This window comes from Cetorhinus maximus, chromosome 2 (assembly GCF_964194155.1).
Source record: "Cetorhinus maximus chromosome 2, sCetMax3.hap1.1, whole genome shotgun sequence".
Classification (NCBI taxonomy): domain Eukaryota; kingdom Metazoa; phylum Chordata; class Chondrichthyes; order Lamniformes; family Cetorhinidae; genus Cetorhinus; species Cetorhinus maximus.
Window position 1 is genome coordinate 181,543,538 of NC_135880.1, and position 72,089 is coordinate 181,615,626.

Below are 72,089 nucleotides of genomic sequence, written 5' to 3' on the forward strand. Positions count from 1 at the left end.
ATTCTGCTTCTAACCTCATACTGTCCCTGATCTGGAAACATTTGAGACTGATGCTGGATGACCAGATTGCTAACTGTTCCATTGCACAGGCTGGTCTAATTTCAAGGGGAGGCATTTGAACTTAGCCCCCAAAAGCCTCCTAACTGGCAGACAGGAGTGACTTTCCAACATCACTGTACTGTGATGCCAGATCTATGCGAGCTGTACTGAATGCCATACTTCCTGTTGAGTTATCTCTGCATTTTACAAATATCATAATTAAAACTGTGATAAACTATAATTGGTGATATTGCCAAGTTTATATTCTGCATCCTGCTTGCAAAGTCAGCAATTTGGACTCTAATTCTTGGAATGTGAAGCTGTCTGGATTCTAACCAACAACTCACACCATTGTCTGTGCTTCTTTTCACAAGCACATTTGGAGTAGAATTGGTGGCAGCTCACTAAACAACAACAAGTCCCCAGCCACTTGCCAGTTGAAATATTACAGGAGCACTTGGTGCAGAATTTTTTTTTTCAGATGTTTGCGAACAAGGAGCCTTTAAAATGATCAGAGAGGGAATCTAATCAGACAGCAGTGCTTTCAGATCCAGCAAAAAAAAATATCAGATCTGTGTCTGTTATCAGATAAACACAATCCCTGATAGCCCCCCTAACACTAGCCCTCTAAATCATTAGCTCAGGCATCTGGATTACTAGTCCAGTAACCATTGCTACCATTCCATGGTAAGGTGCTTAGTTTTCTTCCCCTCTATGGGTGTCCAAAGGCCTTGTCAAATCCCTGAGCCAAGTGGCCCAAGGTGACTGTATATACCACGCTGTCTCCAGGGAAGTGCCCTGCCTTCTCCCTTTGCTTGCCTCTGACTGTACTGCAGGACCTGAGAGTGAGTGGAAGCTGCAGCTATAAATCTGCATCTTGCCACTTCATAACTTTGGGGTTTGACCTCCATCCAGTTGCAAAATGCAATGCTAATTGAGAGGTGGACAGTGACCCAAATCATCCAACCTTCCTAAAGAGTGTTGTGAGAGCAGGAAGTGGGAGGGGACAATAGAAAACGTAATCAGGAGTAACGGCAAATACATGAGAAGCAAGTCATACAATGTGGACGTTGGAGTTGGAACAAACACAAAAATTCCCATAACCAAAACATCTTAGCAGTGTTTCCTTGTTAAAACAAGTTTAAAACCTGATTGCCATATCAAAAAATAATTAAGAGAGTGGTACATTCCACTCTATAATTAGTAAGAAATTACATAACATTTGTTTGTCAATTTCATTGATATTCATTTTGAAAATATGTGTGGTGACCCACACGTTGGAACGCACATTTAATTTTCAGTGCAGTGAAAAGGCAATTAGAACCATTTCAATGAACTATCATTATTCACTAAATGGCATGTTGATTTCAAGTATTCCTGTAAAAAGATCTATGCAATGGTTAAAGAATGGCATCGAGTTTGAATCTAGTTGACAAATGTGAATGAATCAGTAATCTATTATATTTCCAGTTGTTGGAACTTTTCTTGAAGCCATCACTGCATTTCCAAAATTGGATAGTAGATTTGGAAAACAGTCTATCACTTTCACATAAATAGCTTCCTAATGTATTATCTGGCTATTTTTTTTATATACATTCATTCTATATTATATCCGCATTGAAGTGTACAAAATTCTTACAGGACTCGACAGGGTAGATGCAAGAAGGACGTTTCCCCTGCCTGGGGTTGTCTAGAACCAGGGGACACAGACTTAGAATAATGGGCAGGCCATTTAGGACTGAGGTGAGGAATTTCTTCAGTCAGTGGGTGGTAAATCTTGGAATTCTCTACCCCTGTGGAGGCTTAGTCATTGAGTATGTTCAAAGCACAGGTTAATAGATTTCTAGATACCAATGACATGAAGGGAAATTGAGGGAGTAGTGCAGGATGATGGCATTGAGGTAGAAGATCAGCCTTGACCTAGTTAAATGGCGGAGCAAGCTCGAGGGGCTGAATGGCCTACTCCTGGTCCCATATTCCCATGTTCTTATGTTCCTACGTTCCTATTCTCTAAGTTGTGTGGCTCAAGTTATAGACAAAATATGCCTTATAGAAAGATTCATGGAATACACACATTTCACTACATTAAAAGCACTATATAAACTGATGTTGTTAATTGATTATTTTTCTCCTACAGTTTCAGGGCTGTTAGTGTAAAGAAGAGGCAGAGGCCCCTAAAGTTGGGGTCCGACTTTATACTTGTCACACATTTCATGGGGCATCCCTAAAATGGAAGGGAAGGACCCATCATCTGAATGAAGCGGGATTATTTAACACATGTGCAACAATGTGGGAAAGCTACAATGCATCCCACATAATTCCATAGGGAATCTACTTGACAGACACCTCCCACAATAATACTGCTCAGGTAAACTCAGCAGTACAGGTCATGGAGCAGCCCCTGTTAATGGTAAATTAATTATGTTGTTAAGATTAACAACATAAAGAGAAACTGTTGGGACACTGATTTGTTGGCAGGTAGGAAGCAGACGTATGTAATGCTACCTCTGTGAATAAACCTATTATCAAGAAAAGTATCCATGTCTAGTCTCATATTTCACCAACCGGCTTGGAATCGTAAGAACAGCCCCTTCAGTTTTGAGCATTTGAAATAAATAGAAGTCACTAGCTGCCCTTTACAGATGCTTTTTTTATTCATTTATGAGATGTGTGCTTCGCTGGCTGGACCAGCATTTATTGCCCATCCCTAGTTGTTCTTAGGCAGCTCACCACCACCTTCCCAAGGGCAACTAGGGATGGGCAACAAATGCTGGCCCAGCCAGTGAAGCCCACATCCCATGAATGAATTTTTAAAAAAGCATTTGTAAAGGGCAGCTAGTGACTTCTACTTATTTCAAAGGCTTCAATGTTTGATTGGGGGCCATCTACCTGTTGTTTCTGACAGATGATTTTAGACCAGGGAAATGCTGCCTGACAGCAGCTTATAACTTCCCTTCTTCGACTTGCAGAAACTGCTGTTTATCAGGCAGTAGCCCCACCTAGTATATTTGAATTGAAATAAGCTGAAGTTGGAGATATAGTCAGATTGAGCTGAGGCCAGCTCAGGAGTTTGCAGAAAGCATGATGCCCAATTTCCACTGGACAGAATGGAGGAAGGGTGGAGACAATGGGGTTCCTCTGATGCATAAGTCGTTAAATTACAAACTGGTGTGATATTAAGGCTGAACTGTGGCTACTATTTTTGCACCTGCTGCTGAAATCCACCTCTAAGCCTTTGTCACCTCCACACACTTGACTATTCCAATGGTCTCTTGGCTGGTTTTCCATTTTCTGTAAACTTCAGTTAAAACTCGGCCACCTGCATGAGTCCCACTCACCTGTCAACCCTCTCTCCGTTGACCTGCAGTGCCAACTGGTCTACCAACATTTAAACTTTAAAATTTGCACCCTAGTGTTTAAATCCCTTGGTGACCTTGCCTCTCTCTATCACTGGAGACTCCTTCAGTACTATAACCCTCCCCAGATCTCCCTATTCATCTGGTCCCAGCCTCTTGTACAGTCCTGCTCCCTTGGTCTCACTAACCATGCTATCTAGAATGCCCTCCCTAAACCATTCTACCTCTTTATCCACTTCTTCACATTTAATAACCTTTTGTACAGCCCTCATAATATTCCTTTTTGGCTCAGATTGTATTTTACTGTACCATACCGGGACATTTTTCTGAGTCAAAGATGTATAAATGTAAGCTGCTGTTGATGTAAAGTTCGTTTCGACACACTTCAAAAAAACTTACAACGCAACTCAGAAGCTACAGCTCATGTTGAATCCTACAGCGTGAGATCTCCTCCAGGATATTGATTCACACCTGTCCCATCCTGAGACAACAGATTCTCACTTTGCACCTGTACTTCTTGGGTGTCATTGTAGAGGGATACATTTATTCGATACTTTACTTGTTCACTTTGAGGATGTACGATGCTTCCACTTGTAGATCAGTGACCAGATACATAACGTCTTCAAGGATAAAATTTTTACTGAAGTCTTCACTCATATCTCTACCCAGGAGTGAATATCTTGGATTGCACCCATGCATAAATGGTATAGTGCATAACTTCATACCCATCTTTAAAAGTATATATATAGTTGTCACCATGATTTAGACAGAATTGGGAAAGATATTATAACCAGAGAGTCACTAGATGAGAAGTGGGAGGATATGTTGAAAGTGGATCATTTATTCTCCATGTGTAAAAAGGATGAAGAGATTTAAATTGAACGCACAATTATAAATCCTACATAGAGCTTATCACACCCACTCAGTGGTAAACCAAATGTTTCCAACAATTTACAAGTAGACACTCTACATATGTCTGGGTCTGTCCTTAGCAGTTAGACTGAAATCCTCACTGTAATGTGTCATGGGATGGGAGATTTCCTTTAAGAATGATACCACTGTCTGAAGGGAGTTGGGACTTTCCAATCTTCAGGGGGACTTCAACTCTGGAGGGGAGGAACTGGTGCTTGAGTCTGGACAGAAATCAAACACAGACAGAATAAAAGTTAAAGGGGAAATAAGTGCTTTGTTTGTCTTGGCTGTAAATGTTGAAGTGGCTCTGAGTAATCTCTAGCAGCCAACATTCGACCATTTGGATAGTTTGAGGAAAGGAGAGGTAGCCATCGCCATCCTATGAACAGGGCTCTGACCTCCTGCCATCACAGTCCTCTCGCTCACTGCCTTCTCCATTCCCCTCCATCAGCAGTTCAAGGTTTGGAGCAGTCAGGGATGAACCAGAGTCGTGAGCCCTATTCCATCACCATCGTGTTCATGAGGATGGCCAAGCAGACAGGGAATGGTAGGGGGTGGGAGGTCAGAGAAAATATCTGCAGCAAGATTTAGGGACTGAGCATTAGGGCTTCCATTTTCATCAGAACAACACTTTGGAACTGAAAATAAATGGGATTGCAAGAGCTAAATTCATCCCTAAGCCATCAAATGGATCCCCAAGTGATGGGATTCCTGCTACAATTAATCAGTCATGCTAAGACATCACTTTAAGAAGAAAATATATTTTAACTCTACTTTGCAAATTGAGACTATCTAATGTGCCTCTCATCCTTTAAGACACTCCTTAAAACCAACCTCTTTGGCGAAGCCTTTGGACATAATCCTGGGAAGCATCTTGTAATGTTTTATTAAATTAGTATTGATATATAAATACAAGTTGTTGTTGTTGTTAACCTAAAGGGATCTTGTCCTCACCAACTCTCGATAAGCAGGATTTATCCCCTCCTGATTTTGCTAACATTTTCTTCCCCCTTCCTCTTCCAAAGTCACTGGGGTAAATCTCTACTGTGTGTAACTATCTCTGTGCAGAGCTCTGAGAGGAAAGTAGAGAAAAGGAGGATTGCATACAGTAAAAATGTGAACTAATGGAAGTTCAGCTAAGGATATGTGATCCTCCTTGTCCAATCTTCCTCACTACATCACAGTCAGTCTTTCTATCATGAGTGAAAATTAAGTAATCAAGATAGGCAACTAGGGGCAATTTTAACCTCCCTGGCCAGGAGCAGTGAGACCAATTGTATTGCCTCTACCTTTGGCCTAGTATATCTAGGACTGAAGAAGTTAATTAAAATAGAATAATCAAATGGCTGACCGAGAGGCAGTAATTCTAATATCCAAATTGTTGGTTTGTAAGTTAAATACAAAAACCACAGAATCATACTACACAGAAAGAGACCATTCTGCCCATTGCGTCTGTGCTGGCTCCTTGTAAGAACTATCTAATTAGTCCCACTCTCCAACTCTTTCTCCACAGCCTTGCACATTTTTCCTTCTAAATACATATCCAATTCCCTTTTGAAAGCTACTGTTGAAGCGTACCATGAACATTCCTATAAGAGCAGTATACGAGCTATAGATACAGCTAATGCAAGCTAAAGGTTTTTTTATCAACTGTTGGGCTTGCCACAGAGACTGGCATTTTCACTAAGAATAAAAGCAACAAGTATCAGCAATGTTAGTGTATGACGTTCGATTTGATCATGAGTATTTTTCACTGTAAACTGGGTTCAGAGGTAGCACTCCCACTTTAAGCCAGAAGTCCATTGGTTAAAGCAATACTGTAGTCATGTACATAATCTGGCAAGATATGGTATCCCTAGCTTTTATTAATAGGGGCACTGAGTACAAGAGTAAGGAGGTCATGTTACACTTGTATAAAACATGAGTTAGGCCTCATCTGGAGTACTATGTCCAGTTCTGGGCGCCATACTTGAGGAAGGATGTGAAGGCATTGGAGAGAGTGCAGAGGAGATTCACAAGAATGATCCCTGGGATAAACAACTGTAGCTATGAGAATAGATTGGAGTGGTTGGGTTTGTTTTCCTTGGAGAAAAGAAGGCTGAGGGGAGGCTTGATAGAGGTATTTAAGATCCTGAGGGGTATGGACAGGGTAAATAGTGAGAAACTGTTCCCACTCAAGAAAACATCAAGAGCTAAAGGGCACAGATTCAAAATAATTGGAAAAAAGAGTAAATTTGATGTGAGGAAAAGTTTTTCACCCAGAGGGTGGTTGAGGCCTGGAATGAACTTTCTGAAAGGGTGGTGGAGGCAGGTTTAATCAAGTTATTCTAAAGGGAATTGGATTGCTATCTCAAAAGAAAGAAAATGCAAGGTTACGGGGATAAGTCAGGGGATTGGGGTTAGGTAAAACGCTCTTTTAGAGAACCAGTGCAGACTCGATGGGCTGAATGGCCTCCGGTACTGTAAAGATACTGTGATTCTGTGATATTTTAGAGCAATACTGAAGGAGTGCTGCATTGTCAGATGCAATGCTTTGGGATGGAACGTTATAACCAAGGTTCAAGTTTTCTATTTAAGTAGGTGCAAAAGATTGCCTGGCACTATTCTAGGAAGTGCAGGGAATTCTGTTGATATTGTGGTCAACACCTCTCCCTCTTATATCATCAGAAACAGATTATTTCTTTGTTTATTCAGTTGCTGTTGTTTGAGGGCATCACTGTATAAGTATGGCTACCTTCAAAACAACAGTGACTGCATTTTAAAATCATTCATTGACTGTGCAACACTTAAAACCTCCTGTGGATGTGGAAGAAGCTATATAAATGAAAGTTTTCTCTTTTCCATTGTCACAGCTATACACAGACCTTGTCTGATACAGTTCAATGGCAACATTTTGCAACACTCGTTAAAATATCTGCATGAAATTCCTCTCTCCCCCATTTGAGTTGAGATATTAACCTGTTTAACATTAAAAGGCCAATGTCTCCACTTTTCAGTGGAGAGAAATTTTAGACAAATGCATTTATACACCAGTATCCAAAAACCTAGGGCAGAACTTTCTTCTCCCTTTGGTGTTGGGCGTCATGGCGGGTGAGTAGACAATGTGACGGGAAAGCCAAAAATCGGTTTCATGACGTGGTGAAACCGGTTTGCGATCATCTGCTCTGCCCAACAATGGCGGGCTGCCTTTCCCGCCACTGCACATCCGGAACATTGTTTTAATACATCTGCATCGACGTAAGCCCTGCTCGCCAGAATCATCCCCTCTCACTGGATCATTCGGGCATGTCGGCCAGAAAACACGCTGGCCCAGAACACATCTTGACAGGTGTGACATGCAGAAGTCGGAACTTACTGTTAGGGCCTTGCTCACATCACGGACATCCAAGGAGCAGAAAATGCTGGAGCCCCACACAACCGGATCGTGGAGGAGCACATGCATTGCATGCTGGGTGGATTCTCCTGGACATTGCTCTGCCGCAAAGCAGCTCACAGAAGGTGGAGATGCAGGTCGGCTCAGATGGACAACTGAAAGTGAACCCCAGCAGGCAGCATTGAAAATGCTTCGGACAGTGAGGTGAGTGTGATGGAGGAAGGCTCCGCGTGTGTGGAAGAGGCTTGCACGAGTCTCCTAAAGGTCCTGCCACACACACACTTCTCCCTCCAGAATCACTCGTGTTCCGGCTGCGTGAAGCTGAACTACTGGTGGTGGGGCGGGGGGGGGGAGGGGGGATGCAGGGGGAGAACTCGTGAAGCCTGTCAATGAAGCTGAAGGACACCATTATACATTATTCAGTGAAAGTCAATATATTTTCAGATTATTAAGTGACAAAATCTGTTCACCTGTGCAACTACTTGTGATCAGAAATTCTTAACTTTTCTAGGCCTACCACTTCTTCTAGGTGCTGCCCTGACATCTGCAGCAAAGGTGGAGATAGCCTGTGCAATTGTCAGCCATGTTGCCTCTGATGACTTTAGCATGGGTTCTCTGGAGAGCCGAGGTGTTGAGGACCCCTCTTGCTTTGGCTGTCCTCCTGTGGGCCAGCTGCTCCCTCTGTGGTGACAGAGGATGAGGTTGAATGAGGGTCATAGGCAAGGGAATTCGGAGGGAAAGGACAACCTCTGAGATTCCTGAGTAGATGACTCAGAGGTGTCCAGCTGCCGCTTCACCTCCCTTCGGGTGCCCGAAGGCCCCGGCCTGACTCTTTGAGGGGAAGGAGCACCTGAAGAGACATCAAGGTACCTCGTTTCACTCTTGCATTGTCACAGCCGGCACTCACCCATGGCTATCATGATGGAGTGTAGGTCTGTGCTCATCTCCGCATTCTGATGGACCAGGGTCTCCATGGCATCCATCATCCTTCTCACAGAGACCTTCATATGTTCACATGTGGGCATCACTTCATCAGAGAGCAGGTGGACGCACTCCTCTGATTCATGACCCACTCTGTTGAGGGCTTCCAATAGCTCTGTGTGTGTTCCCCCTCTGCTGGCTCTCCACGACGAGTTGAAAGGCCGAATCCAGAGGCTCATCATCTGAGTCGGACCTCACAGATGCCTGATCCCCTGCACTCCTCTGAGTGCCAGGAAGTTCCATTGAACCTGCCCACTCCTGCTGCGGACACCTGTCCTAGTGGTGACCACCAGATTGTGAAGCAGAATCTGCTCTAGATCTGGGTCCCACTGAGGTGTGTCTCTGCGCTGGTGGAGGGGGTGGGTAAGCGCTGTGATGAGTCTTCCAGGCTGCTTATTTCCAGCTCTTCAATGGAGGAGATGATCTCTTTGCTGGAGTTGCGGACCTGGATGGAGCTGAGGGACTGGCTGGCTGAGGGAGGTGGCCACTTGGCAGAGCTCCCTGTGAACCGAAGTCGAGATGTGTAGTGCATGGCAGCAGAGTCAAATGCAGGAGAGAGAGCACTCACAGTTGCGTTGAGAGAGGGATGATGTGGTGTAGGATCCTCACGTGGGTGTTCGCCACCGACCTCACCGTCACCGCAGGCACTGTCCACGTCCTCACCAGTCAGCGCGATGGCCACTCCTCAAAGTGAGTGGGGGGCCTAATGTGGGCCACTCCACACTGGCTCTGGGACCTCTCCCTGCTGATGTGAACCAGGTTATCCTGCATGAGAGCAGATAGAGAGAGTGTGAACAGGACGCAGGGCTCTACATGGAATGTTTGTGTTGTGACCGGAGCTATGGACAGGATGAAGACGCGAGCTCCAGAGGATATGAGCCTGATGGGGACGTGAGGGTGTGTGGGTGAGTTGCTGATGTTGTCCCTTGAGGTGTGAATTCTTTGTGGATATGTGATGGATTTGTGAGTGTGTGAGTTGAGAATGATGAGTAGAGTGACTTACCCTGGTGGAACAGGTGAGAGCATTTATACTCTTCCTGCACTAGATGGCTGTCCTCTTTTGCAGGGCATTAGCACTGACCATGCTGTGCCTACCTTCCATGCTGGATTAGTGACCTTGCTTGCTGGCCTTTTCTCAGACCGAATGTAGAGGACATTGTGGTGGGCTTCCAAAGCGTCCAGCAGGCACTTCAAGGAGGCGTCGCTAAACCTAGAGGCAGCATGTTTCTTCCCTTTGGCAGCCATCAGTTTTCAGTTGCTTCCTATCCCTTGAAGAGTGCTAGCTCTTTGCAGGGTCGGCCTTTAAATATGGCACCCAGTTTACTGAAGGACTGAAGTGACGGTGAGGTGGGCAAATCAGAGGTCATCCTGCCAGCAACCTGGCATGTTTCCCAGGAATGCATAATTACTGCGGGGGGAATGGGCCGATATGGTGTGAAAAGACCCCATTGTAGCCAGCAGGTAAAACGTCCTTTTTCCTGCCTGCTATTGCACTTAATGCAAATCTGGGACGATTCCGCCCTTAATTTCAAGGACAATGACTCTCTTTCTCTTTTTATATAATTTTATTTTGAATTTGGAAACACTTCTTAAAAAAAACTTATTAACCTGTCACAATTGTGTGATTGGTTTTTGGGAAGCATGTGCAAAAAGATCCTCGGTCCCTCCCCGCTACCCTTCCCACATCCGATGGAAATTCACATGCAGGGTCCTATTTTGGAATCTGGTAATTTATGAGATTTTTGTGTTTGCAGTCTGTTTCTTTCCAGCAAACAGTCATATAAATCTGCCACAAAGCAATTTATAGATGACCTTTTCTCAGTCAGTGTCTGGATAATGCCCATCAGTGGTCATTATTCCCCATGCTGTGCTATTCTTCGCAACTCTCAACAATGGCCCCATGACATTAAAAATGACAGCCAACCAATCAGATATGGTAGAGGAAAAAGCTGGCACTGTGCTAAGAACTCTGCTTTATTTTAAAACTCATGGGATTAAGTGAATGGAGCTTTCATCATGTACTTGATCCCCCTCATTAAAAACAGACGGTTCTTAACCATAATACCAGTGTAACACTATCTGTTGTGAACAACTCAAGCAACTGCACTTTCCGAGATGCTGAATTCTATTACAATGAACCCTTAGTCTCGTAGTGTTAAACAGTCTCTGCTATTTAGGCCTCCAAAATGGTTTCTGTTTCTAAACGGCAGCTCACCAATACAGTAGCAGGCCATATGAAATGAAAAGCCATGAATATTGGAAAATATGAAAGTAACAAAACAACGTAGCTTAGCATCTAGGCACAGAGGGCCCGTTACAGTCTTGAATCTGACATTCTGTTTGAACATTTTGGTGGTAATTTTAATCTAGCCAACCCATCAGTTTCCTGGCGATGGGTTAGGTTAAAATAGCTCTACTTTTGTTTCTCTTCCAGATATTGATGGTGAATTCCCAACATTATTTTCTTTCATCAGCAGTGTCAATGTGGATTATGATCCGATTTACACTGAGGATCAATATGGATCAGAGGATCCTAACATTCTTATCGGTGTACATTACACAGAACATGACTCAGGCTGCTATTCAATTGCTGCCTGTAGCTGAGCAGCAGATGCAAATCAGAGTCTTTTACAATCATCTGATTTACATTGATTATTTTCTGAACTATTTCTTATCATGAAAGACTATGACAGGAGGCTGATCAGAGTAAACAATACTGAGAGTTTTATGCTGTCTATTTTTATTTGATTTGGTGGCAAATTTACAGTGAAAGGAAGTCAATAGACTCAAAGCAAACAGAATTAAAAGTGTGTTACCATCTGCACTTGTTTTAAAAACCAAGCAATTACAAATACTTCTGATCAATCTAAATATCCTTTTGTCACTTGCTGTATTTTTGTATTGGCCTTCATTTTGGTTAAAATGTGGGTCATCAAGGGAGTAAGATGGGGAGAATGATTTAGTTGGGATGTACGTTTGAACCAATTGCCTAATTCAGTTGAAATTCTCTACACATTAACAATTCTCAAAGGCCGCACTATTTAATGGCAATACTGCTCCAACATAGGGCTACACTTTCCTGAACGTATCGGAATCCTGCCATTGAGTCCATTTCCAGATCCCGACACCACTAGAGGTCGTCACGGGACACACGGCTGAACTTAATGAGAGTTCGACAATAGATGGGTTACCTCCACGCTTGCTGTCCCGATTAGGTGCATTCAGGAGATGGTAGCTGGACGTTGGAAGGGGTTGTGGGGATAGGGGAGGTGGGGTGGGGGATTTCTGGAATCAACCTCAATTAAATCTACCTCAGCTGCAAAATTTGTTTGCCCAATAACCCAAACTGACCCCCTACTCCAAAACCCCCACCTCACTTTCGGTCCTCTTAATCTGAGAGCTCTGCTTTCACTGTGACATGTCAGTGAAAATGCATGGGCTTCTCTGCTGGTTCCCCCCCACCCACTTTTATACGAAGAATTAAATGACTGTTTCTTCAATCAATAGCATCCCGCTATGCAGCTACCTCATCAGCTTGGGCATGGTGCTGGCACAGCGTGTGCCTCTGATAAAATTGTACCACTCAATTCTCAGCTTAATCAGCCTAATGTACCGTCCACCATTTCCAGACAACTAACTGTTGTGCCTGAGAAACCGCCTACAGAAAAATCACATGGAGGCAGCAATACGTCGGGCAACTGACATGCCGTCCTCTTGTGCAAAATTGCCAGCACACCCGCCTCCAAACCCGCCTCTGCCTACGTGGCAAAATTCTGCCCATAGTCACTGCTGGTCTAAACTCTCCTCACTGAATTAAATCCAGTTGCAATGGATTAGTCCATGGTAGCAAGGACAACAATTAAACCACTAATCAGGAGTGGCGCTGACCAAATAAGCTCGGCTGCCACTTTCTGCATTTTTAAATAGTAAATATGTGTACAATCAGCATCCAACACAGGATTTAATACATCTTACAGTAATGATTAGTCACAAATTTTCCATAAGATTTCCACTAAATACAAATCAGATGTGACTCATAGGAAGACATTAACCCCGACTGTCTCTAAGGAATTTTTTGTATCGGATACCAACCTATATGTTTTAAACCATTTGTGATTACTTTTGTTAAATACACATAAAGAAAACTGCCCCGTTCAACTGATTTTTATGAATTAAATGTCTGCATTGTGAACCCAGAATGATGCAAAAAGACAAGGCCTATTCGCCAGAACAGATGAGAATGAGGAATTGCAGGACAAAGGACTGCAGTGTGCCTAAAACTTCATTTCTTAAATATTAATCTGAAATGGAGATCAATTTTACTGAACTGACGGATGCACAAACATTATCAGTGTTATGAAACTGTAGAATGTTAATATTTATATCATAAAAAGAAACAAATTAATAGCCAACTTCACTTATTCTAATCACAAGCTGCAAACATTATTTGATGCACACTTAAAAAGGAGCAATTACAAGTGCCTGAATTTCTCAGTCGGTGGGTGGGCTCGGCAGGAGCAGGCAGGGGGACCTCCGCCCGCGATTGGCTCAGCGCCGCCATTTTACGTGGGCGGGCCAACTAAGGCCTGCCCAGCGTAAGATGCGAGTGGTAGCGCTCAACGCTACCTGTGCGGGTGGGGGGAGGAGGGAGAGTCAGGGCCAGCGCTCTTTCACGCATTCAATCTCCCTGAGGCACGGAGCTGCCTCAGGGAGATTGAAGTGCTTCTAAGATAAATAGATAAAGGGTTTGAAAACTTAATTAAACATGAGGTGGGACATGTTTTTATATTTCAGAAATTTTTTTTATTTAAGTGGCAAAAACTTTAGGAAACCTTATCCTGCTCGTGGATGAGGTTTCCTAAAAAACGTGAAGGCCGATTGGCCTTTTCGCCTGCCCGCCAACCTTAAGGTTAGACAGGCAGCATAAACAATTACATTAATTAATTAGTTAATGGCCTTAATAGGCCTATCAGTTATCGGCGGGCGTGCAGCCCACTCCGGCACGGCATCGCAAGGCAGCGTGATGACGTCAGGACGCACGCCCGATGTCATCGTGCATCATTTTACACACCGGCGCGTCGGGCCCAACCCCGCACACCTACTGAAACATTCAGGCCAAGGATCCTTTGGTGGGGGCTGTGGTTGTGAGGGTGGGGTAGCCTCTCAATTGGATGACAAACCAGCCAAAACAGCATTTTGGGACATAGGAAGATCTGATTGTTGTCTTTACTAAACTGTGCAAAAAGTCTAAAATAAAAGCAAAATACTGCTGGAGACCTGCAACAGAAACAGAAAGTGCTGGAAAAACTCAGCAGGTTTGGCAGCATTTATGGAGAGAGGAACAAAGTTAATGTATGACTCTTCTTCGGAACCCGAAGTGTCATATTGGACTCGAAGCGTTAACTCTGTTTCTCTCTCCACAGATGCTGCCAGACCTGCTGAGATTTTCCCGCATTTTCTGCTTTTAGGTGCAGAAAGGCTATCTGGTTGCAAAGCATTGTCAACAAAACTTTGTCCTTAAAGCCAACAGTGGTGCATTTGAAGGTGTGATAATTGATTACACCACCTTTGCTTCAATTTCTAAAAATTAATTTCAAAGTCATAAATGTTCTTCACCTGACCTGAAGACAAGTGATTAGGCTACTCAGCTGCAGGCTGCCAGGGTCTAGGCTGGGTGGTTTCACTCTGTCCAACAGCAGGGACTCTCAGCAGGAGCCCATTGAAAATATTGAGATGACCCTGAACCTCAAATGAGCCCAAGGTCAGTGGCCCGGGAATGGGGTGGGCAGAGGTTTCTCCACCCCACTGAAGTTGCACCAAGTGTGGGAGCCAGGGGAAATTTGGCTGCCAGTTCTTGGCTAGGGAAGACAATGTCCAGATACCCTTCAAGTCTCTTAACTCAGCTATGTCATTTGCCTGTCGTCTTTAACCCTAGCTGTGTCATGCTGGTTTATATGCCTCAAGACTGTGGGAGATTGTATATCTATTGCTAAATTTCTTTCCATTTATATTACCAGTGGCTTTTTTCAACTACGATTTTATGCTTACTTTGATTTTGCAATTACTTAGGTAAATTTTGAGATTTAAATAAACCCAAACCAGAATGGTTCAGCGAGGAGCACTGTGAGTTAGGAGGTCTTGTGTCAAAGTCCCATTCCAGGGCTTGAGCACAAACATCAAGTACTGAGAGAGTGCTGCATTGTTGGAGATGCTGTCTTTCAGATGATCCAATACACTGAGGCCCCATCTGCCTGCTCAGCTGGATGTAAAAGATCCCACAGCACAGTCTTGAAGAAGAGCAGGGGAGCTCTCCAGAGAACTGGCCAATATTTATCCCACAATCAACATGAAAAAAGATATCCGGTCATGATTACATTGCTGTCTGTGTGAGCTTGCAGTGCACAAATTGGCTGCAGCATTTCATGTATTACCATAGTGTCCATACTTCAAAAAGTACTTGATTGGCTGTAAAGCTCTTTGACATCCTGAAGTCATGAAAGGTGCTATAGAAATGCAAGTCTTTCTTGTTTTGCGCAGATTTTGGGCAAAATTTTACGGCAGTGGGATTTTACGTTCCCGCTGAAGCCAATGGGGTTTAGAATGTCTCGCCGCATTTTACAGCCCCCTCCCCACGGAAACGGGGCCGTAAAATTCTGCCCTTTCTATTTTTTGCATTGCAAGACCAGAGAAGGGAGGAGGAGGGGAGGAACGAGTGGAAGACAAACAGAAAAGCAGGCAGGGAAGAAAAAACATTAGAGAGGGGGTGAGAGGCATTGAGACAACTATATAAAAAGAATTACAAACACATTTCATCTTTATTCTAGATTGGGAGCAATGCAATTGGGTGAGAAGCTAGTGAATATAAGTTTACAGATGCTATGCAATGTCTTATTGGTACACCAACATGACCTTTTTTATGGACTAAGCAACAGAATGCTCAGTGAAACTTCAACTCTCTGGTTAATGGTTGGGGCCTGACTCCCTTGGTGAACCTCTAGACTTAATTATTCCAATCTACTCATGGTTGGCCTCCCACATTCTACCCTCTGTAAACTTGAGGTCATCTAAATTTTTGCTGTCCATGGAAACATAGAAAATAGGAGCAGGAGTAGGCTATTCGGCCCTTCAAGCCAGCTCCGCCATTCAATATGATCATGGCTGATCCTCTATCTCAACACCGTACTCCCGCTCTCTTCCCATAACCCTTGACGTTTAGAAATCTATCAATTTCCTTTTTAAATATATTCATTGACCTGGTCCCCACAGCCTTCTGTGGGAGAGAATTCCATAGGTTCACCACCCTCTGAGTGAAGAAATCTCTCCTCATCTGTTATAAATGGCCTACCCAGTATCCTGAGACTGTGACCCCTTGTTCTAGACCCCCCCCAAGCCAGAGGAAACATCATCCCTGCATCCAATTTGTCCCTGTCAGAATTTTATACATTTCACTCATTCTTCTAAACTCCAGTCAATACAGGCCTAGTCGACTCAATCTCTCCTCATATGACAATCCTGCCATCCCAGGGATCTGCCTGGTGAACCTTTGCTGCACTCCCTCTGTTTCTATTCCTTCTAGATAAGGAAACCAGAACTGCACACAATGCTGGCATGGTCACAGCAAGGCCCTGTACAGCTGCAGTACTCAAGTCCTCTCGCAATGAAGGCCAACATACCATTTGCCTTCTTAACTGCTTACTGCACTTGCATGATTGCTTTCAGTGATTGGTGTACAAGGACACCCAAGTCCCTTTCTACATCAACATTTCCCAATCTATCACCATATAAGTAATACTCTGCCATTCTGTTTTTCCTACTGAAGTGCATAACTATATACTTATCGACATTATACTGTATCTGCCATGTATTTGGCCACTCAGTCAACTTGTCTAAATCACCTTGAGGCCTCTTTACCCTCAACACTTACATTCCCACCGAGTTTTGCATCATCAGCAAACTTGGAAATAATACATTTGGTTCCCTAATCCAAATCATTGATATATAGTGAATAGCTGGGGCCTAAGCACAGGTCCCTGCGGTACCCCACTAGTCACTGCCTGCCACTCCAAAAAAGATCCATTTATTCCTACTCTGTCTCCTGTCTGTTAATCAATTGACAATACATGCCAGTATATTACCCCCATTCCCATGTGCTTTAATTTTGCAGCCTAACCCCTTATGTGGGACTTTATCAAAAGCTTTCTGAAAATCCAAATACACCACATCCACTGGTTCTCCCTTATCTATTCTGCTAGCTACACCCTTGAGAAACTCCAGTAGGTTTGTCAAACATGATTGTCCTTTCATAAATCCATGTTGACTTTATCTAATCCCATTGATATTTTCTAAGTGTCCTGTTATCACGTTCTTTAAAATAGACTCTAGCATTTCCCTTACTAGACGTTAGGCCAACTGGTCTGTAATTCATTGTTTTCTCCCTCCATCCTTTTTAAAATAGTGGGGTTACATTTGCCACCTTCCAATCTGCTGGGACTGTTCCAGAATCTACAGAATTTTGGAAGATGACAACCAATGCATCCATTATTTCCATGGCCACCTCCTTTAGTACCCTGGGACGTAGATTATCAGGCCCTGGGGATTTATTGGCTTTCAGTCCCATTAATTTCTCTAGCACTATTTTTTTACTTATACTAATTGCCTTTAATCCCTCCTCCCCACTAAACCCTTGGTTCCCTAGCATTTCTGGGAAGTTATTTGTGTCTTCTTCCATGAAGACAGAACTGAAGTAATTGTTTAATTGCTCTGCCATTTCCTTGTTCTCTATTAAAAATTCTCCCATTTCTACCTGTAAGGAACCTACATTTATCTTCACTAATCTTTTTCTTTTTACATACTTATAGAAGCTTTTACAGTCCGCTTTTATGTTCCTTGCAAGTTTACTATCATACTCTATTTTTCCCCTCTTAATCAATCTCTTTTTCCTCCTTTGCTGAATTCTAAACTGCTCCCAATCCTCAGACTTGCTACTTTTTCTAGCAACTTTATATGGCTGCTCTTTGGATCTAATACTATCCTTAATTTCTTCTGTTAACCATGGTTGAGCCGGTTTTCCTGTTGTGTTTTTGCGCCAGAAAGGAATGTATAACTGCTGCAATGCATGCATTCGTTCCTTAAATATTAGCCATTGCCTGTCCATCATCATGCTTCTAATGAAGTTCCCCAATCTATCATAGCCAACTCACCCCTCATACCTTCATAGTTTCCTTTGTTTAGACTTAGGGCTCTAGTTTCAGATCGGACTACTTCACTTTCCAAGCTAATGAAGAATTCCATCATGTTATGGTCGCTCTTCCCTAAAGGACCGGGTACAACAAGATTATTAATTAATGCCTTCTAATTGCACAATACCAAATCTAGGATACTCTGTTCCCCAGTTGGTTCCTCGACGTATTGGTCTAAAAAAAACCCTCTCGTACAAACTCCAGGAATTCATCTTTCAGAGTATTATTGTTAATTTGCCCAGTCTATATGTAGATTAAAGTCACCCATGATACTGTAGCACCCTTGTTGAATGCATCTCTAATTCCCTGTTTAATGCTGCCCCTACTGCTTGAAGACTTATAGACAATTCCCACTATTGCTTTCCACCCCTTGTTGCTTCTTAGCTCCGCCCAGAATGATTCTAGATTTTCTGAGCCAATATCCTTTCTCATTCTTGCACTGATTTCATCCTTAACTAACAATGCTACCCACCTCCTCTTCCTTTTTGCCTGTCCTTCCTAAATATCGAATGCCTTTGGATATTCAGTTCCCAGCCTTGGTCACCCTGCAGCCATGTCTCCATAATGACAATCATTTCTGTTTAGATCCATTTGTGCTGTTAATTCATCTACCTTAATGCAAATACTCTGTGCATTCAGATACAGTATCTTTAGACTCATCTTTTTAACATTTTTACACATCTTCTTTTGTACTATGGCCCTATTTGTTTCCAGCCCTTGTTTACTCTGCTGTCCACTTTTGCTTTCTACTTTTCTGTCTTTCATTTCTATCTTTGTTTCCCTCTCTTGTGTCTCCCTGCTCAGGTTCCCATCCCCCTGCCACTCTAGTTTAAACCCTCCCCCACAGTACTAGCGAATATCCCTGTGAGGGTGTTGGTCCTGGTCCTGCTGGAGTGCAACCCCTCCAGCTCGTACAGGTCCCATTTTTCCCAGAATAAGTCCCAATGCCTCAGGAATTTAAATCCTTCCCTTCTCCACCATCTCTCCGGTCATGCATTCATCCGATCTATTCTCCTATTCCTGATCCCATTAGCACATGGCACTGGGAGTAATCCTGAGATTGCTACCTTTGAGGTACTGCTTTTTAATTTTATTCCTACCTCCCTTATGGGCCATTAGTTTATTTCCTAGCTCTGACATGGACCACGACTTCAAGCTGTTCACCCTCCCATTTCAGAATGTCCTGCAGCCGCTCAATGACATCCTTGACCCTGACACCAGGGAGGCAACATATGATAAAAGCAAAATACTGCAGATGCTGGAAGTAAGACCATAAGACCATTAGACATAGGAGCAGAAATTAGGCCATTCGGCCCATCGAGTCTGCTCTGCCATTCAATCATGGCTGGTAAGTTTCTCAACCCCATTCTCCCACCTTCTCCCTGTAACCTTTGATCCCCTTACCAATCAAGAACCTATCTATCTCGGTCTTAAATACACTCAATGACCTGGCCTCCACAGCCTTCTGTGGCAATGAATTTCATAGATTCACCACTCTCTGGCTAAAGAAGTTTCTCCTCATCTCTGTTCTAAAAGGTCTTCCCTTTACTCTGAGGCTGTGCCCTCGGGTCCTAGTCACTCCTACTAATGGAAACATCTTCCCCACGTCCACTCTATCCAGGCCTTTCAGTATTCTGTAAGTTTCAATCAGATCCCCCCTCATCCTTCTAAACTCCATCGAGTATAGACCCAGAGTGCTCAAACGTTCCTCATATGTTAAGCCTTTCATTCCTGGGATCATTCTCGTGAACCTCCTCTGGACCCTCTCCAGGGCCAGCACATCCTTCCTGAGATACGGGGCCCAAGGGGTAATACAGGGGTAATACAGGCTCTGCTTGCAGCTGCAGCTAATAAATTAGTTAAAGGCAAAATACTGCGGATGCTGGAAATCTGAAACAAAAACAAAAATAAAATTAGCTGGAAAAACTCAGCAGGTCTGACAGCGTCTGCGGAGAGGAACACAGTTGACGTTTCGAGTCCGTATGACTCTTCATCAGAACTAAGGAAATAGAGAAATGAGGTGAAATATAAGCTGGTAGAGGGGGGGTGGGATAGGTAGAGCTGGATAGAGGGCCAGTGATAGGTGGAGGCAAAGAAGAGATTGCCAAAGATGTCATAGACAAAAGGACAAAGGGGTGTTGATGGTGGTGATATTATCTAAGGAATGTGCTAATGGGGACATTAAGGGTAGCAAGCAGGACAAGCAAGTGGCAGATAGCCCTAGTGGGGAGGGGGGAAGGGATCGAAATGGGCTAAAAGGTGGAGATGAAACAATAGATCGAAATAAATTTAAAAATAGGTGGGAAAAGAAAAATATATTTTTTTAAAATTATAAATTATCCTGGTGTCATATCTGCAGCTGCAGAAATGTCTATCTGTTCCCCTTATGATAGGATTCCCTATCACTATTGCTCTCCTAGTCTTTTATCTCCCCTCTGTGCATCTGAGCCACTCATTATGCCACAGACTTGGCTCTAGCTGCATTCCCCTGAGAAAGCCTCTCCCCCAGCAGTATTAAAAGTGGAAAATCTGTTAAAAAAGGAGATGGACCCAGGGGACTCCTGCACTACCTGCCCAGCGCTCTTACTCTGCCTGGCGGTCACCCATTCCCTTTCTGCACGTGCACTCTTTACCTGCAGTGTGACCATCTCACAGCACGTGCTATCCACGAAGATCTCAGCCTTGCAGATGCTCCACAGTGACTCCATCCACAACTCCAGCTCCGAAACATGGATTTTGAGTAGCTACAGCTGGAGTCACTTCCTGCATATGTGATCGCCTTGGACACTGGAAGTGTCCCTGGAAGTGTCCATGTCTTAACTCTCACCAAATATCATTCACCTATCAACCAGCACTAGTGTGCTCAGTGATCTACAGTGGCTCCCAGTTAAACAGCAACTTAATCTTAAAATTCTCCTTGTCTTCAAATCCTTCCATGGCCTGACCTCTACTTATCTCTTTAATCTCCTCCAGCCCTACAGCACTCCGAGATTTCTGTGCTCCTCTAATTCTGGTCTCTTGAGAATCCCTGATTTTAACTGATCCACTATTGATGACTGTACCTTCAGCTGCCTGGGCCCAAAGCTCTGGAATTCCCTCCACATCTAAATCCTCCATAATAAACTGCAACCTCATAGGCGGCACATAAAACTTACACAGCAAATACACATCAAAAAGATTTGACGCCCCAAGCAAATGAAGCCGGAGCCCCATTATTGAGATGGGGTAGGGGGGTGGAGTGTTGCATTTTCATGGAGTCATGGAGATTTGTGGAAGGGTGAAAATGGCAGCCAGGGCCCAATTTGGGGATTCCCAATCCACGCTTGGGGTTTCTGATTTTCAGGAGTGTCTTTAAGGGATGTGGGCTGGCTCGGGTTGCAAGCCCACCCCCTGTACTCCCAACCTGGCCGACTCCATTGTGGGGATAGGTATGTCTTATTCTTCCACAATTTGCATGGACTCGGGCCGGGTTTTAAAGGCGTCGTGGTTCATGGTACATCAGCGATGTCACAAGCCACAGTCTGCATGAGGAAGCCTTTTCAAATGTAAGTTCAAAATGTCCTCCTCATGCCCCCCATGCCAAGGTGTAACCCCCACCCATGCTCAATGCCCCTTCATGCCCCCATGCCAAGGTATCCCTTCTCACCCCCTATGGGCTCTCATAACCGCTATGCCAGGCTATGGCACTTCCATGCCCATTCACCCACTATACACTGTGTACAACCAATGGATCCTGTAGTGACAATAGGATGTGTAAAAAAACACCTTTAAATACAGTGATTCATTGATAACTTTCACTTTCTTAAAAATGAATTCCTTTTTACTACAGGCCAATGGAAGCATCAATTTACAGTATCAACAGCTGAAACCTGTTTATCTTGTGTAAACAAACACTGTGAAATTGACAGCATAGATCAGAGAGCCACAGCTGTCCGTCAAGCAACGTTTTCCCTTTTGGCTCAGGTGTATCAGTGCTCTAATGGATTTCTGGACTTTCAGCCAAGCCTCATCATGCATTGGAGGGGCATGAGGGGCCATAGGGGTGGTGGAGGGCATGAGAGGACATGGATGGGGCATGGGGAGTGTGTGGGGACAGGAAAGCAGTTGTGAAGGGTGAAGGTTAGAGGGCTTTACTGTTTTCATTATAACTGGGAAGTCCCACAGCACTGAGGCACGCCTTTTAAATAGCCCCGCTTGGCACCCGGCAGCCTGTGTGGCTGTGCCCGAACTCTTCCGCAGGTTGGCAGGCCTGACTGTAGCCCACACCCACTTCCCCACAATGAAAATCCTGTCTTTTCAGGCGCTTTCTCCCAAGGTGGGTGGGTCGAGCCAGGAATTTTCCTGACTCCCTCTACCCACCTCAAGGATGAAAATCCAGCCTGGAGCGTCTGATGGCCCATTTGGAATAGGAGTTCTCCTGGATACTTACCCTAGGCTCTCCATTTCTACCTTCCATTTTCTGGCCTCCAATGGCTAAATCCTGCAGGGAAAATCTGGCTCCACTTCACAAAAGTCCAGGTGCCAGTATTGTGGTATCTTATTGAAATATATAACATATATATAAGGAGTTCCTCAGAGTAGTGTCCCGGGCCCAACCATCTTCAGCTACTTCATCAACGACCTTCCCTCCAATCTGAGGTAAGAAGTGGGGATGTTCGCTGATGATTGCCAATGTTCAGCACCATTCACGACTCCTCATGCACTGAAGCAGTCCATGCCCATATACAGCAAGACCTGCACAACATTCAGGTCTGGGCTGACAAATGGCAAGTAACATTCACGCCACACAACTGCCAGGCAAAGACCATCTCCAACAAGAGAGAATCTAACCATCGCCCCATGACACTCAATGGCATTACCATCACTGAATCCCTTACTATCGATATCCTGGGGGTTACCATTGATCAGAAACTGAACTAGACTAGCCATATAAATACTGTGGCTACAAGAGCAGGTCAGAGGCTAGGAATCCTGTGGCAGGTAACTCACCTCCTGATTCCCCAAAGCCTGTCCACCATCCACAAGGCACAAGTCAGAAGTGTGCTGGAATACTCTCCACTTGCCTGGATGAATGCAGCTCCTTCAATATTCAAGAAGCTCGACACCGTCAAGGACAAAGCAGTCCCATCCAGCACCTTCAGCATCCACTCCTTCCGCCACCGACACACACTGGCAGCAGTGTGTACACCACCTATAAAATGCACTGCAGCAAATTACCAAAGCTTCTTCAACAGCACCTTCCAAACCCATGACCTCTACCACCTAGAAGGACAAGGGCAGCAGACACATGGAAACACCACCACCTGCAAGTTCACCTCCAGGCCACAACCATCCTAACTTGGAAATATATCACCATTCCTTCACTTTCACTGGGTCAAAATCCTGGAACTCCCTCCCTAACAGCATTATAGGTGTACCTACACCACAAGGACTGCAGCGGTTCAAGATGGCATCTCACCACCACCTTCTCAAGGGCAATTAGGGATGGACCATAAATGCTGACCTAGCCAGCAATGCCCACATCCCATGAATGAATACAAAAAATATAAGGCCAGAATTTTACAGCCCCTCAAGCTGGCGAGATCTTCCGGTCCTGCCGACGTGAATTGAGGTTTCAATGGCTCACTGGCTCCGCTGCAATGGGGTTGGAAAATTCCGGCCTAACGTTTTGAGGGGCTTTGACAGGGTAGATGCTGAGAGAGTGTTTCCCCTCATGGGTGAATCCAGAACTAGAGGGCACAGTTTCAAAATAAAGGGTCTCCCATTTAAGACAGACATGTTTCTGAAAGGGTCATTAGTGTTTGGAATTCTCTTCCACTGCGTGCTGGAGACTAGGTCATTGAATATATTCATGGCTGAGTTAGACACATTTTTGATCTACAAGGTGGTAAAAGGGGGCAGGCAGGAAAGTGTAGTTTAGGCCATAATCAGATCAGCCATTATCTCATTGAATAGCAGAGCAGGCTCAAGGGACTGAATGGCCTACTCTTGCTCCTATTTCTTATGTTCTTATGTTTTAAGTAGTATGGTGCTCCCAGCAAATTGCGTACCACCTGTCGAAGAGCTAGAAAAGTTCTTTAACTGAACTGCCTTCACATTATCAGTAGCAGTAGGTTGTTTAGCTCAGTTGGACAGCCTGGTTTATGATGCAGAGTGATGCCAACAGTGTGGCAACAGCTCTGCCTTTTCAACCTCACCTGAAGTTGAAACTCACCACCAGTCATTTCTCTAATGACAGAGTAACCTCTGGGGCTACGATGACTTTCAGACGTCAGTTCATTTGGGTGCTGTTGCATACAGCCTCTCTTGAGAATTATGTAGTTTCGACATCTTGTGCAAGGTTTTGTTATGCAAAGCTTGAAACAATGAAAGGTTGCAGTGTGGTGATAGAGCTTGCTCAGTAAACTGAAATATTCAAAAAAATGTAACAGACTCCAAGACTTGATATCATTCTATTCCTTTGTATTCCTAGAAACTTAACTGCCTCTGTGTTCTAGCTTTGGTGCACTAGTCACAGCTGTTGCATTAAATGTTTTGCCTAAAATCTTTTAGTCATTCGGCTGATTAAAATAACAATTAATACTTACATTCAAGTAGTATTCCAACAGGAATTTAACACAAATGTTTTCCTGATGTAATATAGAGTGACTACTTTCAGCTGCAATCATTTTTTCTTTGGGATTCTCTGCCTCAGAGAGCAATGGATGCTCAGTCATTGAGTATTTTCAAGACAGGGATTTTAGGATATGAAGGGAACCGAGGAATATGGAGATTGGACAGGGATATGGAGTTGAGGTAGAAGATCAAACATGATCGTATTGAATTGTGGAGCAGGCTCAAAGGCCCTTGTGGCCGATTCCTGCTCCTATTTCTCATGTTATTTTCTGTATCTCCACCTGAAATCTTCCAGCAAGGTACATTAAGCTGGACTCATTAAAAAATTATCAAGGTTATTAAGAATCTTAATTTGCATTGTTGCACATTCCATTCCATTCATGGCTTAACCTACCATTGATGTTAAAATTAGCAAATTAGTGTGCAGCAGTCAACATTCTTATAGTTCTGCACTAACGATCATGGTTAGCCCTAATTATTACGGAAAGAGCTTTCATGCCCACACACAGGACAATTCAGCCCACAGGCATTAGCTTGGGTATTTCAGCAACCTTGTCATGCAAATGTGCAAGTTACTTCAGCTCCTTCACACCATCAATCTCGAGTGCAAAACGAACCACTTCACCAAATAATAATTGCTCAAGCAAAAATATAAATCAGTAAAGACAGTGTATTAAAAATTTAATTAACACAGCCCAAGCCAAGAACTAAATCTACTCTTGGAGTGTGAAAAATGTACAATCTGGTAAAATGGGGGAAGGAATTTGGGGCAAAACCTTAGTCTTACCCCCACACTTCCACTGTAATTTCTAGGAAGAGGCAAGACTGATAGTATGATGTTCATTGCCGGTCCCACTTTTCCTGTAGCCAAAATCAAGATGACCTTGTTATTTAAAAAATGAAAAACAGATAATACCAGGACTTTTCAAAATGAGCATCAGAGAAACAACACATTGAGTCTGAGCATTAGAGAGAGAGAGAACACAGTGAGACTGAACATCAGAGAGATAGAGAACACAGAACTTAAAGATAGTGCAGAGAAGGCACAATTGAAAACAAGATGGAAATACTTTGTGACCGAGCATTTTAAGAATAGTGGCCATAATAAATATATATATCTACATAAATTGGATGTCTTTTTTAAAATGCAAGTTTTGTATATTGTTTAATATAAGGAATATAAACTATTTATCTGATTTACCTAGCAAGCTGATAAATACAATGGAAAAAGTCAGCCCTGCTTCAATCTGAGCTTTTTTATTGATTCCTGCTGTGTGCTGTTTTACTGGTTACACGGAACCACACACTTCCTGGGTCACCTGTTCCAAGTTATTTTTCATATGCCAAAATATTTAGATTTCTTTGCAATATTAAAAGTGAGAATGGTTCCTCCCCATGAAAGGGTAACTGACTTTGACAAACTGCTAGTTGTGAGTTCAGCAGTCCTTTGCTCTACACTTATCACAACAGCTTCCCCACTGGTGCCCTTTGGCCGCTGCAGCTGCAAGCAGCGCTGACCATAGGAATTTCATTGGGCCTGCCAATGAATGTGCCGGATTTGGAGGAGGATGAGGAATTCCTGAGGACGTAGGTGGCACCAGATGAGCAGCAACCAGAGGAAGGGAGAGTAGGTCAGACAGCAAGCAGCTGCAGAACCCACAAGTTCATGTTGGATGTGGGCTGTGTGCTGAGCTGAACTCATGAATGAGCAAAAACTCATCAGGCCATCCTTTGAGAATCCTCCTTGCTCCCCTAGTTACAATGGAAAGAACACCCATCAGTTCTGTATAGGCGAGCAAAATGGTTTGGGTGGACCTGCAGAGCACTTGGAGCGAGTGGCAACTCCACAGGAATCCTCAATGTCAAAGGACTTAAGTGCTGAATCCCGTTTTAGGATTGTCCGATAGCAAGAGATCGAGTAGTCTCCTATATTCCCTGAATTTCAGAAGAATGAGAAGCGATGTAATTGAAACATCTAGGGCAGGATTTTTCATCCCCTCCCGTCAGCGGGATCTTCTGGACCCGCCAAAGTCAACAGAGAATTGAATGCCTCGCCATATCTGCCGCGAGGGAACCCGCTACAGCAGGGCTGGAAAGTCCTGGCCAAAACATCCTAAGGGTCTTGACAGGGTAAATGCTGAGAAAATGCTTCACTGGCTAGGGAATCTAAAACATGAGGTCAGAGTCTCAAAATAAGAGGTCAGTCATTTGGAATGAGATGAGGAGAAATCACTTCACTCCTTTGAAAATCTTTGTGAATCTTTAGAATTCTCTATCCCAGAGAGCTGCAGATGCTCAGTTGTTGAGTATACGCAAGACAGAGGTCCATAGGTTTTTGGAATTAATGGATATGAGGGCAGTGCAGGAAGGTGGAGCTGAGGCAGAAGATCAGCCACTATCTTGTAAAGCAGCAGAGCAGGCTTGAAGGGCCAGTAGCCTACACTAGCTCCTACTTCTTATGTTCTTAAGTTTTACTCACCAAACACTGTGACTCCATATATGAGACTTTGGGCTCCAGTTCACAGGCAGCTCTTACAGCAATGCTCCATGTGCATGGGAAAAGAATGCAGGGAATATATTGAAACAATTTCAGTAAGTTGACTGTGCAAAATCTAGGGAGTAGTCTTCACTCAACCATCACAGGTGACCATGGAATCAACTCCAGTGTCTAGATGTTGGCGCTTAAGTATTGTACTCACCTAGACAAAAATATTGGCACCCATTGTCCAGTACACTTCCAAATGTTAGAAACTCTTTGTAAAAGTGAATAATAAGTTTTTCTTGAGGCTTGAGGTTTACTGAATGTGTGTGATCCTCTGTTTGAAAAAAATTAACATGACATGAAATTTGATGATGGGCATTTCTGCTCAGATGCACAGTTCACTAATGTATTACCAACTACAAGTAATTTCAATTATGTAGAGAAAGTTGAAAAATTAAGAGCTTTTCCCTAGAGCTAGACAGTAATAGACCGTCTCCACTGGGAGCTGGTAGGACACACATTTTAGAAAATGACCAAAAGTTTTAAATAGGACATTATAAATTATTTCTTTACACAGAAGGTTATAATGCAGGTGTCCTTGGCACAAGCTGTTGTTGAAGCAGAGTCAATGGGCAGAATTTTCCCCCCATCAGGGGGGAAGTTCAGGAGCAGGCACGCCTCCGATTGGCGCCCCCAACTGGGGGTGCACCGCCATTTTACATGGGTGGGCCAATTAAGGCCCGCCCAGCGTGACATCCACAATGAAGCACTAAGCGCTCCCTGTGCGGACAGGGGGGGATTCCCTCAGCTGAGAGTGCGCTCTTTCACGCATGCGCGCGAAAGAGCGCACTCATCTCCCTGAGGCTAAGTGCTCCACGTTAAAAAATGCTAAAAACAGAAAAAAAAAGTTTCCCTGACATGTCCCCTCATTTGACACTGTCACATAAATTGGGTCACATCTATCACTTTGAGTTACACTTCTAATGAATTTTTAAAAACCTACATGAAACCTCATCCCGCCCGTGGATGAGGTTTGATGCTTTTTCCAATGCCCGCCAGGGCTCCCGGCCTGCCCGACAACCTTAAGGTTGGACGGGCAGGTCCACTAATTACTTTAATTACTTTTGCCAATGGCTTCAATTGGCCATTGACAGGTCGGCAGGTGCACAGCTGATTCAGCTGAGCCCCCGCCCACCTGAAAATTGAAATGGGGCGCGATAACGTTGGGAATTCTGCCTGACATCATTTTACGTGTTGGCGAGCAGGCCCTGCCCCCTCGCTCGCCAACCGGGAAATCCTGGCCCTTGTTTTACTTCAAAAGGAAATTGAATAACAGCTTAAAAGGATAAATATTCAAGGTATGAGAACAAGCAAGAAAATTGGATTAGCCTAGTGAAAGAAGAACAATGAAGGTTTGATGGGCTGAATGGCCTGTTTCTGTGAGGCGTTACCAACAGGAGGGGGATTAATTTAAACAGCCTTGATTTCTCCTCTGACTACCCATCTGTAAACAGAAAGGTGATTTTGATTTGTCATTTCCCCCTTTATAAGGGTGGCGTGTTTTCCCCAACTCTTCAGTTTGGAGTGATCCAATTCTCTATTAATAATCTCATAGCAAATTCAAGATAAGTTAAAACAAGAGCATTGGTTCATTTTACACATGCACAAAATGCAGGAAGGGACTTTTGCAATGTCCACCCCTTTTTGCACTCATACAATAAAAGAGGGATAAGGGAAAGAAAGGGCAAGATAGTGGATGTCTGGATAGTACAAAGGCTACGGGCCCTCACAATATTCCAGCAATAGTAATGAAGACTTGTGCTCCAGAACTTGCCGCGCCCCTAGCCAATCTATTCCAGTATAGCAACAACACTGGCATATATCCGGCTATGTGAAAAATTGTCCAGGAATGTCCTGCACACAAAGCAGGACATATCCAACCCAACCAATTACTGCCCCATCAGCCTACTCTCGATCATCAGTAAAATAATGGGAGGGGTGATCAACAGTGCTATCAAGCGGCACTTGCCCAGCAATAACCTGCTCACTGATGCCCAGTTTGGGTTCCACCAGAGCCACTCAGCTCCTGACCTCATTTCAGCCTTGGTTCAAACATGGACAGAAGGGCTGAACTCCCGAGGTGAGGTGAGAGTGACTACCCTTGACATCAAGGCCACATTTGACTGAGTGTGGCATCAAGGAGCCCTAGCAAAACTGGAGTCAATGGGAATCAGGGGGAAAACTCTCCGCTGGTTGGAGTCATACCTAGCACAAAGGAAGATGGTTGTGGTTGTTGGAGGTCAGTCATCTCAGCTCCAGGACATCACTGCAGGAGTTCCTCAGGGTAGTGTCCTAGGCCCAACCATCTTCAGCTGCTTCATCAATGACCTTCCTTCCATCATAAGGTCAGAAGTGGAGATGTTCACTGATGATTGCACAATGTTCAACAGCATTCATGACTTCTCAGATACTGAAGCAGTCCATGTCCAAATACAGCAAGACTTGGACAATATCCAGGCTTTGGCTGATAACTGGCAAATAACATTCGCACCACACAAGTGCCAGGAAATGACCATCTCCAAAAGAGAGAATCTAACCATCGCCCCTTGATGTTCAGTGGCATTAACATCACTGAATCCTCAACTATCAACATCCTGGGGGTTGCCATTGACCAGAAACTAAACTGGGCTAGCCATATAAATACTGTGGCTACAAGAGCAGGTCAGAGGCTAGGAATCGTGTGATGAGTAACTCACCTCCTGACTCCCCAAAGCCTGTCCACCACCTACAAGGCACGTCAGGAATGTGATGGAATACTCCCTGCTTGCCTGGATGAGTGCAGCTCCCACAACATTCAAGAAGCTTGACACCGTCCAGGACAAAGCAGCCCACTTGATTGGCACCACGTCCACAAACATTCACTCCCTCCACCACCAATGCACAGTGGCAGCAGTGTGTACCATCCACAAGATGCACTGCAGGAACTCATCGAGGCCCCTTAGACAGCAGCTTCCAAACCCATAACCACTATCATCTAGAAAGACAAGGGCAGCAGATAAATGGGAACATCACCACCTGGAAGTTCCCCTCCAAGTTGCCGTTCCTTCAGTATTGCTGGGTCAAAATCCTGGAACTCCCTCCCTAACAGCACTGTGGATGTACCTACACCATATGGACTGCAGCGGTTCAAGAAGGCAGCTCACCACCACCTCCTGAAGGGCAACTAAGGATGGGCAATAAATACTGGCCCAGCCAGCGAAGCCCACATCCCCTGAATGAATAAAAAAAAATGTGTTCTGGTTTCACATGAGTCCAGAGTGTGGAATCAAAAGTCCAGTGGTGTATTCCTCCAGAGTTTAGCAGGCTGACTGTTGCAGGGTGATCCATCTTTCCAAAAGTGAGGACTTCCCTGATGGAAGAAGGGACGTAGAGATGAATGCGTCTTGTAGGCACCGATACAGGAGTTCCAATATTCCAGTCATACATAGAGTAGATGAGGGCCAGGCAATTTTAAACCTGGACAGAGCTCTTTCTGCTGCTACCTGTTAGATGGTAAAATGGAAGACTGCCGTGGTTCAGTTCCATATGGCAATATTACAGGTTCTAGCAGCTTGGGAGAGGTCATGTGGCACACCTTCCACTTCTTCTCCTGGGTGTTGGACAAAGGATGTATTTTCCCAGGTCTGGAATCTTGAGGCATTTAATAGAGGAGTCAGGGTCCTTTTTGTCCTTGCAGACATGCTGCCTCCATTGGCCTGCTCTGCCTTAGAAATATAAAGGGGTGTTGGTGCATTTCTTTGGAATTTGATTTTCGGCAGTCACAGGGGCATTAGCACCTCTTTACAGGTAACGAGGAACCTGCTGGTTTCTGAAGGTTAGCAATTCCTCTGGTATGAGTCATGGCTAGTCAGGGAAAAGCCTTTGTACATTTAAAACAAAATAATAATAATTTTATAGAGTAGCTAGTCTGACGTAAGTCTATATATTTTCCCTCCTGTCTTCCTGATGGGACAGAGGTAATATTCCACAGTTCTCTATTGAGCAAACACAGGTGAGCAATGTTCCTGCTAAGCTGTGCAAAAGTGCATGGCCATACAGCAGTCTGAAAGGTTCCTCGCCCCATTTGCAAACTCTCACACAAACACTTCCTATCTCAGAATCTCACATAAACAAAAGAGAATGTCAGGAGTAGAGAGAACCATAGATAGACAAGTTGAGGGAGGAAAACAGAAATGGACAAAGAAAGTGAAACAGGTACACAGGGACAGAGACAAACTGGGACAGAGGGAAAGCAAGAGAAATAGAAACAACAGGGACACAGGCTTACAAAGAAGTGCGCAAGGAACAATGGGAGAAGCAAAGATTGGGAAAGCGAGAAAGACAGAAGGTTAGAACCACAGATGTACTTAATAAAAGAGAACCTCAGGTGTGCACAAGAACAGAGCAAAAATTACATATACACAGAAGCACAAAGAGGGTCATGTTCAGAGTCAGATTAGGGACATCAAGGAAGTAGCACATCATCAACCTCAATGGAAATAGGAATTAGTAAGGGTATTTAACAGGATACCAGTCTGCTATGTCCTGTACCCTACTCCTGTCAAAGTGGCTGCTACCTGCAGAGTCACAAATACAAATAAAGGGAACAACACAGATATGGAAATTGAGATAGATATTGAATAACATGTGGGGCATGGTTTCAGCCATTTAGGTTTGAAGATTTTATGAGTGAATTATGCACAGAAAGAAGCTGACCAAACATAGCAAAATGAAAGTATTTTATTTCAGATTGACTTTCTTCTTCTATCATTCTATCATTTATATAATTTCAATAATTCTATGATTCTAACTTCTCAATTTCACTCAAACAAATTTGGATCTACAGGTCTACAGAGACACACGCCAAGAAATTGGTTTGCCTCGTAAACAAGCCGAAGTGGGCTCTCTATCCAGAAGACGCACCCGAAGATGTCATTCAGTAACCTGAAAGTTAAATTTACCCAAGTTGCACTGGTCATTGTTCCATTCAATGCCACTTAACAGAGAATTCAGCAAGTTAAACTGCTCTCCAGTTTCTAGAGTTGAGCACATAATCCAGAGTGACCATTCAATGCAGTACACAAGGAGTGCTGCACTGTCAGAGATGCCGACTTTTGGGTGAGACATTAACCTGAGGCCGCATCTGCCATTTCAGGTGGATGTAAAAGATCCCACAGCCACTGTTTCAAAGAAGAGCAGGGGACTTATTCCCGGTGTTGTGGCCAGAATTTTTCCCTCAATCAACGTAACACAAAAGACAAATGATCTTGTCATTATCTAATTTCTATTTGTGGGTGCTTGCTGTGCACAAATTAACTGCTGCATAACCCATATTACAATAGTAACTGCACTTCACAAGAACTTGGTGAAGCGCTTTGGGACATCCTGTGGTCATGAAAGGGGCTATCGAAATGTAAGTTCCTTTCCTCCTTCCCTTCTGTAGACACTGCTGGATGCTAGAAATTGGGCAATTAACTTAGTCAACTTTCCAATGTGCCTTCCTACAGAGAAAACACCTCACCTCCAGTGTCAGGATCAGGAAATCACAGCAGGAAGAGTCCTTCAGGTTTTTAAGGTGCTTTGACGCTGGGAATTAATTTAGCAATGTATTTTCATTAGAAAATCTTCAATCTGTGCAGGAATTGGAACAATTTTACATCAATCCCAAATCGAATTAAAATAATTTGTGGGAGGTAAACAGTCTTAGCATAAAACTGCATCCCTTAAAACCTCCCATTCAGAACTGAATGTGGAAAAAATGCTTTTCTGTTTAGCCCCAACAACATTGAGACAAAAACAACATCCTAATTGGTGGACCAGTCATGGTGCTACGTCCCATTCACAAATAAACACACTGAAAAACAATCACTTTCCTGTTCAACGCCTGGAAGAAATTATTTATGCAACTCTTCACACAGACAGAATATTCTCATTCTCAAACTATGCTTCCCGCAGTGGAATCATTAAAGGATTGGTTGCTAAGTTGTTGAATATTGGGTTGGGCCTAATTCACACTCCCTTTTTCTTCAATAACCGGCAAGTTGAGACAAGCAGAGAGATAGATATTTAAAAATAAAAGATAAACAGAGTGCAAAATACATGTTGGACCCTGGAAAGTTTCTCCAAAATTTGTACTAATCATTTGTGTGCTCATTGATGACAAGTGTAATGGTACCGAGATCGCATCAGTGTCCTTGTGTGTACCAATGGTTGATCCCTCTGTCCCTGGAGTGTTCAAGAATCACACAGTGCAGAAGAGGCCCTTCGGCCCATCGAGTCTGTACCGACACGTGAGAAACACCTGACCTACCTACCTAATCCCATTTACCAGCACTTGGCCCATAGCCTTGAATGTTATGACGTGCCAAGTGCTCATCCAGGTGCTTTTTAAAGGATGTGAGGCAACCCGCCTCCACCACCCTCCCAGGCAGCGCATTCCAGACCGTCACCACCCTCTGGGTAAAAAAGTTTTTCCTCACATCCTCCCTAAACCTCCTGCCCCTTACCTTGAACTTATGTCCCCTCATGACTGACCCTTCAACTAAGGGGAACAGCTGCTCCCTAACCACCCTGTCCATGCCCCTCATAATCTTGTACACCTCGATCAGGTCGCCCCCTCAGTCTTCTCTGCTCCAACGAAAACAACCCAAGTCTATCCAACCTCTCTTCATAACTTAAATGTTTCATCCCAGGCAACATCCTGGTGAACCTCCTCTGCACCCCCTCCAGTGCAATCACATCCTTCCTATAATGTGGCAACCAGAACTGCACACAGTACTCCAGCTGTGGCCTCACCAAGGTTCTATACAATTCCAACATGACCTTCCAACTTTTGTAATCTATGCCTCGATTGATGAAGACAAGTGTCCCATATGCCTTTTTCACCACCCCACTAACATGTTCCCTTCATCTCCTGCCAGATCCCTGGTAGGTGATTGGTGCACTAAAAAACAAATTACCCTGGGTCAGACTCTTGGCTCAGGGGACCAAGTAAAGAATTGTCCGAGTTAGGGAATAGCCCACCACAGCTGGCCAAATTTCTGAAGGCCATTGGGCAGGATCCAGGCCCACGACATTATAGGGCCCAAAGTGATGAGTGTACCCAACCGCTTCTTGCAAATGAAGTGCCCAAACATGGACCCCACATGCTCCAATAGTTGTCAAATGTTAGAGCGCGCAGTCTGGACTGAGCCCAAACTCCAGGATTATCGCCCATCGAGATTTCAGCGCCAATAACTGTTGAGCCAATTTTTGTTTCGTGAAAGTTGCATGCTGGATTTTAAAAGCCAGAGTTAAAATGAATGGCCTTCAAAATGGGTTCGTGGATAATCGCAGCGCCTGGTCTAATGTTGAGACATACAGTCCAGGAGAGTCCACAATACAATCTGTGGCACTTGGTGATTCACTTATGGCAGAATTGAGGCTATGACAATTGGAGATGACTACAATTGTTCTCAATATTTTGGGGCTAGAGAAAGGAACAGTCAGTTAGGACCTCTGTTCATGTTCCCATGGTATCAGAGCTGAGAGGTTCTACCTATCAGAAAAGATTGAACAGGTTGGGACTCTTTTCTCCAGAGAAGGTAAGAATGAGGGGTGACCTTATAGAGCTCTGTAAAATTATAAAAGGATTTGATAGGGTAGGTGTGGCGAAGATATTTCCACTTGTGGGGGGAGGCCAGAACTAGAGATCGTCAATATAAATCACTAGTAAATCCAGTGTGGAATTCAGGAGAAAATTCTTTATCCAGAGAGTTGTGAGAATGTGGAAGCCGCTACCTTGAGTTATGTAATATTTAAGAGGAAGCTGGATAAACACACGGGCAGGATTTTCGGGTCATCAGGCAGGCGTGGCTTGCGGGCCTGGGAGCTGCCGGGAAACGGCACACCACCCACGATCAACCCTTGACGGCGATTTCATGCCAGCGGGCCAATTAAGGCCCACCCAGGGTGAAATGCGGCTCCGCACTGGTCGGGAAGGGCCAAGCGGGGGCGGGGGCCTGGCGTCCAATGGCAACCCGGCGGCCAGTTTAAAAGCGGCCCAGGGAGCCCCTGGAAGGCTGCCATGGAAGGACGTCTCCTCTGCATTCCCAAACCGAAGTTATAGAGCCGAGTGCGGCTGGACATGGCAGGCGGGAGGGCAGATCGGTTGGACATTCAGCCCCCCCACTTTTCTGACGAGTGCCTCGCCATCCTCCTGGAGAAGGCAGCTGCCAGGGAGGACACCCTTGTCCCCAGAGATGGGAGGAGGAGGCCACCGCACATCACCGAGAGGGCATGGGGGCAGGTGGCAGCAATGGTGAGCAGCTATGATGTGGTGCAGTGCACATGGGTGCAGTGCCAGAAGTGCTTCAAAGATCTGCTGCACTCAGGGAGGGTGAGTACAGTGTTGGCATGGGTCAGTGTGCAGAAGTGGTAAGGTGTAGCCGTCCCCCCATGGACCTCAGCAGTGCTAGAGTCTGAGTGCCAACTGTCAATGACTCCAGAGCTGGCCAAAGGGGTGAGCCCTGCCTTCTTGGACTGAGTGCCTTGCGGCTCAAGGACCACGACTCAGGTGTGCCCTGTGAGGTGTTCCTCAGCTGGGGTTGGCCAGGCTGTAATGGTGCTGCAGGTAGAGAGTGGACTAATTAATGCTCTTCTGTCCTTTCAGGAGAAGACAAGCCATAACCAGGCAGAGAGGACATGTACAGGCGGAGGGCAGCCCAACTTCCTGCTTCTCAACAGGTTCGAGCAAGATGCCCTGGAGCTTGAGAGCCAGCAGGATCTCCTTGCCACCAAGTGTGGAGAGGCGGGGGCGTCAGATGAAGGTGAGAGTGCAGTGCACAGAGGTGAGACTTTCAGATTGTGCAACCATTCTAGTGTAGTGTCTTCATTGATGGGAGCCTCGAACCTGGAGTCCCCATTAATCATTGGAATATGATGTCACCATGATGAAGATCTCCATTGTCTCACCAGGGGGCCTGGTTTGCACAGTGACAGTGTGATGACTTTAATTAGTGAGATGACCTTGCTCTTTCTTTTAGGTTTGCCAGCAGGCATTCGTTCTGCAGAGCCTGAAGGGCCACCCCTGACAGCGGAGGGCCACTGAGCTTCTATTGCACCTGCATCACACCTGCTCTCCTAAGCAGGCACCAACGCAGATACCAGCTCCTCGGTGGGCATTAGTTCAGCGGCTAGTATCTCAGTGCACGTTGGTGAGGGCACTTCCCACTTGCTTGAGGTACAGGCGGAGGCAGAGAGTGCCCAGGGCACTGGCAGTCAGAGGACTGCTGGGAACCAAGATGATGCTCAGTCAAAGGCTGATGATGAGCCTTTGGATTCGTCCATTACGCGGTAGATGCTGGATGTCCAGCGAGATGTGCAGGAGAATTTGGTGGAGATCCATAAGGGTATGCTTGCCATGGTCTCCGTTATGAAGGAGTCCATGCGGAGCATCAGTACTGTGTTGCCCCTCAAGGCTGAGTGCACTGCCTCCTCCATTGAGAGAGTGGTGACTCTCATGGAGAGGCAGCTCCAGGGACAGAATCAGGGGTTCCTGGGGTTGCGCTCGGACCTGCAGCCCTCACACAGGCAATGACCTCAGGTGGTCAGTGCCAGTGTGGGAGATGGATGAGACACCCAGTATCCCACCTAGGTGCCTGTCCATCAACCGTGAGCAGGGAGGTACAGAGTGACCTCATGTTGGCGCACAAGCTGCCTATCATCTCTGTGGGCTCCTCTCAACGCGCTTTGGATGATGGCAGCAGCTCCTCCGTCCCTCTGCCAGTGACCGTGGCATCTGATGAGGCTGCGGTGACTGGGGAGATGCCAGCCATGGCACTGGCCGCTCCCTCACAGGCAGGGCCAGCACAGGCTCCACTGGCCAAAGGACGCCCGCCAAGGTCATCAAGGCCAACAAGACGCAGAGTCAGCAGCCTGTCTCCAATGCCGGTGCCAGCGAGGGGCGGGGGGCGGGGGTGGAGAGGGGCACCAAGATGTAACACTCGCAAGCATAAGCTAAAGGCACCATGAGCACAAGAGGGCCAGGTCACGGGTGATTTTATGTTCATTTATGTTTACTTTATCGAATCTCGTCTGGGAATGAAAACCAAGGAAGTTTATGTAAATAGTTTGGAATTGTCAAAATGAGATGAATTTTGCTTTTGTCGTCATGGCCCGAGTATGCTTCACCTTTTTATTTTATTGGTGCAGGGTATGTCAACATGTAATGCTGGATGTAGGTGGCTCTGAACTTTATTGCACAGGTACTGAGTGTTCTTTGTGTTCAAACGAAAGGGTCCTTCCAGACACCCGGGTTGGAGGCGGTAGCCCTGGCAGTTGAAGCTGATCTTTGGTGGCCTAGCTGAAGGAGCGTTGGATCAAAGCATCCCTGCCTCCCTGGAGGTTACTGAGGTCTGCCTTCACACCCTCAGCGTTCTCCTCGCTGTGTTCCTCGTCTGACTCATTACTGAACTCATCATCTGTGGCCTGTGCAGCTGCGTCAAGATCCTCTTCCTCCAATGGGTTCACCCCCCTTGCCAGTGCCAGATTGTGGAGAGTGCAGCATTCAACCACTATCAGTGACACCCACTCTGGAGGGTATTGTAGTGGTTCAGGCATCAGAAGCACATCTTGAGAAGACCTATGGTCCTCTTTAACACTAACCTTGTGGAGGCATGACTCCTATTGTAACGCTTCTCTGTCATCTGTTCTTGGGTGGTGGACAGGCATCATGAGCCACCTCTTCAACAGATAGCCCTTGTCACCCAGCAGCCATCCATCCAGTCGGGCTAGAGCATTGCAGAGCCTCAGCACCTAGGAGCCTCTGAGGATATACGTGTCATGGGAGCTTCTAAGGTAGCTTGCACAGACTTGCAGAATCTGCATCCTGTAGTCACACACTATCTGCACGTTCATGGAGTGGAATTCCTTCCAGTTGATGAAGGCACCCGGCTGACCCACTGGCGCTTTGATGGCCACGTGTGCAGTCAATGGTACCCTGGACATGCGTGAACCCAGCAATCACTGCAAAACCTCTGGCTCGCTCAGCCTGGCTGGCCTCATCCATACAATAAAGAATAAAGTTCAGTACCTGCCTGAACAGAGCTTCTGTCACCAGCTTGACGCAACTGTGGACAGCTGATTGGGAGACTCCACACAGATTCCCCCACTGACCCCTGGAAAGAGCCGGAGGTATAGAATTTGAGGGCCACTGTGACCTTCAGAGCCACTGGCATTGGGTGTCCACCCACACAGTCAGAGCTGACCTCAGACCCAATCATCTAACAAATGGAGGTCACGGTCTCCCTGGAGAGGCGGAGCTTCCTTCAGCATTGCACCTGAGACATATTGAGGTAGCTGCATCTCCGCCTGTAAACCCTGGCAGCAGGATAGTGGTGTCTTCTGCAGCCCCTTCCGCCTTGGACCTCCTGCTGGCCCTGCGCCCCTTGTGTCTGCGCCTCTCCTCCCACAGGACCCTCCCCTGGAAGCTGCACTGGGACACCTGGCCTCCTCTCCCTTCTGACCCTCTCTTCCTCCTCAGAGGAGGTGCCATCAGCGGAGACCACAATCCCCATTACCAGGGTAAGGGAAGGCTGTCTGATACCTGGAAGGGTTCGCATGGTCTGAATTCTCCAGGGTCCTTGCAGATATCAAGGAGTCCTGAAATGAAGTCTGGAAAGGCAAAGAATGAAACCCTGAACAGAGATGAAGCTGCCAAGTACCAATAAGTCACCAACAGCAAACTATCTACCAAAATCCTCACTACTCACACTGGCAATGCCGCCCTTGGATGAGGTTTTTGAAAATGTCGGCTGGCAGCCTGCCTGTTTTACCTGTGGGACAAATGCAAAATCGCACGGGCAATGAAAACTCGCCGTCAATTGGACTGATAATGGCCTTAAGTGGCCCGTTAATTAATGGCGGGCACGGCTCTGGCACCCACTGAGCGAAATATCGTGTGAGTGCACGATGACATCGGGCACTCGCCTGACATCATCGTGTGCTATTTTATGCTTGATCGGATCGGGCGCGTGCCCGCCCATGGGACATAAAATTTTGCCCAGGGAGGAGAAAGGGATAGAAGAATATCTTGGCAAGGCGAGATGAAGAGCAGGTGGAAGGAGGTTCATGTGGAGCAGAAACTCCAGGACAGACCTGATGAAATGACCAATTTCTGTGCTGTATGTTGTTAGAATCATATCTCTCAAGACTGAATTTTTCTTTTCCAAAATAGAAGGACATGGCATGATCTGGACGTTTGGATGCTAATCTGGGATTTTTTTAAAAAGGTTATAAGTTCACCTTGGCACTGTCAACAAGTAGGCCTCTTCCAAGAAATCACCTGACCTTGATGGTACTTGAGGAAGATCTGGTTGTTTGTTTTGAACTACAATCATTTTAATTGATGGAGAAAAAAAACTGCAAAGGAAGATTGGTAACTTTCTGGAACTCACCTGGATGAGAGAGAAAAAACTTAAGTTGTGAACCTGCTTGTTTTGAAGGCAATCTTGTTGGGGAACAAGCTGAGGAAGGAAGGTTACCCTAACTGGCTTCCTCTCTCTACCTTGCCTAAAATTGTGTGTGGCTATGTGTGGCTGTGTGAACCCTCATCTGTGTGTAACCAGTCTGCATTTGGTCCTGCAAAGCTGAGACCCAGTTGGTGAGAACTTCCAGATATCCACCAGGACCAGCGGCTCATCTTCACCTGCCGAATCTCCGGGTTGACAGAGTCGAGACCCTAAGGACTTTATATCTTATATTATAATGTCCATCCTCTAAAACTCATCTCTGCTGAGAAACTCTATCTGTTTGTCTGTGTGTGTGCCTGTCTGTGTGCTGGGGGAATTCTTTAGGAAGTGATAGATAGTTATACTTCCCAATTACAATTGTGTGTTAACCAGTACTTGCAACTTGTTAAAAGAGGTTTTGTTTTAAAATAAATTAATCATTCTGAGTTTCTGAAAGAAGCCTGGTCAGAGTCTCTTTTCCTCTGGGTACTAGAGGTATAGGTATACAATTGGCCATTTTAGTGAGAAAATTGAACGTTTAAATTAATGGCACAGCCTGTGGAGTAGTGGGGCTTGATAATTCGTGCATTCCTGTCATCTCAGTCATAGTAACGTTCTATGCAATTCAATGTAATAATTCTCCATTAGGCCCTGTCAAAAAGTACACATTATGATGTTGATTGAGGATAGGGTTGCCAACTGTGATTAAATGTATTCCTGGAAGTTTCACTGCATAACTTACCTCCACGCTCCAGCCATTAGTCAGCCAAACATCCATCTTTGTGATGTACCACCTTCCTACACCAATTGGAAAGCAAAAAGACTCATTACCCAATTGGATGATGTTTGACTGTCAGCCGCACAGTCCCATTTTCAATATTTTTATATCTGGTTAAGAGAAAAGCTAAAAAAAAAGACAAATAAAACAATCTTTTTTAATGCCCCTATGATTTTTCTCCAGGGTCACACACAGCAGTGTCCTGCAGATTGATCTTCAATTCCTAGAGACGCCAGGCTAATCCTGGAGGGTTGGCAACCCTAACTGAGGGCACTTGGCTGAAAGCCTCTAACTTCCTGTACAGTTCTGGAAGTCATCCTATGAAGAGTGTAAAACTCTTGCAGGGCTTTAGGGCTGAAATGCAGCCTCCAAAGATATATTACAGATTGCCTAAAGAATGAACATCATAGAAGCATTACTCTGCGAGGGTCTGGGCATTCTGCAATAGAGGTCTTATTTGTCCGGGCTTCTCTGACATTCTTGCGCAGCAACTTCTTTTTCTCTCCAATATTTATGGCATGATCAATTGTATTGTCATAAGGCAATTGCCGGTGATTGTCTAGTACCATTGGACTGCCCAAGAATATGAAAGCTGCAAAGGGTTGGGACAGAAAAAATTCCTCTGGAACACCAAGACAACAGAACCAGGTTTTGTAAGACTTTAGCTCTGCAGGTAGCTCTTTAACAAACAAAGACAACCTCATCATAAGATCCCATTGGCACTCACCATTATACTGTATACAGATGATCATTCGAGGGGCAGGTCTACCTGGACGTTATCCAACCTTAATCCATGATTTGTGCGGCATTATCTTTAGAAAGTGGACATCGCTTCTTCAAGCTGGCTCTTAAGGATTAAATTATGAAGCGAGATTACACAAATTGGGTTTGTATTCTCTGGAATTTGGTAATTTGATCAAGGTTTTCAAAATATTAAGGAGAACAGGTAGGTTTGGTAGAGAAAAACTATCCACAGGATGGGGAGTCCAGAAATAGGTTAGTATTGCCAGACCCTCAAGGAGTGAAATTAGCAAAGGGTAGTGGAAATTTGGACCTCTCTTTGATAAATGGCAATTGAAGCAAGATCAATTGTTAATTTTAAATTTGAGATTGATAGATTTCTGTTAACTGAAGGTATTAAGGGATATGGGCAAAGGCAGGATTATGGAGTTAGATCACAGATCAGCTGTAATCTGGTTGTATGGCAGAACAGGCCCAAGGGGCTGAATGGCTTCCTCCTGACAGAATGTTCTGTGTTTCACATATGGGACCCATTCCTAGGCATTTCAGGGCCTGCCTTAAATTCCCATCCTCAAGTGAACAGACTGCATCTTATTTCCAGCCACCTAACTCACTGTAATTTCAGGACCGATGGATTTTGGGTCCTATGCAGAAAGACCTTGCATGGGAGTGTTTCCCCTCATAAGAATAGATTACAGTCAAATTACAATAAGCAATGAGGAACCTAGTTACAAACCCCACCCTAACCCCCACCCCACGCCATTCCACAGAGACCATAAAAGAAAGAAGGAAATAATGCCATTTTTAGCTGTGGTTACTGGGGGAACCAGTAATCCAGCAAATAAAACTACGCCTAAAATCACATACGTCCAATATATAAAGCGAGCACCTTCACTTAACCCCAATAAAAGGCTTTTGCCATACAATACTATAATCATTTCAGAATGCTTAATAATGGATGATTCAGAGGTGTGTTAGTCTGAGAAAACCAATCTTTCATGAATTCTGTCTGACTCTTTATAAATAACACATGGTAATAACATTTTACATTCTGATAGCTAGTATCTTAACCAGAGTTTTGCAATCAGAGTGAGCAGCAAAATGGACCTTTAATTAACACACAACCAGGCGTATTCACCAGTATTTATTAGAAGGGGCTGTTTTATACTGATGCCAGTGTAGTGCTGGTACTACCAGTTCCCGAAATATTTCAGTCATGCCCAGACAGTAGGCTAACATGATTGCTATTGGTTCACAGAGGACTGAACTTTGAGAATTAATGACTCAAACATTTCACTCACATCAGTATAACAAGCAGTTTTTTAAGTGAAAATCAACACCTCCCTTAAAGAACCCATAAGCTGCCACAGGCTGTATACTCTCTAGAAAGACCCACAGTGGATCTACCCAATCCTGGAGCCATGCTATCTCATCCATAACATCAGCCTCTCTAAATGATCGCATTCTCACGATTTTAAAAGATGAAGGGTGGTTAGTGCACCACACAGAAGTTGTTTTATCCCAGAGTGTAAACAATAACTTATTTGTTACCTTGCCTGGATAATTGGAAAAACACTTCTCACCATTCCATTTCAAAACCCTTTGATCTCTTTCTGGCTGCGAAACAGAGATTAAAATGAGAGATAAAGTGAGAAAAAATAATGTTTTTTTTGAAAGAGTACAAGGAACATGCGCTCAAGCAGCTCAAAAGATGCACTACAAGATACACTGCAGCAAGTCACCAATCCTCCTTCAACAGTACCTTCCAAACTTGTGACAAGGACAAGGGCAGCGGATACATGGGAACACCGCCATCTGCAAGTTCCCCTCCGAGCCACACTTTTTTGTATTCATTCATGGGATGTGGGCTTCGCTGGCTGGGCCAGCATTTATTGTCCATCCCTAGTTGCCCTTGAGAAGGTGGTGGTGAGCTGCCTTCATGGACCGCTGTAGTCCATGTGGTGTAGGTACACCCACAGTGCTGTTAGGGAGGGAGTTCCAGGATTTTGACCCAGTGACACTGAAGGAACGACGATATATTTTCACAAGTCAGGATGGTGAGTGGCTTGGAGAGGATCTTCCAGGTGGTGGTGTTCCCATGTGTCTGCTGCTCTTGTGAGAGCTGCACTCATTCAGGCAAGTGGAGTGTATTCCATCACACTCCTGACTTGTGCCTTGTAGATGGTGGACAGGCTTTGGGGATTCAGGAGATGGGTTACTCGCCACAGGATTCCTAGCCTCTGACCTTCTCTTGTAGCCACAGTATTTATATGGCTAGTCCAGTTCAGTTTCTGCTCAATGGTAACCCCCAGGATGTTGATAGTGGGGGAGTCAGTGATGGTAATGCCATTGAATGTCAAGGGGCGATGGTTAGATTCTCTCTTGTTGGAGATGGTCATTGCCTGCACTTGTGTGGTGCGAATCTTGCCACTTGTCAGCCCAAGCCTGGATATTGTCCAGGTCTTGCTGCATTTGGACATGGACTGCTTCAGTATCTGAGGAGTCGCGAATTGTGCCAGATATTGTGCAATCATCAGCGAACATCCCCACTTCTGACCTTATGATGGAAGGAAGGTCATTGATGAAGATGTTTGGGCCTAGGACACTACCCTGAGGAGCTCCTGCAATGATGCCTTGGAACTGAGGTGATTGACCTCCAACAACCACAACCATCTTCCTTTGTGCTAGGTATGACTCCAACCAATGGAGAGTTTTCCCCCTGATTCCCATTGTCTCCAGTTTTGCTAGGGCTCCTTGATGCCACACTCAGTCAAATGCTGCCTTGATGTCAAGGGCAGTCACTCTCACCTCATCTCTGGAGTTCAGCTCTTTTGTCCATGTTTGTACCAAAGCTGTAATGAAGTCAGGAGCTGAGTGGCCCTGGTGGAACCCAAACTGAGTGTCAGTGAGCAGGTTATTGCTAAGCAAGTGCCACTTGACAGCACTGTTGATGACTGCTTCCACTACTGCCACCATTCATGACTGGATGTGGCAGGACTGCCGAGCTTAGATCTGATCCATTGGTTGTGGAATTGCTTAGTTCTGTCTATCGCTTGCTGCTTGTGCCTTTTTGGCATGCAAGTGGTCCTGTGTTGTAGCTTCACCAGGTGTACACCTTATTTTTAGGTATGCCTGGTGCTGCTCCTGGCATGCCCTCCTGCACACATCATTGAAACAGGGTTGATCCCCTGGCTTGGTGGTAATGGTAGAGTCAGGAATATGCCAGAGCATAAGGTTACAGATTCTTGTTCAGTACAATTCTGATGCTGCTAATGGCCTATAGCGCCTCATGGTTGCCCAGTCTTGAGTTGCTAGATCTGTTCAAAATCTATCCCACTTAGCACGGTGGTAGTGCCACACAACACATTTGAGGGTATCCTCAGTGTGAAGGCGGGACTTTGTCTCCACAAGGATTGTGTGGTGGTCACTTCTGCCGATACTGTCATGGACAGATGCATCTGCGACAGGCAGGTTGGTGAGGATAAGGTCAAGTATGTTTTTCCTTCTTGTTGGTTCTCTCGCCACCTGGTGCAGACCCAGTCTAGCAGCTATGTCCTTTAGGACTCGGCCAGCTCGGTCTGTGGTTGTGCTACTGAGCCACTCTTGGTAATGGATATTGAAGCCCTCCACCCAGAGTACATTCTATGCCCTTGCCACGTTCAGTGCTTCCTCCAAGTGGTGTTCAACATGGAGGAGCACTGATTTATCAGCTGTAGGGGGGTGGTATGCGGTAATCAGCAGGAGGTTTCCTTGCCCATATTCGACCTGCTGCCATGAGACTTCATGAGGTCTGGAGTTGATGTTGAGGACTCCCAGAACAACTCCGTCTGGACTGTATGTCACTGTGCCGCTACTTCTGCTGGGTCTATCCTGTCGGTGGGACAGGGCATATCCAGAGATGGTGATGGTGGAGTCTGGGGCATTTTCTGTAAGGTATGATTCTGTGAGGATGACTAGGTCAGGCTATTGCTTGACTAGTCTGTGAGACAGCTCTCCCAATTTTGGTACAAGCCCCCAGATGTTAGTAAGGAGGACTTTGCAGGGTTAACAGGGCTGAGCTTGCCGTTGTTGTTTCCAATGCCTGGTGGTCCATCTGGTTTCATTCCTTTTAGGCTTCTTAGTGGTTTGATACAACTGAGTGTCCTGCCAGGCCATCTCAGAGGCCATTTAAGAGTCAACCATATTACTGTGGGTATGGAGTCACATGTCTGCAGACCAGGTAAGTATGCCAAATTTCCTTCCCTAAAGGACATTCATGAACCAGATGGGTTTTTGTGACAATCGGCAATGGTTTTATGATCGTCATTAGATTTTTAATTCCAGATTTTTATTAATGGTCCCCAAAGCATTACCCTGGGTCTCTGGATTACTGGTCCAGTGACAATACCACTACGCCACCGCCTCCCCTCTGATTATCCTGATTTTGAACTATATTGCTTTTCCTTCACTGTCGCTGGGTCAAAATCCTGAAATTTTCTCCCTAACAGCACTGCGGGTGTACCCATACCGCATGGACTTCAGCAGTTGAGGAAGGCGGCTTAGCACCACCTTCTCTTAGGGATGGGCAATAAGTGCTGGCTGAAATCTTGCGAATGATTAAAAAAAAGATAAGAGACTACAGGGGTAGAAGGTTCTGCCTTGGGCTGTAGGACAGATTGCAGAGGTGCTATTCTGTTTAAATTAAGATAGTGGGGTAGTATCATGCATTCATTATTAATATATTCCAATTCATTTAAGAAAATCTGTTTGTAACTGTTATTCTTTAATGTACAATTGAGCTTACTGACCAGGGTGAATCTCACCTAGCCATAGCTCACTCAGCCTTAGAGAGGTGCATGTCTAAAAGGTGAGGATAGTCGTATTAGGGTCTTCAGGGCTGAAATAGTTAATGTGTGGGACTGGAGATACGGTACCGCCCACATGATGATGTACGAGAGAGTCACAAGACTAAGGGGAGAGTTTTCCTCTCCTCAGCGGGCCTGTGCCCAACCTGACCGAGCGTGAAAAGATGCGCAATGACGTTGGGCAAGCATCCTGACGTCATCACGCACTCACACGATATTTTGGTTGGCGGGCCCGCTGACAATTGAAAGGCCTATTAAGGCCATTAAAAGGGTAACTAGATGAAATTTTTCGCTGCCTGTCCAACCTTGCGGCTGGCAGGCAGGTGAAAAGACCAAGTGGCCTTTGCATTTTTTAGCAAACTTCATCCACGGGCGGGATGGGGGTTTCCAACAGCAAATAAAAATAAAATAAAAATGTTAAGATTTTATTAATAACATGTCCCTTCTCATGTGATAGAGTCACACGAGGGGACATATTTTATAACATTTTAGATTTTTAATTTTCAATGCTCTTCAGCTCCGTGAGGCCGTTCTGTGCCTCAGGGTGATTTTCCAGCATGCACTCGCGAGCACGCGCAAAGTTCATGCTCGCCCTCCTCCACCCCCCGTGTAGGCACTGCTGAGCGCTGGCGCCTGTGACTCACACTGGACAGACCTTAATTGGCCCACCAGCATGAAATCACGGTCCTTCCCCAATCGCGGGCGGCAGTCAGCTTCCCAACAGTCCGTGAAAAATCCTGATCCATCAGCAGAGTCAAAGAACCTGACGACGATCGAGGAAAAGTGAGCAAACTTTGAAAAAGCTCAAAGCCTTCATATTAAATGTTGCAGTAAAGCATGCAGCACTGAGCAAATTCCATTTTTAATGAGCGTGGGTTTTGATACACCCGCAGCCTGGGTCCAAGGTTGGCACCGTTATGCAAGGCAGCATTCGAAAAAAAAAAAAATCCACTGCTCAAACATTGTTCCCCAACAGGAGAAAAGCAAAGAAAAGCTGAATAATAACTTCCAGCAATTTGTTTAAAAAAAATTTTCTGCAAAGTTAGGAACGCTTACCAAAAAAGGGTCAGCGACTGCAAAGGGTATCAGTGATTGGCTGATCAGCGCAGGGAGACTTCATTACTGTAATAGTATTGTAGTCATTCATAAGAATGGTTCCAGGGATGAGAAACTTCAGCTATGAGGATAGATTGGAGAGGTTGGGACTGTCCCCCTTGGAGAGAAGGTGGCTGAGAGGAGATTTGACAGAGATGTTCAAAACCATGAGGGGGCTGGACAGAGTAGATAGAGAGAAGCTGTTCCCACTCGTAAAAGGACCAAGGACGAGAGGGCACAGGTTTAAAGTGATTTGCAAAAGGAGCAGATGTGACGTGAGGAAAAACTTTTTCATGCAAAGAGTGGTTTGGGTCTGGAATGCACTGCCTGGAAGTGTGGTGGAGGCAGGTTCAATCGAGGCATTCAAGGGTGCATTAGATGCTTATTTGAATAGAAGGAATGTGCAGGGGTATGGGGAAAAGGCAGGGCGATGGCACTAGATCATAATGCTCATTTGGGGAGCTGTCGCAGACATGATAGACTGAATGGCCCCCTTCTGTGCCGTTAAAATTCTGTGATTCTGTAATTCTAGTTTAAAAGAAAAAATACAGGCAAACCTCCTAAGAGCTTAAAACAGCTATGGATTCCAAACTTACCTTGCCAGGCGGATTGGGAACATGGAATGGCCAGATCAGACACAGAATTGGACACTATGGAGGAACAGATTTTTAAGATTCTGAATTGCATATGGATTGAACAGTAAGTCAGGGGCTGACCAAGTCAATACATTATTGTACTCCATTGAAGCAATTGCTGATGATATGATAGCAAGACAAGGCATTAATGAAAAATCAGACAAATTCAAAGAGGTCTTAAAAGCCTTTGATAATTATTTTAACCTATGGAGTAACAAGATATTAGAAAGAGCCAAGTTTAATGAAAGGGTCTAACAAAAGGTGAACCAGGAAATACCTTTAGCAATTACCTGTATCGACTGGCTGGATATTGTGAATATGGCGATCGTAAATCTGAGCTGATACAAGACTGCATCATCGTCAGGGTAACCGATGATACCCTTTCTGACCTATTGCAATCAAAAGAAGATCTAACTTTGGAGAAGGTGAAACAGTTAGTCAGATAATCAGAACTTTATCAGCAAAATAGAGCCATACAGAGAGGAGAAGACAAACCATGGTTCAGAAAACCCCCAAAGGCAGTACAGCTTATTAAACGGAAGAATGTCAAAGACACTCCAAGGAAAAGAGATAGCTTATGGAACAATAGTTCAAGACATCATTAAACCATGTCAGCACTGTGGTACCAAAAAGTCGCACAGGCAGTGTCCTGCAGAATGCTTTCACTGTGAAAGGTTTGAACACTTTGGAACATAAACCTTAGATATACAGAGGATCATGCGAGAATCTTTGCACACAAGGGCTGGGATTTTCCAGCCCTGCCAGTGGCAGACATCATCGCAAGCAGGACTGGAAAATTTGGAGAGCCGTTGACTTTTAATGGCCCTCCAAATGTTCCTGTCCCGCCCGGGATGATGCCCGCTGGTGTCAGGGCCAGAAAATCCCGCCAAGGCCATTAATGAAATAGAGAAGCTTCACCAAAAAGAGGAACAACAATTTTTCCTGGATGAGATCAAAGATCCAAGATACACTTTCGGGAATGTGGACATTTGTGTCAATAGACATAGCACTAATTTCAAATTGGACACAGGATCAAGTGTAACACCCCAATGTTAATCTCCAAGCCTAGAAGGTTATTTGCTGCCATTCACAGTTAGAGAAAAGAATAGGGTGGATAGCACTCTTCAACCTCCTTCAGTTTCCTGTTCAGGAAAGGCTTGGAAATTGGACTGCCAGTAACTGGGGTGCTTTTTTTTGCCTGGAATTTTCATTCTCTGGTGTGGATTATGTACTTTAGGGAAGGAAATCTGCCATCCTTACCTGGTCTGGTCTACAGGTGATTCCAGACTCACAACAATATGGTTGACTGTTCACTGCCCCTCTGAAATGGCCTAGCAAGCCACTCAGTTCAAGGGCAATTAGGGATGGGCAACAAATGCTGGCCTTGCCAACGATGTCCACATCCCATGAAAGAATAAATTTGAAAACAACATTTCGGCTGCTATTCCACCCTTTAAACAGGGTGCTTTTATCACAAGGCAGGAGAAAATGTGAGTGTACAGCATTTATTTCAAAAGTGACTGCACTAAATGTCCTTAAAAATCTGAATCTGCTATGTGACTTTCTCATAAAGGCATTAAACTGAAGTAGAGAGATGGAGGTTGGCATTGATGGCACATCACATGACACTGACTAGATGAAAATACTAGTTAGTCTTCAATCCACTCCTAACTTTGCACATCAATGTCTAGTGTATTACATAGAATATAGAGCATAGAAATAGGTCATCCAGCCCATATGCTCCACTCAAGCCTCCTCCCATCCCTCATCTGACTCTATCAATATATCCTTCTATTCCTTTCTCCCTCTTGTATTATGGGGCCATCACCTCATCAACAGGCATTAAGGAAACCTCTCCAAATATCTCCTTACAAGAGCAAACTGCTGCAGACGCTGGGGGCAGAATTTTCAGGTCGGCGTGTGGGGGTGGGCTCGACACGCTGACGCATAAAATGACGCATGATGAGGTCGGACGTGTGTCCCAAAGTCGCCGTGTGCCATCGCGATATTTCAGAAGGCGGGCACGCTATGAGTTCCGAGGCACACCCACCATTAATTAACGGGCCAGTTAAAGCCCTTGAGGCAGCAATTGAAGGCGATGTTTTGCAGCCCGTGCGATTTCCATTGTGTCACACGGGCGCAACAGGCAGGAGGGTAGGCCACATTTTTAAAAACCTCATCCACGGGCGGGATAAGATGGGTGAGTGGACTCGCCAATGCGAGTAGTTAGAACTTTAGTTTTTAACATATTGCTACTTGTTTGTGTGAACAGGACAACTTCACTTCTCTTCAGAGTTGCTTTGACAGAAAGAACAGGCTTCAGTTCAGGACTCTGACAGCCTTCCCTTACCCTGGGAATGGGGACTGTGCTCTCCGCTGGAGGCACCTCCTCTGAGGGGGAAGAGAGGGCCAGAAGGGGGAGGAGGCCAGGAGTCCATATTCAGCCTCCAGGGGAGCCACCTTTGGGAGGACAGGTGCAGGCACAAGGGGTGCAGGGCCAGCAGGAAGTCCAAGGCGGAAGGGGCCGCAGAAGAAACCACCATCTTGCTGCCAGTGTTTACAGGCAGCGATGCAGCTACCTCAATATCTCTGAGGTGCAGTGCTGAAGGAGGCTACATCTCTCAAGGGAGACAGTGACCTCTATCTGTCAGATGATCAGCCCTGAGATCAGCTTCACCTGTGTGGGTAGATACCCTCTGCCAGTGGCGCTGAAGGTCATAGTTGCCCTCAATTTCTATGCCTCCGGCTCTTTCCAGGGGACGGTGGGTGATCCTTGTGGAGTCTCCCAGTCAGCTGTCCACAGTTGTGTCAAGCTGGTGACAGACACCTGTTCAGGCGTGCATTGACTTCCATTCACTACTGCTTGGACGAGGCCAGCCAGGCAAAGCGAGCCAGAGGGTTCCCCCGCGTCCAGGGTGCAATCGATTGCACACATGTGGCCATCAAGGCACCAGCGGGTGAGCCCGGTGCCTTCATCAACAGGAAGGGATTGCGTGCAGATAGTGTGTGACCATAGGATGCTGATTCTGCAAGTCTGTGCAAGGTACCCAGGCAGCTCCCACGACGCCTACATCCTCAGACACACCCAGGTGCCGGGGCTCTTCAGTGCTCCAGCCCAACTGGATGCATGGCTGCTGGGTGACAAGGGCTATCCCCTCAGAAGGAGGCTCATGACGCCTCTCCGCCATCCAAGAACAGAGGCTGAGCAGCGGTACAATAGGAGTCACGGCTCCACAAGGGCTGTGGTAGACAGAACTATCGGCCTTCTCAAGATTCTCTTCCGATGCCTGGACCGTTCAGGGTGCGCACTACAGTACCCCCCAGATCGTGTGTCACTGATAGTGGCTGCATGCTGCGCTCTTCACAATCTGGCACTGGAAAGGGGCGGACGCAGTGGAGGAAGAAGATGTAGACGCAGATGCTCTGGCTGCAGACGATGGGTACAGTGGTGGGTCTGAGGACAAGCACACTCAGGAGAACACTGAGGGGCTAGACGCTGACACGGGCAACCTCCATGGAGGCAGGGACACCCGGGAGGCTTTGATCCAATTCTCCTTCAACTAACCTACCAAAGATGAACCACCAACACATGCCAGGGCTGCATGGTCCATACTCGATACCTGACAGCAACATTTACCTGGTCAGGAACATTAACTGTGTGCCATTTCAATAAAACTCAATGAGAAACAAGTCACTCATAACATCATGGGTTATGGGAGGGAGTGGCCAGTGGCACAACTGGCATCTCCCCAGTCTCTGCAGCCTCATCAGATGCCACGGTCACTGGCAGAGGGACAGAGGAGCTGCTGCTGTCATCCGAAGCACCCTGAGAGGAGCCCACAGAAATGACAGGCAGCTCCTGCGCCAACGTGAGGTTGCTTTGGGCCTCCTTGCTCACCATTGATAGATGGGCACCTAACTGGTATACTGGATGCCCAATCCATCTCCCACACGACACTGACCACCTGAGGTCATTGCCGGTGTGAGGGCTGCAGGTCCGAGCGCATCCCCAGGAAGCCCTGATTGTTCTCCTGGAGGAGCCTCTCTGTGAGAGTCGCCACTCTCTCCATGGAGGAGGCAGTGCGCTCGGCCATGAGGGTCATTGCATTGCTCATGCTCCACACGAACTCCTCCACAGAGGACACCATGGCACGCAGACCATCATGTATCTCCGCTGGATCATCCCGCACATCCTGCTGGACTTCCAGCATCTGTTGCCTCAGAGATGACTCCAGAGGCTCATCATCAGCCACCGATGAGCATGTTCCTGGTTCCCAGCAGTCCTCCGACTACCGGCACCCTGGGCATTCTCTGCACCTCAAGCAAGTGTGATGCACCCTCGCCGCTGTGCATGGAGATACTAGTCAATGATCTTATCCCCACCGAGGTGCTGGTATCTGCCCTGGTGCCTGCCTGGCTGAGAGGGTGTGACGCTGGTGCGTTTATATCTTCTATGCCCTCAGGGGTCAGCGGTGGTCCCTCTGCCTCCTGAGACCGGGCTGCTCTGGTAAGGCTGAAAGGAAGAACAAGGACATTTGATTAGTAGAAGTCATGACGCTGTTAATGTGCATGCCTGGCACCCGGATCAGGATGCGCTCTTCCTTCCATTATCAATGGGCAACACATGTTGGAGGCTGACATCAATACACAGTCAGCAATGGAACGTTTGCCCTGACAGACACTGTGACCTCAGTGCACGGCATTCTTACCTCCCAGTTGCACCCCAACCTCACCATCTCCGATTGCCTGGGTGCAAGGCACTTCTCCAGCTCCAGCGCCTCCTGCTCGTATCTGGTGATGATGAGAAGGTGGGGTTGCCCTCCACCAGTCCGCAGCCTCTCGGCATTATTGTGTGCTGTCTTCTCCTGAAAGGAGAGAGAAGCATTGATTAGTCCACCCTGTACCTGGATTGCCATTGCAGCCTTGCCACCCCCACCTGAGGAAAACCTTGCAGGGCTCATCCGATTCATGACCCTAGAACTGCCATACACTCATTCCAAGCAGCCAGGGCTGAACCCCTTGCCCAGATGCTGCCTCCATCACTTTTGCCACTCACAATCTAAGACCGTCCACCAACGATCACTACCACCTAGAAGGACAAGGGCAGCAGGTAGATGGGAACACTGCCACCTGGAAGTCCCCCTCCAGGTCACTCACCATCCTGATTTGGAAATGTTTCGCCGCTCCTCCACTGTCGCTGGGTCCTTGTCCCCTGGAACTTGTCCCCAAACAGCACTGTGGGTGTTCCTGCATCACATGAAGTGGATACAGAAGGCAGCTCAGCACCACCTTCTCAGGGGCAACTAGGGATGGGCAATAAATGCTGGCCCAGGCAGCAAAGGCCACATCCTGTGACTTAATGAATACAAAAACAAAATTTTGAGTTGTTGGGGTGGGGTGCCAGGGGGCACCAACCTAACTGCTGCACTAAGTGACCCATGCCAACACGGTACTCAGTCTTCCTGATCGTAAGAGGTCATTAACCCCTTGCAGCACTGCACCCAGGTGTGTCTCACCACATCGCGGGAGCTGACCCATTCTGCCACCCCTTCCCAGGCACGTTTTGTTATGTGGGGGGTGGGGGCCTTCTCCTCCTCCTGTCCCTTGGCACCAGAATCTCACAGGGTGCTGCCACTCCCTCGAGGAGAGCAGCGAGGCACTCATCCAAGAACCTCGGGGCCGACTGCCCTGCTGACCTGCCCTCCCGCCTGGCCTGCTCTCCGAGGACACTATCCGTCATGCTCCTGTCCGACATCAGTGGCAGCCTTAGGACGGCTGCTGTGCCGATTTTGAATAGGCCGCTGGGTCGCCTTTGGACGCGGGGGGGGTCATTGGCCTCCCGCCACCCCCTGCCCCTTCCAGCTGATCTCGGGAGCCGCGATTACGCTGGACGGGCCTTAATTGGCCCACCCGTGTAAAATGGCGGCGCGGCGCCAATCGCGGGCAGCGAATTGCTCCGTGCCTAGCCCCGCCCAGCCCGCCTGCCATAGAAAAACTCCTGGCCTGTGAATCTGTGGAGAGCGACAGAGTTAATGTTGCTGGTTGATGATCCCTTATCAGAACAATAATGAAGGGCCATCAATCTGAAAGGTTGGGTCCAATTTTATTTCGGTGCAAGTGACTGGGTTTTGAATCAATTAAAACCTTGTCCATTAATCCTGTTTCTGACTCGACAGATGCTGCCAGGCCTACTGAGTATTTCCAGAATTTTATTTTTTTATTTTTGACATCTCCTTCTGCACCTCGGTGTTAAATTTTGCGCCCTTTTGAATATCTTGGGACATTTTTACTATATTAAAGGTGCTGTATAAATGCAAGTTGCTGTCATGGTAGTGCATGGGGCCTCAGTTTCACAGATGATAACCCACTTCACTAACATGCGCTATGTCCATTGGGTGCATCAACCTCAGGGTCCTACAATGCAGGTTTAATATGTCTGATGCCTGCCAGTGATATAGGTGCCAAGCATCATATTGTTAGCTCCTTAGATTTCTACAGCAGTGCCATCTGGTGTACATGCTCAGCAGTTACCTGTACTTCTACAAATCTATAGCATTTATTATTACGAGAGCTGGACTCAGTGCGACAGCGAGCATTTATAGTATAAATAAGTCTTACCACCAACTATGACTTAACTTACAAAATAAATAATAAAAAGGCATTGTATGAATCCATATGGTAGCTACACTGGCTGATGCAGCAGCCTGCATGGCAGACTTTAAGTGGGATTCTCTGATCAGGCTGTATAAGCCTGTCCAAAATCATTTGCAATTGAGCGATCTTGCCCTTTCATGAGCACTCAAAACGTATCCTGATTCTGATTAGAATATCTGCATAGTATGTTTACTTGAAAAGAAAACCCCTTGAGACAGCTGCTAAAAGGAAAACATTTGGCTAAATTCCTTTCCACTTACATGCCAGAAAAATTTGTGAACAATGCAAAAATATTTTGTATCCTGACAGATTAAATCATCTGTGTTTCCCCAGTGGGTTCCCACATCTCCTCTGCCAGTGACTGAAAGTGGAGTGGAGACAGAGTAAAGGGCTAAGGTTTACAGGGCTGTGGACAAAGAGCAGGGGATATGGGATTAATTGGATAGCTCTTTCAAAGAGCCAGCACGGGCACGAAAGGCTGAATGACCTCCTCCTGTGCTGTACAATTTCTCTCTCCGCTGCCATTGTCACCAGAAGTAAGATTAGACTTTCGGCAGTCCGACTGAGCTAGTGTTTCTGGGTTTACAAAAACCTGTATGGAGTTGTAGCTTACAAATTGATTTTAAAAAAAATTATCTATTCTTTCCAATTTTCCTCCCTCGCCTGTTGTAGGCACTGACAAAGTTAGATAATGGTTCTATGGGCATCATTCACCCTTTGGTGCCATAGATAGCATTCACTCACTTGACCATTCTTTTGGGTGTACAAGACAGTGAAAGTAAACAGGTTTTTGACTGGGTGGGGTGCGCAGGGGAAAGGATCACAGCAAAACCATCACTGCCTTTGGCAAACATCCACACGCAGGAATAATAATAATAACCCGGCCACAAGTTTCCTCTCCCTAGCCCAAGGGTGCTGAAATAGAATGTAGCACTCCACCTCAGCACAGACTAAGGATCAAAGGTGGGACCTCCTGCTCTATCCAGCTCATTCTGGATAATACATCTATTCACGAAACTGGGGAATGCTCAACCCTTTATCCATGTGGGTTGCATAGGTTCATACCCTGTAGCCTTGGGGCTCTACCTAAAGTTTAACTCAACAATTCCCATTCATTTGTCAATGAAACTGCAACAATAAGAGTCCTCCCCAAACTTCCAGGCAGGACAGGCAATGAATAAGAAACGTGAAGGTAAATAGGACTGATGTGCCTGGGCTTTGAAGAGCAGGTTGCCAAGCCTTAGGGGCCACATGTGGCCCGCACCAAGCCATTAGGAGAACAGTTTACAACCATTAATACTTATTCAGTGATGGGAAGCAGCAACAGTGGTAATGATTAATAATCAAATCCATGGCACTGGCTATCAGAAGCACTGAGTGCAGGCGCTAATGAGGATAATTAACATAACTGCTTGATAATTGTCTGTTCCAGTGCCCGCAGAGCGTGAGCTGATACAACCGCAGTTTCGCTGTGTTGGAAAATCTCCAGGGTAAACATTTCCAAAGGCTTGTTTTACTTTGTCACCATTATTAAGCACACAATACATCTGAGGGTTTATCCATTCTGGCAAGTATCCAGCTCAAACAAAATTTGTACTGAACTATTTTGTGCTTTATTCGTTATGTTGCAATCAAGTAAAATCATTGGAGGTAGGTAAATTCAGCAATCCCACACTCCCAGCATTGAGTGCCACTCAAAAGGAGCGTGGGTTTGCGACAGGTCTTCAACACTCCAGCGTTAGTTCTCTAATCAGCTCCCCCTTCAACTGCAGTTTAATACTGGGATTGAGGAAGCACTGAAATTACCCTCTTATGCTTAAATATTGCCAAAAAGCAGCCACTGTGAGTGCTTGCAACATATCAAAGAAAGTTTTTCTTTAAAACCCAGCTGCTTAATTTAAGCAAAATATTGCCTGGTTACTGGAGACTCACCCATGTTCCCATGTTATAGCTTTTAACATGACATTCTTCTCAATCAAAATGGGAGAATGCCCATTTCTCCCTAAATTAATTGTTCCATAATGAATTCTTGAAAATAGGCAGAGTTGAGGCCTGGCTTTAGTAAGAATGCAATTAGTAGAGGAAAACTGCTTTTTTTAAAAAAGAAATCTCATCCCCATCACCAGGAAATACAATCCTATTTTATGGAAATAACAGACATCAGAGGATTAGCTCCATGTTGGCAGATTCCCGTAAAAGAGACATCAATGTCCCTTTATATTGTTAACTTGCTAATTTGCTGGAATCTTCCAACAGCTAAAACTTTGATATGGTGTACGCTATGTGAGTCTTCTCTGCTAATCAACTGGCTATTTCTGCAAGAACCCACAGTAATAGGGTCACGTGGGAATAGTATCAGAGAGGAAACTGTAATTCAACTCCCACTCGAGCCTCTGTCAGTGAAGAAATGGCCCATAACTAAGATATCATCCTCATATAAAGCTGAAACACTTACAGATCAGAAACAGTGACAGATATCTGAGAGTGATATCTGAGATTGATTACACAGGGCCATATTTTTCTCCCTTCAGCAATCTAACTGAAAATATAGACATGAGTGCAGAACACATCTTTACACTCTACTTTCTCAATAAAATTTGTGGAGACAAATATACCCCCTAATCTTGGGGGTTCTATTGTTGCTGGTGTCATGAGTTTTTACATCAGTTGAACCCCTCAATTAGATTCCTGCCAAGTCATCATTCCCAGACTACCCATTATTCTCTTTGTGTTATATCCTGCACAGTGCAAAATACAATGTGATTATATGGTTTCTGAAATCATGTGGCTGGTTTTGCACATCACAGCAGGTAATTATACCTTTCTCGTGACATCAGTATGTATTAGCTTCAACTATCTGAAAAATAATTATAAACAGCTGATGCATTTGGAAGCAATGGCTGGACTGTAACTCAGTTATTTGATCCTTCATGCATGTATTATGCAGGCATTGGGAAAAGAACCAAAGTCTTAAGTTCAGACTCTATTGGATATTGCTGATATTCATAAGCCTGACATCTTCAGAACCTATTTAGTAAGTGACAGCTTTGTGCATCTCTTGGATGTGTCTCCAGCAGTGATGCACTGCTGGAAATATACTGGTATTTTTATGCATTCCACATGTCAATACCAGGGGGCTCCCCACTGTGCAAACAAGTAGGCTTTGAGACAACTTTATTAAACTGTTGAAAGGAAATCACTAAATTGCATCACCGGAATGATGCTGGGTGTGAACAAACTTTCAGAGGTGGCAACATGGATTCACATTTCGAGAAAGGGTTATTATACAACTAAGAGTGAATCTGAGCACTTCCTGTTTTGTGTGGTCTAATACCATGCTACATGGTCCATTTATTTACTGTGCTGCCTGGAAAACGTTCTTTTATTTGGATTCTTTGCAGGTTTAAGACATCACCCTTGCTCCGAGAAATGTTACCTCCTAAGTCAGTTGAGCACATAGAGTTAACCGACTACAGGCACATGATGAGTAATTATAACTCCTTTGACTTTCCTCTTTGCTTCCAACACCCTTTAAATATTCAACAAACTCACACCCAAAAGGAGTGGTCCATAGATATCCAAAAATGAGTCAGAGTGACACATTTATAATGAGCTTCAGTGATTGTTTAGTGTGTTGAGGTGATTTGATTATGTAAGACCAAATGCTAATGCTGCTGGATTCCCAAAGTGCAGCTCTTACCCAGCTGGCTGGAAGCTGAGTGTAAAGCTGCCAGCATTGGCTGCCAGGAACACCTGTTTTTATCAAGTCTTAACTGCTGGCCTTCGCAGATCCTGCAGTTGGCTTCCCACGTGCTGCATGAGATCCACACTTTGGGAATTTTGTGGTCCAGCATAATATAAAAGCACCCTTAATTCAATGTGCCAATAGATTATACTGATCAGGAAAGAACGGAATTGCTTGGTTTCAGCCAGGGCTCTGGTAGGGTCATGTAACATCATTATTATTATTCTTGGATCATGAACAGGAGGGTTTGCACTTGTGATTACTGCCCAACACTCTTGCTGGAAATGTGCGTGCCTGCCCACATACACATGTACATATGTGTGGAGTAAGAATAGGGCTGGGATTCCACTCCCCACCACCCACCACCCACCACCCCCACATCCCCACTACCCTAGGGGTAAAAGAAATGGGAAAATTGTGGATTTGATGAGCACTTCCAAGTAATCTTTTTAACTGAACTCAGCTGGATTAAAAAGAAAGCAGCAGCAAACTTCACCTAGATTTTCCAGCGCTGATTCAATGAACTGAATGGCCTTCTTCTGAACCATGGTGACTCCATGACTAAGCCAGTAAATACTTAATCGAATAGCTTGTGTCAGTTTTTATGCCACAGTGAAGTTGATCATAATGAAGAGGGGAGGTGGTGGAGTATTATTGTCACTGGAGTAGTATTCCAGAGACCCAGGGTGATCCTCTGGGGACCTGGGTTTGAATCCCACCACGGCAGGTGGTGGATTTTGAATCCGATAAAAATCTGGAATTAAAAGTCTGATGATGACCATGGCCAGAATTTTGTATTGGTCGGGCAGGCTCGGCAGGAGGGGATCAGGAAGTCGATCAGCTCCGCACCGTGATTTCACGTGGTCGGGCCAGTTAAGGCCTGCCCTGCGTGGATTGCGAGCGGTAGCACTACCTGTGCAGGCGGTGGGGGAGGAGGGAGAGCCGCGCATGCTCGCCAAAAAGCGCCTCAATCCCCCCTGAGGCACGGAGTTGACTCGGAGATTGGAGCGCTTTTTAAAAAAATAAATAAAGACATTAAAAATTTAGTGAAACATGACCCCTCGTGTGACTGTGTCACATGAGATGGGACATGTTTTTGTTTTCAAAATAAAGATTTTATTTAATTAGTATTAGCTTTAGGAAACCTCATCCCGCTCGTGGATGAGGTTTCCTAAAAAATGTAAAGGCTGCTTGGCCTTTTCGCCTGTCTGCCGACCGTAAGGTTGGATGGGCAGCGTAAAATTCAACTTACTTACCTTGTTAATGGCCTTAATAGGCCTTTTAATTATCGGCAGGTGCGCAGCCGACTCTGGCACACGCTCGCCGAACAAAATATTACACGAGTTCACGATGACATCGGAACACATGCCCGACATCACCGAGTGTCATTTTATGTTCTGGCATGTCGGGCACGACCTCACACACCGAATGTAAAATTCTGGCCCATGAAACCATTGCCGATTGTTGTAAAAACCCCAACCTGGTTCACGAATATCCTTTTGGGAGGGAAATCTGCTGCCCTTGCCTGGCCTGGCCTACATGTGATGCTAGACCCACCGCAATGTGGTTGACTCTTAAATGCCTTCTTAACAAGGGCAGTTAGGGACGGGCAATAAATGCTGGCCTAGCCAGTGATGCCCAATCCCATGAACGAATAAAAAAAATGGCAAAGAGAACATCTGGGAATCTGCAACAAACTGAAAATAGTTTATAGCAGCAGGGCCAAGTTGACCGTCAACAGGTCTAGCCGCAGCAGTCGAGGGGGTTGGCGACCTGACTGTCTGCCCCTATTCCACGGTTACATTCGTGACCGGTGTCCCTGAAAAGGGAACAGGCATTGTCCGCCATCACCGTCAAGGCCTTTGGTGCTCGGTGGGCAATGCGGGGGCTGGGGTGTTTTATAGACCTCTTTAATCACATTTTGATTTGATGTTGTAAGTTTCCTTTAAATTTTGTCTTTTGTTTTTGCAGTTTCCTTTTAAGAGGCTGCCTTTTAATTTGTCCCTTGATTTGTTAATTTAGCTTATTTGGTTTGTAACAAAAGAATTACATTCTCTCAAACCTCCCTGAAATAAAGCTATTCAAACATTGCGAATGGTTTACATTACAACAGTGACTGCCTTCGTTGGCTGCACTCCTACATTAAACACTACAAGCAGCATTACATAACACTAAATGCAATTAAAACTTAATTTCCCCATTCCTCCAATTCTTTTATTCCTCCTTTTCTCTACTTATCCCCTTTTTAAATTTTAACATAAAATGTACTCCTCTTGGCCGAACATACTCTGTTTGACAATTCTAATAGTGTTTCCTATTCCATTTAAGCCTAGAAGTCTCCAATTCTCTTTCTATCTCTCTGCCTGTATTACTCAATTTGGAGGCAAGATCATGGACTAGAATTTCTGGGTGGGTTTCCAGTTTCCTGCCATATTTTATGGAAGTTCTGTAGAAATCCAAGGGGAGACGACATAAACAACCATTTACGCCTTTTCTTTAGTGTTTCTGCTTATTTTCTGCACAAGTAACAGACGATTGGGAGAACCCCCACAGAGATTATTGTGCACAAGTCATTGGGCGGAATCATCCCAGATTTGCACTAAGTGCGGTGGCGATGGGAAAAAAGGACATTTTACCCACTGGCCGCAATAGCAGCTTTTCAAACCGTATCATCCCATTCCCACCTCATTAATTATGCATTCCCGGGAAACATGCTGGATCGTTGGTGGGGCAGCCTCTGATTCGTTCGCCCCGAGGTCACCTCAGGCCTTCAGTAAACCGGCCGCCATATTTAAAGGCTGCCCCTGCACAGAGCTCGCACTCTTCAAGGGATAGGGAGCTGCTGTGAACTGATGGCTGATGGAGGATGCATGCTGCCCCCAAATTTAGCAACGCCTCCCTAGAGCGCGTACCGGACGCAGTGGAGGCCCACCGCAAAGTCCTCTACCCCTGCTCTGGGCGAAGACCAGCAAGCAATGTCACCAATCTAGCAGGGGAGGCAGTGGCAGCGGTGGTCAGCACCAATGCCCTGCAAAAGAGGTCAGCCACCCAATGCAGGAAACGTATGAATGCTCTTACCCGTTCGCCAGGGTAAGTCACTCTTTTCATCACTCTCAACTCACACACTCACAAACCCATCACGCATCCACAGGGATCTCACACCTCAAGGGACAACCCCACTAACTCTCACACACACCCTCACATCTCCATCAGGCTCACATCCTCTGGAGTTCAGGTACTCATCCTGTCCATTGCGCTGCTCACCACACAGACATTCCATGCAGTGCCATGTATCCTGCTCACACTCTCTCCATCTGTTTTTATGCAGGGGAAGCTGGCTCAGAACAGAGAGGTCCCAGACTGTGAGTGGAGTGGCCCATATTAGACCTCAAACTCACTTTGAGGAGTGTGCCCTCGTGCTGACTGGTGAGGGCATGGACCCTGCCTGTGGCAACGGTGAGGTCAGCGGCCAACAACCATGTGAGGATCCTGCACCACATCATCCCTCTCTCAACACAACTGTGAGTGCTCTCTCTCCTGCTTTTGACTCTGCTGCCATGCACTAGTTATCTCTACTTTGGTTCACAGGGAGCTCTGCCAAGCGACCGACACCCTCAGCCAGCCAGTCCCTCAGCTCCATCCAGGTCCTCACCTCCAGCAAACAGGACACCTCTTCCATTGAAGAGCTGGAAATAAGCAGCCTGGGTGACCCATCACAGCGCTTACCCACACCCTCCACCAGCACAGAGACACACCTCGGTGAGACCTAGATCTAGAGCAGGCCAGTGTTCACAATTTGATGGTCACCACACGGACACGTGTCCGCAGCAGGAGGAGGCAGGTTCAGCCGAGCTCCCCGGCACTCAGAGGACTGCTGGGAAAGAGGCATCTGTGAGATCCAAGTCAGATGATAAGCCTCTGGATTCAGCCTTCCAACTCATCATGAGACTCAGCAGAATGTGGGGGAACATCATGCAGGGTTGTTGGAAGCCCTCAACAGAGTGGCACATGAGTCGGGCGAGTGCATCCACCTGCTCTCTGGTGAAGAGGTGCCCACATGTGTGCATATGGAGGTCTCATGGGAAGGATGCCGGCTGCCATGGAGACCCTGGTCCTGCAGAGATGTGCACATCATCACGGTAGGCATGGGTGAATACTTCAGTGTCCCCCCAGGTGCTCCTTCCCCTCAAGGAGGCAGGCCGGCGTGCTCGAGCCGAAGGGAGGAAGAGAGGCAGCTGGACACCCCTGGGTCATCCACTCAGGGATCTCAGAGGCTGTCATCTCCCTCCAAGTCCCCATTGCCTGTGACCCCCTCAACCTTATCCTCTGTCACCGCAGAGGGAGCAGCTGGCCCACAGGACGACAGCCAAAGCAAACCAGGGCCCTCAAGGCCTTGGATCTCTCGAGAACTCATGCCAAAGTCATCAGAGACAGCAGGGCCAACCATTGCACAGGCTGTCTCCACCCCTGCTGCAGATGTCAGGGCAGCACCTGGAAGAAGTAATAGGTCTAGAAAAGTAAAGAATTTCTGATCACAAGTGGTTGCACAGGTGAACACATTTTGTCACTTTATAATATGAAAATATATTCACTTTTACTGAATAATGTGTAATGGTGTCTTTCAGCTTCATTTGCAGGCTTTGCAAGTCCTCCCCCTGTAACCACCACGCCACCATAACCCCCACCCTCCCACCCTGCTGGCTCACTCTGCCCTCATATTCACCATTCCCTCCGACCACGCCCATCCTCATTTTGCTCCCCAGAAGGCAGGCATCGACTCCACAGACCCCTCCATTGCACGTTCACCTGGACATTCCCCCCCACTTACTCCTCCCTCCACCCTTATTCTTCCCTCCACCTTTACTCCCTCCTCCCCCAGACTCCGTCCTCCCCCTGGACTTCTGCCCACCTCCAAACTACTTCCTCCCCCTGAAGTCATGCCCCCCCCCCACCGAATTCCTTCCCTTACAGCTTCCTCCCCCCTTACACCTACCTCGACAGTTGCCCCATTCTCTCCTGTTACACCCTCCTCCCCAGTATTCCCTCCCTCCCACTTCCAACCTCAGCCCCTGACACCATCTTCCCCCCTCTCAATCTCACACGCCCCCAAAACCATTGATCCCCCCCCCTCCCAACCTTACCCTCTCCGGTACACCTTCCTCTCCCAGTCAAACCTAAACCTTCCTCTCCACCCACTCGCCGATCATCCATAGCAGCCCATGGCCAAGACCATGCTGTCCCTAAGCAGAACCCAGGCATGAACAGTGACCTTCAACCTTCTGTGAGCTGCTTCATGGTGGAGCCACGTCCACATAAGTCCACCCAGCATGCGATGCATGTGTTCCTCCAGGGTCTGGTGGCTGTAGGGCACCGGCATCTTCTGCTCTTCGGAAGTGCATGATGTGAGCAAGGCCCCAACATTAAGCCCTGACTTCTTCCTGTCACACTTGGCAAGAGGTGTTCTGGGCCAATGTGTTTTCCTGCCGACATGCCTGGATAATCCAACATGGGGGGCGATGATTTCTGCGAGCAGGGCTTCTAATTGTATGCAGATGTGTTAAAATTATGTTCCTAACGTGCGGCGATGGGAAAGGCAGCCCACCATTGTCGGGTGGAGTGGATGATCGCAGATTGGTTTCACGACAGCCTGAAACCAGTTCCTGGCCTTCCTGCCATATTGTCCGCTCACGCCCGGCATGACTCCCGGCTCCAACGGAGGCGGAACATTCCAGCCAGTTTGTTAAGGAAAGTGTTGGCTGAAAACCATCTTCAAAGGATAGATTTCCCCATCAATAGAAATCCCAGATTCATATGAAAAGTAGAATACTGAAATTATTGGAACCTGGAAACATAAACAGAACAAGCGAGAAGCACACAGCAGGTCGGTCATATCTGTGGAGAGAGCAGATTGTTGACATTTTCAGCTTAGACCCTTCTCCATAACTGAAAAAATAAAATACGAACCAACTTATTAATGTAATCAGAAAGTATAGTCACTGTTGCAATGTAGGTGGTACAGCAGCTGATTGGATAAATGTTACCCAGAACAACAGGAGAACTCCCCTCATCCTCTTGATAGGATTTTTGAAAGTCACACAGACTACCGTGGCCTCAGCTTAATAACATCTCGCCCAAAGTCACTGACCTCCCGTCATAAACATCGCTACACTTACTTTTCAATGGCATCATCTGTCTTTTATACTTTTCTTTTTCCTTATCAGTTTTCACTTCCCAGTTCCTGTGAAGATTTTGACTACAGTTCCATGGACACCAGTGGCTCTCCTATCCTTTGCTCAAGTAGCCATTTCTTTCTTTGAGGCCTATCAATGAGTAGCAGAAGGCGATCTGCAACTATATTATACCTGAGCCTAATCCTATCCTCATCCAATGTCCACAAGCTCACACTTTCTGTGTGGCCCACTGGATACTAATGAAGAACAGAACCTCCATTGATTTTTGACACCTCAAGCTTGCCCCAACATTCAATTAAACCATGTCCGAAGTTCACCTCAACTCCATTTACCCCCTTTGCTCTCTATCCCTTCCCTTACCCAAACTAAAACCTATTGATCTCAGCCTTGAAAGCTCCAAATTACACCCAGCATCCACAGCTGTCTGGAGGAGAGAGTTCCAATGTTGCTATGCCTGAAGAAGATGTCTTTGATTTCCCTCCTGAACAGCCTAGATTTAACTTTAGGATTATGTCTTGTGGTTCTTGTTTCCCTCACCAGAGGAAATTGGTTTTCTGCATCAACCCAAACACATTCACTTAAGATCTTAACCACCTGAATTAGATCGCCCCTCAATTTTCTCCAAAGGAAATATAAATTAAGTTATGCATCTTGTCCTTATAATTGAACTTTATAGTCCCAGCATAGGGGCTTTGTGGCTCAGCGGTAGTGTCCCTACCTCTGATTTTCATAACATGGCCAAACAGGTTGGTTATCAGCCTGTAAATCCTTCCAATATGCCCGATGGCAGGCGGTGAGGGCAGGAGAGTTTCCTGGTCAGCCAGACTGCAGAAAGCAACAGAAGCCACTGCAATAATTTGCCAAGCAAAATCATGAACCAATCCAATGGATTTTCATAGTCGCCAATGCCCTCTTAGGGCATGGTACCTGAAGGAGGAGGAGCCCTGGCATCATTCTGGTGAATAATGTGTTGCACCCTGTCCAGAACCAATATGTCCTTTGTGAGATGTGTTACTCTAAGCTGAGTTTTGGTTGAGATTTGCAAACACAGATCAGACTCAGAATTTCCTAGACCACATGGCTCAGCTGAAGGATAAATTTAACTCCCCTTTTCACTTAGAATTAAAACAGAAAATGCTGAAAACACTCAGCAGGTCAAACAACATCTGTGGGGAGATCATGTTAATGTTTCAGGTCAATGTCCTGCTGAGTATCTCCAGCATTTTCAAGGTTTATTTTTCAAGGTTCCAGGAACAGCAGTATTAGCCTTTTTCACTTAATTTCGGACAGGTATGTCGTCCCAAAATCCCTTGATACTCAACGTATAAATGAAACCGGATATCATGGTACCTTATTCAGCTTCAATCCAGGTGACAGCTGCACAACCACCCCAGAGGCAAGTAGTGGCATTTCTAGAAAATTCCTTGTTACCCAAACTTCACAAATAAATCTTTGACAGGTCTTTGCTGTATACAGAACCATTAGTCAGAGATGGCCCCTCACAGGTATTAAAAGCTTCAAAGCAAGCTATGAATAATAAAGACAAGTCATTGTCTGACATTAACTACCTAGCTTCTGATCAGTACACTTTATTTAGACCATGGCCCATTTTGGTGAGGCGCCTGCTGTACAGACTTAAAATGTACACCGAACCAACCAACATGATGGGTGGCGCACACATGCACCACCTGCCATATTGGATTGGACTTCTCCGTAGGCTTACAAGGCCCACGGCTGAAATAAATTAAAAGTCAAATTTTCTCTGATGATCGCTCCTATGAAGAACCTTGGGATGTTTTACCATGTTAAAGGCGCCATATAATTGCAACTTTCTGTTGTTGTATGTTAAATGGTAATTAAAATATTTGAATAAGAGTTCTATTATTACTGTAAGGATTCTTTTATGAAATGATGCTGTCCTGGTCTGGGATTCGTCAAGTGAGAAACTCGCCCAATAACTGGCAGTGCTAAAGGTTAAAAAGGACATCAGCAACACGTTTTAAAGGGTTCATCCATTACATATAGGTCCTTTTAAGCTGCTGATTAACATCTGCGAATTTTGTGGATTATTTTCTTATTTCTATAACTTGTTTCTGAGAGGAAGTTTTTGCTGATGCTTCAATGGTTTTGGCTGCTTTCAAAAGAGTTTCACTGTCATCATGAGTGGTCTGGTCGGGCTGAAGATGAGAGAGACTGCGAGAAACTGAGAGAAAGGGAGAAGGAAGGCACCAGGTAGGAAGCCACCTCTCCAGTGGCTATTCAAGGAGCAGTTCTCCTACCTCACCTTCACAAGGAGCAATGTCTGAGGCCCCTCACTTTAGGGAGGCTCTCACCAAGCTATTTCACCTGCAGCTGCACTACTGCAGCCTTGAATCAGTGCACATACAGCACTGCCTATAGCTGTCAAGGTCACCCTTACCCTGAACTTCTATGTATCAAGCTCCATCCAGGCTACAGCAGGTGACTTCAACAACATCTCACAGCATAAAGTCAACTATTGTTATCCAGGAAGCCAGACTCTACACCTGGAGGAACAGGTAATTCTCTATCCCCAATGGTAGAGCCAAAGCAGGAAGACCAAGCTTCATTCACATTGCCAGCATGCAAGGTGAGATAAACATCACCCACATTGCCCTGTTTGTCTCCCATCACCATCATGGCCTTTCAGAGTAGGAATGGCTTGACGAAATTCCAAGCTAATAGCTGGTGAATGATGGGTGTTCCCCAACTGAGCAAATCCCAGAAATTTACTGTCAGGTTGCTGCTGGCTGGATGGGACTTGGCTTGAGTAATGTTGTTGCTGAGTAGGCCTTGCAGCTTAGGCGAAGAGACACCTCAGAAAGCTTGAATGTGGTTTAAAGTTGAGCCCTAGACCAGCTAGGAGAATGGAGAACTGAGTTTGAAGATCGATACAATGAAAATCATGTGACAACCAGGTGTGCCATTGAGCCCATTGGCAAACTAAAGATGTGCTTCAGGTACCTGGACAAATCTGGCGGTTTGTCCTTCACTATGTGCCAGCCAGAATGGTGGTTTGCTGCCCTCTGCATAACATTGCACAGCCGTGAGGTTTGGGGCTGCAGGAGAAACAAGGCACAGGGTCTTAGACCATAAGACCATAAGACATAGGAGCAGAAATTAGGCCATTCGGCCCATCGAGTCTGCTCCGCCATTCAATCATGGCTGATAAGTTTCTCGACCCCATTCTCCCGCCTTCTCCCCGTAACCTTTGATCCCCTTACCAATCAAGAACCTATCTATCTCGGTCTTGTGAGACAATGAGGAGGAGGAGACTAATGTGGTACAGCCAAGGCACCAGCAACATTGCCCATTGCTGCCTGCGGGGTGTCCTTATCACTGAGGTTCTATAAGTGCCTCCTGACAGCCACATGCAGAAGCAGCTTGACCACATCCACCAACCCACCCCTTCAAAACACACACACCTTCCCCTAACACAAAGTAATCCAGCAACAACAAAGCTTCCCTTTCACAGCTCCCATTGTTCAATGTCATCCTTGTTTTATTAGTGAATAGGCTATTTGCCAGGCGGCAACCAAAAATGGACAACACGGGAACTACAAACCTTTGCTCTCCCTCACTCATACATGCTGCAACCTCTGTGACTTCAGCAGGAGTTTGCCAAACAAGCTTCAATTCAATGGCTTTCAATTCTAGTTTCACTGATGTCAAGTACAGTATCTGCAGCGACCAGCCACTACCCATCTTGTAACCAAAGCAAACAGATTAAAGAAATTTGAGCTAGAGTGATGGCCACCTGCTCCTCACAAAGAGATCCTAGCATTCAGTTTCAAAGAGGTGGAAAGGGAGAGAGATTGGACATGCTAACACATGGCAGCATTCCTCAATGTTGCCAAAAAAGCATTGAGGAAATGGAACTGGTCTGACAAGATTTGCTGGGATGCAGCCAAATCCATTAGCTGGAGACTAAAGTCTTACAATGTGAAAAAATATATAGAACATCTCCTTTGTGATGGTGATGAATGAGAACATTATCCAGAATCTTCCTTCAATTCATGATTACTCATAGTTTTTTATTACATTTGATATTTAAATTGGAGCAGCAGAATTAAACCATTTACTAACACAATCGTTCCCATCCGTCTCTAGCGCAAACGGCTTCCAGATTTATCTGAGAGTAATTCATTGAAATCTGATGCAGAAGATTCCTGAGGTCCGTATTTTAAAAAACCCAGCACCTATGTTTACTTTCACCTAAGTGAAAAACACTCAGGATTCCCTAGGTTACATTGCCTGTGCGTCTGCTTCCCACACAGGGTGTGCCCTTGCTGCTTACGTACTCTGTACTCGAATTGAGCTGCTGTCGACATCATCACACAAAGGGCTTCCCTCAAAGAAGTTGGGTTGCCATAGCAAATACGCAGTAAAATCTGCAAACACTTACCTTGATTGCATTGGGCACTGGTGAAACTCTCTCAAATGGGAAGCCTTGTTTTTCCCTCTCATTACTACGGTGCATTAGATACGCTTTCTTTTAAAATAATAAATCACAGCCTAAGTTTCGAAAGTGTCTACATGTTTATTTTTGCCAACTATTTTTTAAACATAGGTCCCATCCCTGTGTTTTGTACAAACTGGGGGTGGGGTAAAAATTTCAATTTATTACAAACAGAAAACTTACAAATTCTGGTATTCCAAAAACAAAAAAAAAAGGAGTGTTGGAAATACACAGCAACTCCATCAGGATCCATACAGATAAAAGATGAACATTTTTGATGTTTTCCTGTTTGGCCAAAGGGTCTGCATCTGACATTATTAATCCACCTTGCCTCTATACAGGTGGTGACAGGTTTACTGGATGGAATACAACTGAGCCCACCAGTGTGGGCAGGCCGGGGAGTTGGACGCCTGGAGAATTGCGCAGGAGTACCTGTGTCAGATTCCCGGCACCGGGAAAACTGTCTCCAATTAAGTTCAAGGTGGGACGGGCCCAACCCAGGAATCCTGTCTGCTGGCAATGGGAAGTCAATTAGGCTTATTAATGAGCCCCTTGACACCAACTATCCCTGAACCCACTGGAATTTAGAGGTGGCTCAGGTACTTAATGGGACTCACATGTCTCTCCCATTGTTCCTGGAGGCCAACCAGCAAACTCTGTGTGGTTTGCCTGTGGCCTCATAAGGGTGCCCCTCATTGACAGGCACTCTGTTCCAGATTGAGGTACCTGGCATCGGGAAAGGGTGTGGGTGCAGCAAAGCCAACTCCCTGCCCTTGCCTCCGACATCCCCTGACCACCCCTACCCCCAGCCTACGGCAACCCCCTCCCAGCGACCCCCATTCTGTCCGACTCACCTGTGTCCAGGGAATCCAGCATTGATCCTCTGGCTGGGCTGCGAAGCATTACAGGCACCAACTGCCACTTTCAGTGGTCTGGCAGCTCTTAGGGGCAGGATTTCGGCCTCCAGGGACCTTGATGCCATGGGATACCCGATGCTGGCCAGTTAAGTGCCTGAGTGCACTTAAATAGCGTCGGGCCTCTCCCACAGAATTGACACGGGGGTCTCACCAGTCCTTCAATTGGTGGGGGGGGGGGGGGCCCTGATGCTACAATTAAATTCAGTGTATTCCTGTTTATTTATTTATCATACTTTTCTTTCCCACTCTGTTTCTTTTAAGGTCTCACTGCCTCCCTACTATATTCCCACTTTCCTGTGCACAAGTGATCTCCTCCATAGCCATTATCACTGACACTTTCAGGCAGAGGATATACTTCTGTGACTAATAGATTGCAGCATCTGCTCCTTGACACCCTGCCCCATTGGATGACCTGCCCCAGTACTGAAGAATGTAGACTTGCATTCACTTCCTTTCACAACAAGAGAATATTCCAAAGTGTTTCATATTTATTGAAGAACTTTTGAAGTGTAGTCGCTGTTGTAATACAGGAAACATGGCAGCCAATTTGGACACAACAAGCTCCCACAAACAGCAATGTGATAATGATCCTTTTTTTTGTGATGTTGATTGAAGGAGAAATATTGGTCAGAATATGGTGATAGCTCACCAGATCTTCTTCCAAATAGTGCCATGGGATCTCTATCTCACGCCTGAGAGGACAGATGGGGCCCTGTCTGACAGAAGGGGGCCATCTGAAAGATGGCACCTCTGGCTGTGCAACACTTCAATACTGCACTGGGAGCGTCAGCCTTCAATGCTCGAGTCTCTGAAGTGGGACTTGAAAGCATAAACTCTGACCCAGAGGCAAGGGTATTACCCACTGAGCCACAGCTGACCAGGAACATCTCCAGCAACTCTCAAGGTTAAGATTCTAGCAGTGATTTGAATTGAGAAGATAAAGCTGTAACATTAGACCCTACTATGTTGTCCCAACAATCTGGCAAGTCCATGTGGAATGAAAATATGTTACAGTATATCTAACATCATCTATATGCTGTACCTAAGCCAAATCCACACTGTGCTTCTCGCCAATAATGGTTTATTCAACTTTTCAGTTATTACTTTCAGATTGCACTCTTTAAACACTTAGCAAAATATGTGCTCAAATATCTTCTGTTGTCCAGCTGCATCCTTGAAATCTATTGCAGGAAACCCCGTTGGACATAATTTACACTTCAAGGTGGATGGTCGCTGATTTGGGAAGAACAGCCTGAAGCAATTTATAAGGTTAAGTACACAGTATTTACGGTACTTAGCTCTGCATTACTGATGTGAGGCAAAGCACACAGCTTTCATTGTATTTACCCTGTCATTTAATATATCTATCTCTATGATAACTATTTTTTCTCTGTGTGAATTCATGAAGCACAGAATCATCAGAATGATACCTGTACTCCAAGGGTGAAATTATGAGGAGCGGTTACACAATCAGGATTGTATTCCCTGGGATTTAGAACTTTAGGGGTTGATTTGTTCAAAGCGCTCAAGACATTAAGGGAAGCTTGTGGGCAAATAGAAGCTATTTCCTCTGGTTGGGGAGTCTAGGACGAGGGAGTCCAAACATTAGAGTCAGAGCTTTCAGGAATAAAATTGGAAAACACCTCTACACACAAAGGATGATAATTGTTTGAAACTCTGTTCCACAATCTGTAGTTGATGCTAGATCAATTGTACATTTTAAATCTGAGATTGATAGATTTTTGTTCACCAAAAGTATTAAGAGATATGTGGGGGGCTTTCAAACATCAGTTGATAAGAATTCAGGACCGGCATGTTCCTGCTAGGATGAAGGATAAGTATGGCAAGTTTCAGGAACCTTGGATAACGAAGGGTATTGTGAGATTAGTCAAAAAGAACAGGGAAGCATTCGTAAGGGCTAGAAGGCTGGGAACAGATGAAGCCCGTGGAGAATATAAAGAAAGTAGGAAGAAACTTAAGCAAGGAGTCAGGAGGGCTAAAAGGGGTCATGAAAAGTCACTGGCAACCAGGATTAAGGAAAATCCCAAGGCCTTTTATACATATGTAAAAAGCAAGAGGGTAGCCAGGGAAAGGGTAGGCCCACTCAGGGACAGAGGTGGGAATCTGTGTGTGGAGCCAGAAGAAATGGGAGAGATACTAAATGAATACTTCTCATCAGTATTCACCAAAGAGAAGGACTTGGCAGTCGATTTGTCTAGGGAAGAGTGTGTAGATAGCATGGATCATGTTGAGATCAAAAAAGAGGAGGTGTTAGGCGTCTTGAAGAATATTAAGGTGAATAAGTCCCCAGGGCCAGATGGGATCTACCCCCGAGTACTGAGGGAGGCAAGGGAGGAGATTGCTGGGGCCTTGACAGAAATCTTTGTATCCTCACTGGCTACGGGTGAGGTCCCAGAGGACTGGAGAATAGCCAATGTTGTTCCATTGTTTAAGAAGGGTAGCAGGGATAATCCAGGAAATTACTGGC